Source organism: Momordica charantia, assembly GCF_013281855.1.
Source record: "Momordica charantia cultivar OHB3-1 chromosome 6 unlocalized genomic scaffold, Mcharantia_2.0 BLBB01000006.1, whole genome shotgun sequence".
Taxonomy (NCBI): Eukaryota; Viridiplantae; Streptophyta; class Magnoliopsida; order Cucurbitales; family Cucurbitaceae; genus Momordica; species Momordica charantia.
The window spans coordinates 23,735,813-23,807,901 of NW_028275164.1; the positions used below are offsets into that span (position 1 = coordinate 23,735,813).

General features: G+C 34.0%; 3 protein-coding genes across 4 annotated transcripts; all 3 read left to right on the forward strand.

Annotated features, from left to right (window-relative positions):
• The first annotated feature begins 23,932 nt into the window (after positions 1–23,932).
• On the forward strand, positions 23,933–28,237 carry LOC111023344 (3-ketoacyl-acyl carrier protein synthase III). Its single transcript, XM_022300763.2, has 9 exons — positions 23,933–24,385; positions 24,705–24,899; positions 25,655–25,803; positions 26,297–26,436; positions 26,902–27,007; positions 27,091–27,209; positions 27,309–27,373; positions 27,454–27,676; positions 27,778–28,237. Exons 2-9 carry the CDS (start codon positions 24,709–24,711, stop codon positions 27,997–27,999), a joined length of 1,215 nt encoding a protein of 404 aa, XP_022156455.1. The 5' UTR covers positions 23,933–24,385; positions 24,705–24,708; the 3' UTR covers positions 28,000–28,237.
• Positions 28,238–29,240: 1,003 nt separating this feature from the next.
• LOC111023345 (Aldolase superfamily protein) lies at positions 29,241–34,052 on the forward strand. Its single transcript, XM_022300766.2, has 13 exons — positions 29,241–29,401; positions 29,499–29,613; positions 29,700–29,778; positions 30,018–30,093; positions 30,230–30,313; positions 30,409–30,513; positions 30,912–30,992; positions 31,103–31,167; positions 32,035–32,104; positions 32,223–32,300; positions 32,621–32,718; positions 32,827–32,962; positions 33,625–34,052. The coding sequence occupies exons 1-13, from the start codon at positions 29,309–29,311 to the stop codon at positions 33,769–33,771; spliced, it is 1,227 nt and encodes a 408-aa protein (XP_022156458.1). The 5' UTR covers positions 29,241–29,308; the 3' UTR covers positions 33,772–34,052.
• Positions 34,053–42,984: 8,932 nt separating this feature from the next.
• ATBETAFRUCT4 (Glycosyl hydrolases family 32 protein) lies at positions 42,985–46,510 on the forward strand. Of its 2 annotated transcripts, XM_022300754.2 has the most exons (7): positions 42,985–43,588; positions 43,953–43,961; positions 44,204–45,060; positions 45,159–45,320; positions 45,404–45,639; positions 45,723–45,810; positions 45,904–46,510. In XM_022300754.2, the coding sequence occupies exons 1-7, from the start codon at positions 43,174–43,176 to the stop codon at positions 46,195–46,197; spliced, it is 2,061 nt and encodes a 686-aa protein (XP_022156446.2). In that variant the 5' UTR covers positions 42,985–43,173; the 3' UTR covers positions 46,198–46,510. The 2 variants fall into 2 exon arrangements, with proteins under 2 accessions (XP_022156446.2, XP_087982214.1); XM_088126088.1 differs by lacking the exon at positions 43,953–43,961.
• Positions 46,511–72,089: the final 25,579 nt, after the last annotated feature.

Consider the following 72,089-nt stretch of genomic DNA (forward strand, 5'->3'; position numbering starts at 1 on the left):
ATTCCTGCACCCTCACATCCTGACCGTCCATCTTTCCTCTCATAATCTCTGCCGCTTTCGCTTTATTGTAGCCAATTATTTCTCTTAATATTTTTACTAGCTATTTAATATGTTTTATGGTATGCACATAAATTGCCATAATTCTTTTCCTCTTAGGTACAACATTTACTTTATTTTTTTGCACAATTGATTGTATGTGAGCCATTGCATTTAAACGAGAGGCTACAAAATTCATGAGCATTTTTTTAAAACTCTTATCCCATCCTAAATATAATCTAACAAAGATTTAATATTGTCAAAATAGTTCAAATATATAAGCATAAATATGGCAAAAAATAATTGTTAAAATATATATATATATATATATATATATGGCCGAAAAGACACCACAAATCATGGTAATTACATTAATCATTTAATTATTTTATATAAAAAAATCATCTTATAATCATCTCAATGTGCCCTAGTGGTCAACAAGGACCAACATAAATAGCAAAGGCTTAGAGGTTCAATACGGGTCATAGTGGTCACATACCTAGGTTTAATATCCTACAAGTTATCTTGGCAATTAAATGTAATAAGGTCAGGACAATTGTGAGATTAGTCGAGGTGCGCGCAAACTGGTCCGGACATTTACGAATATAAAAAAAAAATTCATCTTATAAAAATTAGCGATTCTTATCAAAAGTTTGGAAGACATTAAGTATTACCATGAGAAGTTAATAATCATAATTACTAAATTGACATTAAGTACTGCGAAGTTAATTGTAATTACTAAATTTTCTTTCTTTATTTTAGTTCAGCTAAAATGTGTGTAAATTAAAAAATTAACAAGTTGAATCACATTTAGATTAGCTTTCATTTATTTTATGAAATTATTTACTATATGTTTTTTTTTTGTTGGTTTTTTTTAAACCATATGTTTTAGAAGCTAATCATGAAATTTTTTCTCTTTTAAACAATATTAGGCCTGTTACTTATATGCCTAGATCGAAGATCAATATTGTTTTGGGCCTGTGCAAGGCCCATTGCGCAACTTAACTAATCAGTAGGGATTTGGATCAGTTTTACGAAAAATGTAAGGGAAATAACAAATATAACTATTTAAAATAATTCATTTCAAAAAATGGTCAAACAACTTTTATTTTTTAAGGAGAACCAAGGTAAAAATAAGAAGATGTCAACTAATTTTTTAGGTACGAAATTATCCTATTATAATTTTAAAATAATTTTTTTCTCAATTTTTAAGAGAATTATACTAAAAAAATTATAAGGAAAAAATATTAATTAAATTAAAATCTAAAACAAAATTTAAATAAGAATATCAATTTTTTTAAAAATTATACTAAAATACAAAATTTAAACAATAAAATCATTATAAAAAATGATACTAAAAAATCTTAAAGAATATATAATAAACAAGGAAAAAATATACTTTTGGTTCCCGAGGTTTGGGTAGGTGTCAATTTGATCCCTTAAGTTTTAAAATGAGCACTTTTGGTCCTGAAATTTTGGATAGGTGTCTATTTGGTCCATGAAATTTCAAAGTAAACATTTTTAGTCCCTAAAATTTTAAAAGTAGTTCTAAATGGTCCTTGAGCATCATTTGAGCCGTTAGTTGACTTAACGAAAAAATGACGTTGTAATTAATAGATGATTGGACTTCTATTTTTAATTGAGTTGTAAAAAAAGTATTAATTTTTACCTAATTTATTATATGACGTGGCAATTCTCTTTCTTCCTCTATTTCTTTCTCCCATCTTCTTTTTTGGTTCTCCGCCCACCATCCTCGCTGCGGTCTGCCACCGTTGTCGCCGCTACCTGTTTCGCCAGAGAGAGGGAAAGCTCCTCACTCTCTCCTTCGTTCTAGATATGAGTTTGATTATGGAGAGAGGGAGAGAGGGAAGGCTCCGAGGACACCCATCTTCACCTCCGCCGCCACTGCAAAAACCCTTCGGGTCGGAAATTTCCTTTCCACAGTCGCGACTTTGTACCTTCTCTATGTGACCGGTAGCAGCATTGTTGCTTGCTTGAAACTTTTGAATTTTTCGTTCCTTATGTAGGGAGGGCCCGCTTTGTATAGCTTGTCTCTGGGTTTGATAATGTTGGCCGTGAGACTTCTCTGGAGCTCAAGGATTTGTTCAATTCTTTCTTATGCAGATATCCAATTTCAGCGATTTTTTGGCTTCCACTTGGATTTTCTTGCTAGGGATTGTGTTGATTTTGGGAGGTTTGGGGTTTTCTCGTTGATTTGATGGGTGAAGTTAGGAATTGCTGGTAATTTTCGTAATGCTTGATGATTATGGCTCCGTTGCTCTCTTTTGGTGGTCAGATATTGTTTGGATGTGTTGCTCAATACATAATTATGACCATCGGAAAGTTTCTCTCGAATTGATGTCGCCACGTCCTCACCAAATCTGGAACGAAGGAGAGAGGGAGGTGCTTTCCTTCTCTCCAACGGGGGACAACAAGTACTAGCGGCAACAATGGCAGACAGTAGCGACCATGGTGGGCGGAACTAAAAAAGAATATATGAGAAAGAGAGAGAGAGTACGAATAAAGGAAATTGCCACCTCATATAATAAAATTATGGAAAAATGAATATTTTTTACGACTCATTTAGAAATAGGAGTCCAGACACTATTAATTGCCACATCATTTTTCCATTTAAGTCAACTAATGCTCAAGGATTATTTAGAACAATTTTTCAAACTTTAGGGACTAAAAATGTCTACTTTGGATCTTTAAAGACCAAATAGACACCTACTCAAAATTTCAGAGACCAAAAGTGCTTATTTTAAAACTTTAAGTATCAAATTGACACTTACCTCAAAACTCAACCAAAAGTGTATTTTTTTAAACAAAATGTAATTAGAAATAGAAATAAGAAACACAATATGGAAACAAATAAATAGATGAGCAAATATGGTGAAAAAACAAATACATTGAACACAAGAACATATACGACAAACACAAAAAAAATAAATACGATGAACACAAACGAACAAATACAGTGAGCACAAAAGAACAAATAATGTGAACAATAAATAAGGTGTATTTTCGTGAACAGTTAATATACTCTACCTCAAACCAAAAAAATCTCTCTTCAACTCTCTGCCATTCTGTCACCTGCCGCCCCACTTGCAACCACTCGCTGCATTGCCCCACCGTTGTTCATCACTCAATTCTGTCAATTTGTGCATCACCTAACAAGATATGTTTCCCTCAATTGATTTTTGTCTCCTTTGCAATACTTTCAGTCTCCTCTCTTTCACCCTTGGCTTCGAATGTTTCCTTCTAATCGTATCTCCTCTACGTGTTGTCTTCTTATATTTGGTGAATTCTGTCTATATATATATCAAGTAAGTTGATAGCAACAATGGTTGAAAAAAAAAACTAGAATCAAGGAAAGATAGAATCTAGGAAGGAAAGTTGAGATATTTTGCTTTTAAAAATAATAATCAAATAAAGAGGGTAAAAGGGTCAAAATCAAACCTGCAAAACAGTTACAAAAATATAAATGAAAGTTTTCATTATTAAAGATCATTTGACCATTTTTTAAAATTGAATAACAAATATGGACACTTACTATCAATTCTCAAAAAGGTATAGGTTTAAAAACACAAATACTCAATGTCGCTTCATTTAATTAAAAATAAATAAAAAAATTTGAAAAAGATGGAAAATAAATGTTACTAATTCAATTTATAGTAGGGTAGGAAATTTTATGAGCTAATTTATCAAAGGGTCCTTAATCTTTTAAGTTAATTTTTAATTTCATCCTTACTAATAAATAAATATATATATATATATAAATATATATATATATATATATATATATATATATATATATCATTTTACTGAAAATGGCATATGTGAGAAACATGCTAATTGGACATCCCATTTAGAATAAATGAATTTTATTATTTGATGAGTTAAGATTCTACAAATGAACAAGTGAGTTTGACGTGTCATATAGTATTTAAGTGATGTACTCACATCTCTAAATAGGTTAATAAAACACTAATTTAATGATATATTAAATTTTTGTGAACAATTTTCTTTGTGTTTGTAGAACTATCTGATTGAGAAGTTTTCGTACATCTGTATCTATAGTATATATAAAAGGGTTAAAATAGGGAGAAACTTTTTCTCCCTATTTTGCTCTTTTAATTTCAATATTCTCATAGGTAATTTGAGGGCAATTTTGTCCTTCAAATATAAATTTTTCGCCCTCGCCCCTCCTTTCTCTCCCTCCCACGCCACTTTCCTTTTTTTTTCATTTCTTTTCAAATATTTAATCTCCATCATTACAAATTTACTTTTCTCTTTCTAATAAACTCTCTCTCTTAAAGGTTAGAATATAAAGAGTTAGAATAGGGAGGGTTTTATCTCTTTATTTAAAAAGTTATAACTTATTTTGAATTATAATTAATAAGGAATTTCAAAAGTTTCGTAACTTTTTATTTTCTACAACTATATAAAGAGTTTTTTCTTATTCTTTCACCCAACTTTTTCTTCATCAAAACTTGAGTTTCATTTCTTTTTGGTATGTTAATTTTCTCCTTTAGTCAACGTCTTGTGTTTTCTTATATTTAGTTAGATTGTTTGATCGAATATTCAACTTTTTTAGTTATTTTTTTCCAAATGACTCAATCAACTAGAAAAAGGAAAGGAAAAATGAGTGATAAGGTCGAATCACCTTAGACGGATCCACTTTGGGATGACACTTGATAACCGCAAGGACTCTTTCAATGACCTCCTCCTTCGTAAGGTGATCATCGTGTGATGGAAATAGCCGAAGCAATCTATCGGAACATGGCTGCGGTTGGCATTTCCGGCGAGCTAGGGCAAGGAATTGGACCGGAACTCGAACATGGCAAAGAACGGCTGTCCTGAACACATCTCTATCTCTCACTATTTTTTTTTTGTCATTTTATTTTTAGTGACTCAAATAAGAAATTGAAACAAAGTTTTATTTACTTTTATGTATTGTTATGTTTAGGGAAAAAAAAAGATAAAAAATCCATGAATATGTGTTTTTTTTTTTACATTTAGAGATAAAAAAACCAAATTTGATGATAAATTTTAACTATTTAATTAAATTTTATATTTTTAAACATTAAAATAAAAATTATGAAATTTCATGTGCACCACACGTGTTTCTACTAGTTATGATAAATTTGAGAATGTTAAAATATTAAGGATAAAATCGACAATTACCTCAAAGATTAGGGCTAATTATCTCTGTGTGTATTATAAAATCAAATTCAAATTCATTAATAAAAATATAGGTACAAAAGTTGATTTAAAAGTAAAAAAACTTAAATATTACAGAATATCGATAAAAACTCATGTGCCACAGGGTAGTCATCTTTTTAGGCGAGCTCCACGACGAGGGTGAGACCTAGCAATATGTGATGATGGATGATGATTTATATCAATATCTTGTTGTGTTACCTCAATAGGAGATATGACATGTGTGATAATGAGTTCGATGAATTAATTGAACTTGATACGATGTCTGAATGAACTACATGCATAAGAATCATAAGAAAATCTGACTGAACTGAGGTAATCGAAATCTGATCTTCAATTATCGGAGGTTCTAGATCTTTAATATCATCAGCTAGTGGTTGGTATAAACACAAATAAGGTTGCTCAAGTATGATGATTTCAAATATTTGTGGGTTTTACATCAACTAGCATGAAGTCTCCACTTGCAACCCATGCATGCATGTTTGCATTTCACATGCCAAATATCTTGTTTTGATTCTACCACAATAATTTCGTAATGTTATGTAACACAATATTTCTTTACTGCAAGTTGTACGTCTTTTATTGCCACAAATTTCCTACATTTATATATATATATATATATATATATATCGTTTGGATCAATTTCCCTAAACATTGATCCTTCTTCCCACTTTGACCCTTCACATATAGAATCAATCATCTCTGATACACAACAATCCAAGCGTATTGGACAACCCGAGCCACAAGTCACTTGAATCCAATCGTATAGATGGTTTCAATCCGAAAGACTAAGAGTTAGAGGGATTACCTTTGCAGTCGTTACCTTGAGCAGAGAGATAACTTACTATGCTCAAAGCCAGAAACATTCCACTAGTTTGGTGACCAACCAACCAAGCATGCTCTGAGGGTAAAAATATAGATTCGTAAGTTCAACCACATAAAGGAAAACGATATTTGGGGTTGGGGGAGTTTGCACATGGCAAGGGGTGAGAAAACTCTCAATTTTCTATTTAATATCAATCAAAGGTGTTGATTACAAGAGGAGGGGAAGCCTATTTATAAGCTAAGGCCTATGGCCTTTTAAGGAAAATACAAAATTAAAAAGAAAAATTAGAAATATAAATTACTAAAATGTAAGAAACTTGCCTAAAGGTGATTTAAAATTGATAAAAACTAAAAGAAATAATCCAAAATCAAATACCTCAAAATATCTCAAAACAGAAAAGGAAAACATATCTTAATTTGCTTTGGAGTGGGCGGCAACGGAAGCTAAGGGCAGTTAGGGCGCGCGCGTAGGGCTGATGGTGGAGGGGACACGCACATGGGCGGCAGGTATCGTGGCGCGCAGGGCGCTGGGTGGTGAGGGGTATGCATGTGAGCGCTCGCAGCAGGGTTGGCACGTGTGAGGGGCGCTGGGCGCTGACAGTGAGTGACGCGCCGCAAGGCTGGGCACGCGAGGGGTGTTGGACGGCTTGGGTGTGCAGTCGTGCGGAATGGGTAGGCAGCGCGTGCATGGAAGTGCGGGGCAGGCATGGGTGCGCAGGCGCAGGCAAGGCGCTCTCTGACGTTAGCGCTACATAGGTGGACACAGTAGGAGCGCGCTTGGAGGTTAGCGCGACAGTGTGGTGCACCCGTTGGCATGCGCCTGGCTAGACGTGCGTGCGAGTGGCCTCTCGATAGGCTTGTTCTTTATGAGTGGCCACTCGCTTGGCTTCTTCTCCATTCCTCACTTCCTCTTGACCCTAGTAAGTTCTTCATTGGCGTTCAAAATGGACAAAATTTGTTGTTAGGTCTAACAGAGTTTCCTTCGTTTGGTGGGTCTTTCTTCAAGCCTATCTCCGTGTGGGTGTAGGTGGAGTCTTGGAGCTTTGGGTCCATTATGATCACATCATATCCTCCTTCTTGATTTGGATTCATCCTCGATTCAAGTCATTTACCTACATCCAAACGAAGCAAGTTAGTCCAATGAAAAGCATCTATAGTAGGACTATTACCTTGATGAAGTTGAAAAACTTCATTTTCTTCCTTTTTCTCAAAGATCTGCACTTGGTTTTCATGTTGGCTCTCCTCATGTGGCTCAGCCTCTTGAGGTGTTTGGGATGCTTGAGTGGGCGACTCAAACGAACTTCTTTGTTGCTCTTCTTTTTCAATCCTCCTCTCCAAGGATGGTAGTCTCATTGGCATGGCCTCGGGCATTATCTCCTCAATATCCTGTAAAAGCTCAACACAAGTACTAGGCAAAGTATTTATTCTTTCTTGAGTTAGGAGATCATTACCTTCATGTAGATATAGAAGAACCAATTATGTAACACATAAAGCTCGCTCTATTTCATCCCTTCTAGCCATGAGAGTCACAACTTTCTCTTTATTTTTAGGGACCAGGGACCTTCTCCTTCTTTTTATTTTGAAGTTCAATAACTTCTTTTCTTTCGGCCTCCAACCTTCTTTCTTCCAATTTCAATTAATCAATACGTACTTCTTTTGGAGAAAGGGGTATAAGCGCGATTTTCTTACTTTGATGTTCAAATTAAGAAATCCATCAAAACTTACCTTCTTGTCAAATTGCCACGGTCTCCCTAGCAAGAAATCACTAGCATGCATAGGTATAACATCACAAGTTACTTCATCTTTGTACCTACCTTTGTTGAATGGAACTTGAACTTGCTTTTGGACCTTCACATCCCCACTATCATTCAACCATTGTAGACTATAAGGTCGTGGGTGGGGTATGGTGGCTAATTTCAACCTCTTCACTATATCCTTACTAGCAACATTAGTACAACTCCCACTATCAATGATAACACTACATGGGGTGGAGTTCATTATGCACCTAGTATGGAATAGGCTCTCTTTCTGTGCCTCTAAGGGTTTTTCCCTATATTGCACATTGAGGTTCCTCCTAGCCACTAAGGCTATGTCCTTGGAATCCTCTTCTACTTCCTCTTCTTGATTACTTTCTTCTTTTCTCTCCTCAACCTTTAATTTCTCATTTTCATCATCCGTGACTAGCTTCATTCCTTAAGGATCATGGCTCTTTGATTAGGGCAATTTCGACTTATTTGGCCTACTCCATGACACTTAAAACATTTAATCTCACTAGTTCTAGTCTTGGGAATTTCGGGTTGGTTCTTGGACTTGGATGACTCTCCCTTTTCATAATCAGCCTTTGACTTTAACTCTAGGGATTTGCTCTCCACTTTACTACTAGCGGTTTTAGGGGTAGATTTGATATACCTTTTAGCCCTCCTTTGGTTTTGCTCCTCTATTTTGACAGCGAGGTGTAGAAGTTCCTTCATATCTTCATAGTATTGCAAATCAATCTTGTCGGTTATGTTCGGGTTAAGACCATCTAAGAATCGAGCCATGGTGGTCTCCTCATCTTCTTCTAGTTGCAAACGCCTCATCAACATGTCCACCTCTTTGCAGTAGTCTTCAACTCTTTTGGTGCCTTGATAAAGCTGATTGAGTTTCCTTGAATTCGCTCTATGGTAGTTTTGTGGCACAAATCTCCTCTTCATGAATTCCTTGAATTTGATACAAGAATCTACGGGTCCTTCGTTGTTCCTCCTTTTATAAGACATCACTTTATCCCACTAAGTTAGTGCATAATCCTTAAAGTGAGTGATTGCGAGAATTACCTTCTTGCCATCATCGTAGTTATGACATGCGAACACTAACTCAATGTCCTTCTCCCATGATTCAAACTCCTCGAGTGTAGACTTTCCATGGAAGGTTGAGATTTTCAACTTGATGCTCCCAAGGCAGCTTTCCTTTCTTGGCCTCTCTCGGTTAGGTTGGAATCTTCCTCTTCCTTGGTCAATGTATGCTCTTCTTGGAGGACCTACATCAAAAGGGTCTTCGTTAGCAAAATATTCATTTAAAGTTCTTACCTTTCTTCTTATGAGTCGTCGGATGCCTCTCTTGGACTCATTGGTCTCCTTCGGTGTGTCACTCTTTATGGCATTTCCAACCCTTGAACACAAGTGTTCATCATTTGTAAGGATTCGGTAAGATCTTCAAGTCATTGTGTGAATCTTGCAAAGGCTTGGATTTGAGCTTCTCTAAGTCTTTCATCGCTCAAGTTGACCTTGTCTCTTTCTTCTTAAGAATCGTGAGACTTCCCTTGTGTTGCAATCACTACACAAGTAAAGGTTAGAAATAATAAAGAAAAATTCTTTTTCACTCCCTTACTTGACCTCTCGACTTCTCTCCTTTTGGTATGGTGGATGTTGGTGTGGATACCCTCTTGGAGATGCTCACTTGATTACTCGTGGCGAATCGGCATTTGGAACAAGTAAGCACAAGCCTACAAGCAACTTATGCAAAAATACTTTTTTTTTTACTAGGGATCAATGGTATAGATGATACCAAAGACAAGAACAAATGGTAGTAAACAAATACCAAATGATATAACGAGAAGAATTGAAACAAGATATAAATAAGGAAAGATATGATGCTACCTCGAGCCTAATGCTCTTGGTACTAAGGGCTCGACAACAATATACAAATCGAAGTCAAAGCTCAATAAAGAAAGAACTATGCAATAAAAATCAATGAAAACAAAAATAACTCTAAAAGATGTACAAAATCCTACTTGTAGTGCAAACACACACAAAAAGATTTCTTACCAACAAAGCAGTAACCTTTGCGGCAAGTGAGGTGATTTTAGGTTAGGGGTGCGTGCTATATACGGCTTGGATTGGGCTCAAACCAGTGGCAAAATAAAGTACAAGGAGTGTACTTAACGTGTGTGGGCTGCCAAGAGGTTTTGAAATTGTTGGAGGAGCCTCCTCTCTCAAAAATAATTTTTGTGGCTGCACTAAGGCCTCTCTCGGGTTGCCCAGTGAACTAGGCAGTTGTCCTCCATCTTTTCGACTGTACAAAATTGACAAAATAATCTAAAAATATTGATAGAACAAAGAATAAACAATATTATGATTACTTGCCAAAAAGAAATCGATCTGGACAAGATTTGATGGCCCAAAATTTTCTCCAAAATTGTCCAACTTCAAAATAGAAAGTTTTCTGCCTTGACACCTTCTCTTGTATCACCGATAACTTTCGCTGTAGACCTCGGATGGTTGCAATCTTTATGTCCCTGGAAATCTCTTTCAAAGATCTTCAATTTGACATCTCATTTAATTTTAAACAACAAAAAGGTCAGAGAGATATAAATCGTCGAAGTTGGGACTGTGTTCTCTCGGCGGCTGCAGGTTTTTCCAGAAAATAGTGCTCACGAAAACTCAATAACTATCAAACTACATATTGAAAATTATCAATTTTGGGCTTTCTGGAAAGCTAACTCAGAGATATTTCCAATGACACTAGTTTCACTCAATTTGGATTTCGGAATAAAAATTTATGGATTTTTCAATTCGGCTCTTGGTTTTGTGCTCTCTGCAGGTTTCTCTCAAATTCTGGGGTTTCGAAGAAAAGTTGATAACTTTGGCTATGGGGCTCGGATTAAAGTGAAACTTGGTATGTTGGAAAGCTTTTGAGGTGCTGAACACAAACAAATAAAGTTTATACACTTTAAAAAAACTTTGATATAAAAATTCTTATGCAAGAATTATATATCAAAAGGCACGCGGAAGACAAGAAAAATGGATGATTTTTTTTTGTAAGATTTTCGAATAAGGGAAAGTAAAGAAAAAGACAAGAAATTTAAAGACAGAAAAATAACATATATCCTGGTCTAGAGCCTAACCTCTGATACCAAATGGTACGCGACAACTCAAGCGTATTGAACTACTCAAGCCACAAGTCACTTGAATCCAATCGTATAGATGTTTTCAACCCGGAAGACTAAGAGTTAGAGGGATTACCTTTACGGTCGCTACCTTGAGCAGACCTATAACTCACTATGCTCAAAGTCGGAAACACTCCACGAGTTTGGTGACCAACCAACCAAGCATGCTCCGACGGTAAAAATATGGGTTCATAAGTTCAACCACACAAAGGAAAATGATGTTTGGAGGGGGGGGGGGGGGTTTGCACACGGCAAGGAGTGAGAAAACTTTCAATTTTCTATTCAATATCAATCAAAGGTGTCAATTACAAGAGGGAGGGAAGCCTATTTGTAGGATAAGGCCTATGACCTTTTAAGGAAAATAACAAAATTAAAAATGATAAATTCCTAAAATGTAAGAAACTTGCCTAAAGGTGATTTAAAATTGATAAAAACTAAAAGAAATAATTCAAAATCAAATCCCTCAAAATATTTCAAAACAAAAATGGAAAACATTTCCTAATTTGCTTTGGAGTGGGCGGCAAGGCAAACTAGAGGCAGCAGGGGCGCATGCGCAGGATTGGCAGTAGGGGGAGTGCATGCATGGGCGACAAGCAACGTGGCGCGCAGGGCGCTGGGTGGCAAGGGTATGCGCGTGGGCGCTGGCGGGTGAGGGACGTGCGGCAGGGTTGGCGCATGCGAGGGGCATTGGGTGCTGATGGTAAGGGGCACACAGCAAAGCTGGGCGCACGAGGGGCACTGGACGATGTGGGCGTGCTGTCGTGGGACGTGCGGCATGGGTAGGCAGCATACGCATGGGCGTACCAAGCAGGCATTGGCACGCAGGCTCAGGCAAGGCGTGTTGTGAGGTTAGCCCGGCATGGGTGGGCGCGGCAGGAGCGTGCTGAAGGTTAGCGCGGCAGGGGCGCGCGCGCGTTGGTGTGCGACTGGCTGAGCGTGCGTGCGGGTGGCCTCTCGATGGGCTTGTCTTTGATGGGTGGCCACTTGCTTGGCTTCCCCTCCATTCCTCGCTTCCTCTTGACTTTTTTAGGTTCTTTATTAGCCTTCAAAATGGTCAAAATTTGTTGTTGGGTCCAATAGAGTTTGCTTCTTTTGGTGGATCTTTTTTCTTGCCTATCTTCTTTGTGGGTGTAGGTGGAGTCTTGGAGCTTTAGGTCCATTATGAAGGTACCTCTTCGTTTCGACATGGATGGTTCTTTATTGGGGCATTCACGCTCAATTCCATTCCAAATATTTCATCAACTTCTACCTTTAACTGGTTAGAAATGACAAATATTAAAACTTGTTTGTCCCACACCAGAAGCATAACATTTTGGAATTTGGTTTATAAGCATTAACTATGTATTGGACTTGTAAACTTGATGTGAGGTAAGCCAAGACCAAGGCCCACACACGCTACCGCCGTCCGACCCGCTCAGGCTTGGGCCTGACTTACCTTTTGGGACAAATTTCTTCTACAAATTGTTTTTTTTTTAATATAGTTTTTTAATTTAGTCAAAATCACGTGACGAACTCAGAGGAATTGGTGGACACGTGGATGGATGAACGTTGGCTAAGGAAGTCAGGAGACAAGTGGCAGCTGTAGAGAAGGAAGTGGCCAGTCAAAGGACACGTGGGTGGCCATAATATTTTTGGATTTTTTTAAAAAAAAATCAAATCCTATTTTGGGCCACTCCGTTGGTATAAATAAGCGCCACCCCCTGCGAAATTGATTGATCCAATCATCCAACAATTCTCTCCTATTCTCAACCTCCACTCCTTTCCATTATTCTCCATTTTTCCACTTCTTTCCACTACCTTAAACTGAGCACGAGATTGATTTCACGTCCATTCCGACGAGTGCACGTATGAGTTGGAGGTTGTGTTAATCTTGGGGAGCATATTGCAGTAAAACGATTTAGCATCGATGTTGTGCCGATTTTACTTTCAAGGCAGTGGTTTCGCCCATAGCACAACGAATTTAGCTCCCAATTCCAAATTTGTCCTTTATTTTCCAATAATTTGAAAGCAAAATCATCTACCCATGGCTGCTATCCAATTTGGGAAGGTCCTACTGGACTTGTCAAAATTGGAATTGCTCGACAGGTCCAACTACTACTGATGGTTACAGAAGTTATTGACTTTCTTTGAGCAGTTGGAGATCGACTACATCCTCACTACTGCTATGCTTGCCGTCGCTGCTACCGCTACCCACAATATCGCTTTTATCACTGCAGCTATCATTGATCTCCTGTTGTTGCTGCTACCACTGTTTCAATTGTCGTTGCTGATCCCGGGACATCTACTGCCACTATCGTCAAAACTGACAAATTCGAGAAAGACAACAAAACAGTCTGTGGCCATCTTCTCAACTATATAAACGACTCTCTCTTTGATCTCTTTCTAGTCCAAAAATCTACAAATGTCATTCGGGACACGTTATTGTCTAGATATGGTGGGGATGATGCAGGCAGAAGGAAGTACGTCGTCTGTAAATGGCTACAATTTCAAATGTCGCACGACAAACCGATGATTGATCAAGTTCATGAGTTCGAGAACCTTGTGGCAAGTGTGATGTCTGAAGGCATGAAGATGTGCGAGATTCTTCAGGTCAATATGTTGTTCGAGAAATTTCCTCATTCCTGGAGTGATTATTGCAACCACTTGAAACATAAGAAAAAGGACCTGACTCTGCAAGAACTTATCAATCACGTACGCACGGAGGAAGCCAACAGGCTAAAGGATAAACTTTCTTCTCAATCCCTAAATTCAGTTAAAGCTAACTTAGTTGAATCTTCTAGTGCTTCCAAAGACAGGTTCAAAGACAAAGGGAAGCAAATTTCAAAGGATAGAGCTCAAAAGAACAAAGGTCTTCAACCAAAAAATAATGGTGGAAAAATCGAGAAATTCAAACCGGTATGTTATGTCTGTGGAAAACCCAGACACAGATCCTATCAGCCATCCAGAGGAAAGATAGGAAAGATCAAAGGGTTACTCACAAGCCAACGTTGCAGAGACGGACAACATCATTGTCACTGTGGTTGTGGAAGCAAATCTAGTAGAGAACAAATCTGGCTAGATTCTTGACACAGAAGCTCCAGACATTTCTACTCTAATCGTGACGTCTTCCACAACTTTTAGGACTCCGCTGATGGTGAATGTGTTTTTGTGAGGAACTCTGTCACAGTTGGAGTACTTGGGAAAGAGAATGTTATCTTAAAACTCACATCCAGCAAAACTTTATCATTAAGTAATGTGTTGTATGTTTCTTCCCCGTGTAAGAATTTGGTGTCAAGAGGTCTGCTGAACCAAACCAGACTTAGGATTGTGTTTGAGGCCGACAAAGTTATCATCACAAAAAATGGTGATTTTGTTGGTAAGGACTATTTAGCAGATGGTTTGTTTGTTTACAATACTACTTCTTCAAATGAAATTAATTCTAGTTCTGCTTACATCATTGAATCTCTTGATGACATGATATATTAGAGCATGTGAATATTGCACCGACTAAAAGGCTTAGAACTTTAAATTTAATTAATGCTTCTGATTTGCCTAAAATTGCAAAATGTTCTATCTCTGTAGAAGCAAAGTTTGCTAAAAAAACCTTTTGAACCTATCACTGCAAGGTGTACTGAACTCCTAGAGTTAATTCATTATGATTTAGCTAATTTCAAAAACATCATTAGTAGAGGTGGAAAAAACTACTATATTTCTTTTGTTGATGATTGTAAACATCGTATTTGGTCCGACTTATTATATTTTATATTTATTTTGTTATTATTATTTAATTAAGTTTGATTTTAATGGTTTTTGTTAAAAATAAACATCATTTTACTTTATTATTAGTTTTAAGATAAAGTTTAAATTAACTTAAACTAAAAAATGTTAGATTTATTTTGAAAATTGGTTTGGATAAGATTTTGTTTTAAAAGAATTTGTTTTATAATCAAAATAATAAATAAATAAAGATTTACCTTTAAATAAAGAATGTGTTTTAAATAAAAACTTTTTTAATTTTAAAAAAAGGAAATAAGTTTTCAAGTTTGTTATCTTTTCTCTCGTCAAAATGTAACGTGGCTTTCTTCTCCCTCTATTTTCTCTAAGCTTTTTTTACTACAATATTACCCTTGAATTCTTTTTCGTGGTATTTAAGGAGGAGAAGCAGTACAGAAAACAAAGACACACCAGTAGAAAACAACCAACAAAAATTAGAGTTTATTACTTTTTCTCTCTCTTCAAAGACTCATTTTCCTTTTCCTTTTTATTTTTTCTTTGCTCTCTTTGCCCTCTTTCTCTCTCTAGAACTCATCTTCTTCCTCCTTCCCACGCTCAAACCCCTCCCCAAATTCACATCCCGACGAGTATATCCCCGGCACCGGCGACCCATCAACTTCCCACGGCGGCAACGTGGGTTGCAGGTTGTGTAACTGCGGCTCCTCTCAAAACCCCGACGGCCGGTGACGCCTTGACGCGAGCTACTCCTCCGGCGACACCAGATCTACACCACCCACGAAAGGCGACACATTCCTGGTAGGTGACGAGCGGCGATGCAATCCCCCGGCGACAACCCCTGTCGGCCCATTTCGGCGACACCGTAGCTTCCGACGACCGAGACTCCGGTAGCACGACGGCAAAGCCTCCAACACCGGTAGCCCTATCGGCGGCATAGCAAACCAGAGAACCCTGACACCGACACGATAGGACTTCGGCATAGCCGTTCATCTTTTGGGCTGCCCATTTTCTGGCTATAGTGGGTTTTGAAAGAGAAGAAAGGAAAAGATTTTATTTTAAATAAGGTATATAAAAGATGATTTTATTTTAAGTTTTAAACTTGTTTATTAAAATGCAAATAAAGCACAAAAATAAAAGGTCTTTTAAAAATAAACGGAAAGTTTTTTAAATAAATTTCTTAAAAAAGATAGAAGAGTAAATTTTTTTTTTAAAAATTTTGTTTTAAATGATAAGGTGGTAACAAGGTGAATTTTAAAATAAAAGTTTATTCTGAAGTTTTATTTTTGTTTTGTTTTGTTTTTTTCTAAATTTCTTCTTGAATGACGGTGAAAAAACTTGTTTTGGTTTTTTTCTTTAAATAAATGTCTTTAAATTAGTAAATGAGTAAAAATAATTTTTTTTTTCAAGAAAAGTCTTAAAATTAAAATATTTAGAAAAGGTAAAGTTTTTTAAAAAAATAGGACTCTGTTTTAAAACAAAAATAGATTTTTTTAAATTAAATTTTGTTTTAAGATAAAATGAATTTTAAATTTCAAATGGTTTGAAAACCGTTTATCTTTAAAAGGATTTCATTTAAAAAAATCTTTAAAATAAAATTTTTTTTAAAAAAATAGAAGATTTGTATTTTAAAAAAGAAAACTCAATTTATATCTTTAGGTGTTGGCATAATGGCAATAGACTTGTTTGTTAACATTTACAATCCAAGTTCAAGCCCTTTTATGCCCCTTAATTACTCCAATGATGAGAATTGCAACCTTGAATCAAGTGGAATTATACAAAAAACTTATGGTTGGATCTAAAACTTATACTCAATCAATATGCTTGATGATTAGAACTGGTGGTGAATCTAGTGGTATTTTAAAAACTACATGCATGTCGTTACATTCCGATTCTGAACCTAGGAGAAGGCAAAAGGTTAACAAAACTCCACAAACCCAAGAATGGACACCACCACAAAGCTTACTTGCTATCCTCTGAGATTAAGAACCCAGATTATGGGATCCTCCTACTTGGAAAAAAAAAACACAGGGAATTTTGGAGTTTGTGTGATTATGAGAGAGATTTTTTTTTTCTAAAACAAAAATCGTGCAAGAATCAAGAGAACCAAATCACAGAAACCTTCTGTGATTTTAAATGGAAGAGGGAAGGGAGAGGAACTCCCACTCTCTACCTCACTGCTTCTAAGCGAAATTACTGGGGAGTGGTTAATTAGTTAACAGTAAAATACACTTTTGGTCCCTGGGTTTGAGGTTAGGTTTCTATTTGGTCCCTAAGTTTAAAAAAAATGACAGTTTGATCCCTGACTTTAGACAATAGTTCTAAAAGGTCCTTAGGGGCGGAATGCTGATGTGGCAATGAGTTGGTAATTTTAATAATATAAATAATATCTATTAATTTTATATTACGTTTCTTTTTTACTTTTTTCCCTCTCTCTTCCTTCTCCTTCCCCAATGCTCCGTTCTTCCCCTTCAATTCCAATGCCCAACTCCTCCAACCCATCATCTTTGTCTCCGAACGAACTGACGCCTCTGGAATTCACCCATTAAGGAATTGGGAAAAAATAATAACACGGCCAATTTCTATTTGGTCACTTACGTTCCTCTTTCTCTATTTTCTTGTACGAGCAACCCCATTCTAGCGGAGACCACCGCCGCCCGCTGAGGCTATAAGTGGTGGGATACTAATATGATTAATTGTTGAATAAAGACGATGCTGGGGGTCGGGCTTAGATTCGAGTGTCATACATAGCAAAAAGGAGAAATTGTTTTTGCTTGGTAATTTGGTTTGATCTTATTTGGAAAGTGAAATTTTCAACAAGAAAAAAATAATCTTGGAGACCATGATTCATGGAGTTGGATATTAAGCAAAAACATTCCCCTCTTTATCCACAATGACCAATACGAACTCCACCATTGGCAAACAAACTTTGGGTTGACTTGGTACCGATCGGTGCTGAGCTCGTACTTCACCAGCATCGTTGACCGGAAACTATGCGAGCAATTCATGAGTAGGCAATCGAGTCTGGAGAAAAGCCAAGCAGAGGACGTAATTCAGAAATAGAGCAGTATCAAGCATTACACATCTATTATACATCAAAATCAATGGAATCCCTTTTGCCCAATAAGAGCATTAAGTTAGGGAGGGAAGCTACTTATTCAATACAAATGGGTGGTAATTGCAGTCTTGTTAAGTACAAGAGTAGTTAACCTGCATAATTGCTGTCCCACATCAACCTTGAAACTGAAACTGGCAATTAAAACAGAATCGAAAATTAGGATATGGAAGCCGAAAATCAGGGCCTTGTAAAGGAATTGGGCATTGGAATTAAATCCAAGGGGTGCCAGTTCGTTTGGAGACGAAGACGAGGGGTTGGAGAGTTGGGCGTCGGAGTTGAAGGGGAAAACAGAGTATTGGGGAAGGAGGAAGGAAGAGAGAGATGGAGAAAAGTAAAAGTAAAAAAAATATATATATAAAATTAATAAAATATTATTTATATTATTAAAATTACCAACTCAACGCCATGTCAGCATTTTGTTAGTGATACTAATGGAATTTAAACCTTAAGGATCTTTTAGAACTATTTTCTAAAGGTTGGGATCAAATTGTAACTTTTTGAAACTTATGGACCAAATAGAAACCAATCTTCAAACTCAGGGACTAAAAGTATATTTTACCCGTTAGTTAATTAAATTAATTAATTTAATTTAATAAATAAATAAATAATTAATTTAAAACTATTTTAATTTAATTAATAATTAATTAAATCTTATTTAATTAATTAAATAAATAAACATAATTTGATTAAATCAACTTATATTTGAATCATATTCAAATATAGGTTTCTCTCGTAACATATAGTATTTAATATAAATTTAATTCACATTAAATTTTAACCTATAGTTTTAATATGAATCCAATTCACATTATTCTTTCATACGATATAATTTTATAATGCATCATCATAGATTATATTAATTGTGTCATACACAATTAACTCAATTTCCCTTTAATTAAATTTGAACCATTCAAATTCTTTCCAAGACTTAATGTTCTTAATTACCCTTTATGAGCTAGCAATGAGGCCTAATGGACCTATAGACCAGTTCCGAGATTAATTGGTTAAACTTAATAACAACCTTAATCAATATACGTTAACTACGTGTTACTCTACTAAAAACCCACAGCTACACTCTTCTCACTATAAATTATTTATGTGCCCACGAATATCGATCACTAACGGCAAGTCAATCCTTCACGAGTGTTCGTAACCACAATTAGGTCAAATTACCATTATACCCCTATGTTACATCTTGTATCTTAAGTACCGCTGATCCTCTAATGAACAACTCAGTTATGGTCCAACCAATAATCGAAAGTCCCTCTCAGGCCAGTGAGAGGGTGAGACCCCTTATTTAAGTCTAGAAGTCAGCACTAAAGGGAACACTCAACACTCATCTACTCCCCTAAAGTAGGGGAGGAGTGAATTCCATCTTGTGAAGTTATGTTTCCAGCTCCCCACTCAGTCTCGTCCCCAAAATGGTAGGAATATTGAGTCGGTGACTCGGGCCACTCTCACCCATAAAATCAAAGGACGAACCCTAACAGGCAGGAGTCTAAAACTCACTTAGGATTGAGATCGAGTTACCTAGTCATCCTATTGAAATATTAATCTATTAGTTAACGATGTTACAGCTAATTAAGATTAATTATTTCGCACTCCTATCTTATACAAACTCATTGTATAGGATACCCCCACTCACATGTCTCCACACGCACGACCTGGATCAAGTCATTTGTAACTATTACAAAGTGAGTCGTATCCATAGTATTACCAGGATAAGGTACCTACTATAGACCCTTTAAGTTATTACTGGGACATTATCCACTTGTATATCGAGAGTATATCAATTATATACCCGATATATATACTGTCCCGACTACATGAAATAACCTTGATGTTAGTTTATTGGATTTGAATTAACGCTCGTCTAAAATAAACATCAATAACAATTTTATTGAAATAAATAATTTGTAATTATATTTACAAACCATGAGTTTAGGGCATAAACCCCAACAGATAGATGGTCAATTCGCTTGCATGTATTTATAGATGAAGATCATAAAACCTACCAAGAAGCTTAAATGCTTTAGATTCTAGCCTATGAAAAGAAGCTATTAAAAATGAGCTAGATTCCATAGTTATGAATCAAACTTGGGAATTGATAGATTTACCTATAGGAAATAAACCTATTAGTTGTAAATGGATCTTTAAAAGAAAAATGAGACCAGATGACACAATAGAAAAATACAAAGCTAGACTAGTGGTTGTAGGTCACACACAAAATTATGGCATTGATTAATTTGGTACGTACTCTCCTGTAACCAAGATTGCTACAATTAGAATTTTTATGGCTTTGGCTGCTATTTGAGGCTTAGTAATTGATAACTCTCCAAATGAGTGTTATTTGTGCAAGAATTTCATATAAATTAGCTAAGGATAGCATAACACTAACACCCAATCTATATTGATTTTGTGTAAAGAATGTTACAAATTCACCATCCTCCTTATTTTTTATGATAATGCTGAGAGTTATGAAGAATGATCTAATTTTGAATGTTTTGCTGCAACATTGTTGATACTGCAACATCGGAGTCAAAAAGGCATAAAAAGACAAAGTTGACAGTGATAGCTTTTACCCGAGAAGTTACTGCAGTGAAACGAAAAAATACCTGATATTCTAAGTTGGGGCCCACTTTACCATTTGTGTTGACTTAAAATCAAGAGGGGTATAAAAGCTTGCATTTGAGAGGTGCCTCCAAGATTCCCCATCCCATCACTTTACTCTCACTTCAAGAAAACTCCCAAGAAACCGTTGAAGAAGACAACAAAGAGAGAATGACTACTGCTCTTCTTCATTTTCTTCTTCTTTTGCACTCTTTAGTGTACGAGTTTTTTATTTTCTTCTTCCCTTTTCTTGTATGACATTGAGTAGCTAAGTTTATTTGTAAAGGGGAGGATGTTGTGAACTTGTTCTTGGGTTATAAACTTTGCTTTGGCTTTAATGCTGATATATACACTGAGTTGAAGTTGTCTTTAACGTTTTATTTTCATTGTGCTTGGCCAACATATCTTCTTATTAACTCTTGGAAAATTGTAATAGGAAGTGTTTGGCTTCAACTCGTGCTAGATCTACTTGAGTTTAGAGTGTGGGTACTTAAGAAAAAAGCTCACCTAGCAAGGTTATAAACTGAGTATATATGCTACCAAGTTTGTCTAAAAACATGAATAGCAGAAAGAAATCTAGGAAGATTCCGTGTCGGTTTGGTCAGTTTATCAACATCGTTAATGCTGCAGCATCTTTAGAGTAGCCCAGAAAAAGTGACATAAACTCTTTCCCCTTACCCTTTTACATATTAGTAGTTAACCTCTTGTTTGCATATTTTTCTTTAATCGATTTAGTTTTGCTTATTTCTGCCTTGTTCTGGAGTCCTCACGACATATAGGACTCAAGCCATGATGCTCACTCACTGGAATGAATCCATAGCTCTTCTTTTGGGTGGTCAATGTATGGACTTGATGGATTTAGTGAAGCATATGTGAATCCAAAGCTATTCTTTGGCTGGTCCATTAAAGGACTTAATGAATACGGTGAAACACTGTGTGAATCCATTAAGTGCGCATTGTTAAAACAGAATATATCTTGAGATTAAAATAATATTTGGACTTATTTTATATAAAAGTACAAAAAATTGAGACTTAAATACAATATATTTTCTTAGTTAAAAAAAATATGGGTATGTGAATATTTGAATTCATAATCTTTTAGTTGGGTATATATATCTTAAATGCAAAATATATATACACACGTTACACAGACGTAGCCATAAAGTAGTTTTGGCATAAATTTTGATTTTGGTATTAATGATATCAAAGTTTCATTTAATTGCATTTACATTCAACTCGATGTCAAAATTAAATTGGTATTATTCAAAGCCGAGAAGTTTATTTATTTATTTAAACAAGATTAAACGTTGAGTCAATATTTAATACGTGCATTAGTTTATCTTAAATTAGAAGTTTGTTACATGTGACATAAGATCATTTATTTAATTCGGTTAAAAAAAATCATTCATTTAATTTAAATTTTATATTAATGCTATATATCACTTCCTTTAATTACATTTACACCTTAAACGGTTCTCATTTGATGAAATCTACATAACAATAAAATTCTCTCTTAGACTTCAAATCGAGCGTTTTGCTTGCAGATCATATTTGTATAGTTTGAAGTGAAGAAAACGAGCATATATTTGATCTCAGGTAGGTTTGTTTATCTCAAACTAACAGCTCTATTAACTCCTACAAATTATTATAAATCCATATTATATAAACTTACAAACTTATGAAATCTATCTTTTATATGGTAGTTTTTATAAATCATAAACTCACGAAACAAAGTCATAATTAGAACAATTGAACCATTTAATAAAAATATATTTTACTGAATCAATGGATTAACATGTTATTTTTACGTAGCAATGAGTTCGATAGTTTTCTATTTGACAAATTATATTAGTTGACTATATCACAATTTAAGTTAGAGTAAACTAAAACAAAATGGATGGATTTGTGATGAAATTAAAACTTTCAAATTTATAGAACTAAATTAAGACTATTCCTAAGTCATAAAAATCAAATTTATAATTTCACCAATACTAAAATATAAAAATGGGCGCCCCATGTTATCTTGGGCCACGCATAATAAAAGTTCAATTTATTAATGGTTTGCCCATTTTAACATTTTAGTAAGAAATCTTACATCTTAAACATTGACTTTCTTTTTTGTTTTTTGTTTTGTTATTTTAAGCGTTTGTAATTATTATTGTACAGAAGTAGATGTGCCTTAAAAGTTTGTTACAAAAAGATTTTAAAAAACTTTCCAAGAAGTTTAGATAGAATATTGTAATCTAATAGTTATTCATGGTTCCATTTCAAAAGGAGATGACAACAGGGTGGGACGGGATCAGGGAAGGTATCCCATCCTCATCTCGTTGGGGATTCTTATCCCATTCCCGTCCCCGAAAATTTTGGGATGGGGATGGGGCAGCGAATCCCTGGTAGGGGATGTGGTCCCCGCGGGAAACGCATCCCCGACATAACTTTATTTTTTTTAATTTTTTAATTATTATTTTTTAAAAGATTTATTAATATTTTAATGGGCTTGAGGCATTGGGTATCTTTTTAAACAACCAATTATAAAAGTGGTATAAAAATTAATATATATTATTATTATTAATTTATTATATATAAAACTATAAATACTAATAAAATATTAAACGGGTTGGGATCGGGGACGGGTCAGAGGATCTCCCCTCGTCCCCGTCGGGGAACCCGATTTGATCCCGTCCCCGGTCAAATCGGGGAATCCCCGACCCGATTGGGTCGGATATTTTTGTCATCGCTAAGTCCACTTATATTGTAAATCCTTATTAGGTCCCTTATGTTTTCAGTATAGAATGCTTAACAAACGATAATTTAAACATAGTTCAACTAATTAAAACATATATTCTCGATCAAAAAATTTGAAGTTAAAGTTTCCATTAAATAAATTGTTGAACTAAAAAAGGAAAAAAAAAACTATCACAACCTAACATGGATTCAAAAACAAAAACAACCCAAAAGAAAAATAAGTTTTTACAATCAAGCTTAGTTGATATAGATATAGATGGGTTTGTGTTATAACTTAAACATGAAAATTTTACGGAAGTTGGTATTATAATAGGTTCGATGGATTGTGTAGAAAAGATGAGTTTTGTTTTTTCGTTTTTCTCTCCTCTTCGAGTACAACAAGTAGGGGCGAAGATCTCTTGGTCGAAGACATGTACCAACTAATGTCACATGTGGGGATGGGGATCGAACTCGCAACCTTTTAGTTTGAGATATATGTTAATTACCGCTGACCTATGCTCACTTTGGTAAAGATGAGCTTTTTGATCTAACATTTCACTCTCTTATATTATTACCCGCAATCGAGACCAATTACAAACACACTATAGTATACCATTAATAACAAAATTTTAAGATGTTACAATAGAAAACTTCAAATTACGTGTTACTTACACAAAATACACCACAAGGAACTACCCTTTACAAATTATACCTAGTTAATAAAAAGTAGCCACTAAAAATTTGTTCTTTTTGTCTATCCTATTGAATTTTGATTTACTTTATTTCGTTTACGTTTTCTCCTTTTACATTCATACATGTTTTTCACTTCGATTCAGCTTCTAAGACATCAATTACACTTCAAACAAATTTGAATAGAAAAAATGGAGTAACAGAGAACAACTATTTGTTAGAACAAGTAGCTAAACAACCTTCAACCTTACACTGTCGAATTAATGGATTTTCTCCTTCGAGTTGGACCCATTGTAGCCTCTGAATCCCAGAAGGAGATGGAGTTACCTCATGAACATTAGGGTCTTAAAAGTCATTTAGAATGGAGCTCGGGAAATTATGCGTTAAAGGCAAGGGCAAGATTTTAGCGTGCGTTTTCCTTTTTCCATTTCTCCCCCAACTACTAGAGACTATATAAATGAAATATCAAATCTTTGGTAGCGGAAGGCAATGCATGTCTGATTCTTCTGCTGGACCTGCCATTGAGCGTGAGTTCTTTTTGTGTTTTTAGTCATCAATTGCCTAACATTGGAGTCTCCGCTATTTGGGTTTTGGAGTAATCGCCCTCTCTCTCTCTCCCCCTTTTTCTCTTCCTCTCTCTCTCTCTCTCCCCCTCGGACCTTCCAAAGATTCTGCAGAATAAGCTTTGAAAATCGTCATTTCGATCTTTTCCCTCTCATGGGTTCTGAATGTTTTCTTTGTCGCCTTTTTCTCCATTCATATGTAGATTGAAGTTTTTTTCAATTTCTCTGAGCTGTATTTGACCCCAAGTCTCTCTCTCTCTGTTTCTATCCTCGGAGTGTTTAGTAAAATGGCCAATACATCTGGGTTTTTTGCAACATCAGTCCCGAGCCTGAGGACGAGGAATTGGCCATTAACGAGCAGTTATCGATCTGGGTTTAGATCATCCGATGGAATATCTAAGGTAATATTCTGCTCCAGTACCCTTGGCGCAGACAAGCTTTCTTCTGGAGCTTCTCCTTCTGAATCTCGGGTGTCCAGGTAAATTTCTACGCCTCCATATTCTTCTTCAATCTTTCAGTGGTTTAATTGTTTTCTTGTTTCGGATTCAAACGGGTTTTGGCATCGACACGATTAACTGTTCCTGTAGAGGGGGTTGGGATTGCTTGCATTGTCTAGGAATTGTTAGTGAAGCTTAATTTGGGTCTCTTAACAGCCATTTTGGTGAATCATTATTTACCTTACAATTAGCAGAAACTCGAGCTGATGAGTTGTTTGCACTTCACGGCTATAGAACTGTGACCTAGTTGCTGTGGTATATTGGATTCTATGTTGCGATTGATAGAGAGTGTAATTGCTCTAAGGACATTTTACAATTCCTAGGTTGCAGAAACCCCAGGATACTTTGGAGACAAAACTTATAATCGTTTTGAATTTTATAGGATAGTTTGCAGATATTATCTTGTATATCTAGATTTCTGAAAGGACTCCCAAGTTTGTGTTTTAGCTTTCTGAAAGAACAATTTGAAGTTTAACGAGTTTGGATGTCAATGGTGCTGGTGCCATAATTTTTTTTCTCTCTATTATCTTCTTTCCCAATTTAACTTGGGGGTAAAATTAGAAGGGTAAGATCTGGCCTTATGATAAAATGTAACATTCATAAAAGGTTGCAATGGCGTCATTTGATATTTTGTATGTTTAAGTGGAATGAGACTTTCAGTTAGAAGATATCACTCTAGATGATCTTATGCTGATTCAGACAGTCTCACTAAAAGGGGAAACATGTACTTTTACAGGCTCGTCAGCAGAGGCTGCAAGTTAGTCGGGTGTGGCTCAGCTGTACCAAGTCTTCAGATTTCTAATGATGATCTTGCAAAATTGGTTGATACAAGCGATGAATGGATATCTGTTCGCACTGGTATACGTAACCGACGGGTGATTGCAGGTGTGTGCTATCTAATGAAGCAAACCAACAGGAGTCTTCAACCAAATGAACTGCCAACATTTGCATGACTCTGTTCACTTGTTTAGCCTCTAGTTACCATTCTTGAATCTTGGGATTGATCCTTGACTTTGGCTTAATTATCCTCAAATTTGCTATATGGAGCTTACTAATAACTAGCCAATTATTTTCCCTTCACTATTTGGTTTCCTTGTACGATATGGTTCATCATTGAATGTTTAGGCATATAGATTGCTTTCATAGAATACAACAAACCCTCTCTAGTCTCGACTTTCAGGGAGTACGAGTACCGATGTGTAACGGGGATTCTTCTTTATGGTGGTCATAATTTACTAAGTAGCCTTTCGTGAGTTTCTTTGAGTAAACAGAATGTCAACTGCACAAGTTCATGGCTTTCTAGTGTCAAGGTTCGTAGCTTTTCATGTTCATGGGATGGTGGTCTTAAGATTTTAAGCTTTCCTCTTTCAATTCACAGGCAAAGATAGTGGCCTGACAGCTTTGGCAGCAGAGGCAGCAAGGGGAGCTCTTCAAATGGCTCAGGTTGATCCTGATGATGTAGACTTGGTATTAATGTGCACTTCAACACCAGAGGATCTTTTTGGTAATGCTCCACAGGTAGGATCATTTATCTCAAGATTGAACTAATAATAGATATGAAATGGAAGAGATGGAGTATATTCATAACAGAGCTACAAGGGATACTTGGTTTGCCAGATGCGTGAACGTTTATGTGGGAATATGGAGATATGAGATATCTGGGCCCGGGGGAATTGCCCGTGGTCATTCTAGTTTGAATAGCTATTGAGCAACTATTGAAGAAGATTTTAAATGTTGCATGGTCCTTGTGTAATGTTTTCGCCTTGAAAGTTATGGAGCGTTCTTCCCCTGCCAATATCCACAAAACTAACTTGGGTGGTGAAATTTGTTGTGGATTTTTCATGGATTCCTCTTGTGCTTTACTTATTCATTTTTATTATAAGTTGAAATGAGAATGGAATACCTGACTTAAACTTGAACTTCAGTACTGAATTTATGCAAACTTCAACATTATTTTTCTAATTATGTTTTACTGTATCCCAGATCCAAAAGGCACTTGGTTGCAAGAGAAATCCCCTGTCTTATGATATAACAGCTGCATGTAGTGGATTTCTACTGGGTTTAGTGTCAGCTGCTTGTCACATAAGGGGTAAAGAGCCCGATTTCGTCATGTTGCTTAGATCTGTTTGTTTTCCTTAGTTTCCAAAACAACAAGCTACCTGGCAACTGCAGGAGGTGGGTTTTCTAATGTTCTTGTCATCGGTGCTGATGCTCTTTCTCGATACGTCGACTGGACTGATAGAGGAACCTGTATTCTTTTCGGAGATGCTGCGGGTGCTGTACTAATGCAGGTAAAAGTTCTATTACAGACTACGGTGTACAACAGTGAGTTTTTGTGATTAAGTTTGTGGTACATGTTATATGTTGAATCTAATTTTATTTTGTTTCAGGCATGTGATAGCGAGGATGACGGTTTATTTGGTTTTGACTTGCATAGTGATGGGGATGGCCAAAGGTATGTTTTTCTGATATTCTTCCTCGTGCCGTTTTATCATTTCGTGAGCACTATGATCGAAAGCGTAAATATGAAAACAGGCATTTAAATGCTTCCATCAAGGAAAAAGAAGTGGATCAAGAATTGGGTTCCAATGGCTCTGTGGTTGGTTTTCCTCCGAGAAACGTCTCATATTCTAACATTCATATGAACGGTAAGGAGGTGTTTCGATTTGCCGTCCGCTGTGTGCCACAGTCGATCGAGACTGCCCTTCAAAAAGCCGGTCTCAATTCATCAAACATAGATTGGTTGTTGTTACATCAGGTCAAAATAAACTTCATATCGTCTTTGTTGATAGAAAATAAAAAAGCAAAACCTTTGAAACTCTCATGCCCATTGCGACTTAAAAAAGTGTAAATATGCAGGCAAACCAAAGGATCATCGACGCAGTTGCTACTCGATTAGAGGTTCCATCAGAGCGCGTCATATCAAATCTGGCAAACTATGGTAACACGAGTGCAGCATCAATCCCATTGGCACTGGATGAAGCCGTTCGAAGCGGGAGGGTGAAGGCGGGGCATACGATTGCAACTTCGGGTTTTGGGGCGGGTCTAACCTGGGGGTCTGCAATCATTAGATGGGGTTGAAACCCCTGCTGCCACAAAGGAAGAAGAGAAGAGAGAGAGTAAAATGGTTATCATCCCAGATTTTGGGATGCTGCAGTGACAATAGAATGACAATCCAATCCCCCTCTCCCCCTATCCCCCTTGGCCTTCTACTTGTTTGCTTTGCTTTCTTCTTATATAGAGATTTGGAACACTAGAAACTAAACTCTCATTCTTTCTTTTTGACTCTCAAAAATCAAAATAATTGACTGCTCCTTAATCCCCCCCCCCCCCCACCCAACATTCTCAAGTTTCTCTGTTTTCACCCCTAATCGCTCTGTTCTAGTGAAATCAAATCTTTATTAAGAATAATCTTTCTATCTTTATAAATAAAATAATTATATATTGCCATTTTGGAGTACAAAGTAGAATTTCAGGTGTATCAAATTCTTGTAATGTAATTTTTAATTTTTGTTGAATTATAAATTTAATATATGAACTTGTAGATTTGTGTAAACTGTTTAATAAGTTTCTAAATTTTAAAAAATTGTCTAATTTATTTTTGTGTTTTTAATTTTGTGTCAATTTCTTCTAATAGATTTCCGTAATTTCAGTTTTTTGTTCATTTTAGTCCCTGTATTTTAGAAATATTCATTTTGGTCCTTGTGCTTTTAATTTTGGTTCAGTTTAGTTCCTATATTTTGAAAATGTTCATTTCAGTACTTTACTTTTAAAAAGTGATCATTTTAGTTCCTCCTTGTGAGATTAAAAATAAAATCAAGGGACAAAAATAGTCATTTTTTTAAAGAGTACATAGACCAAAATTCATTTTAAAAGTAACGAGAACCAAAATGAACAAAAGTTGAGTTAAGAGTGCAAGAACTAAACTAGTATTTTATCCAACCTTCTTTAATGTTTATCCTACCTTTTTTTAACTTTCATAAAATTGAAAGTTGAAAGTTGATTTTATTAAACGCAATATTCAATTTAATGGTTAATAAATTTATTGATTTAAAAAATATTAAATAAATAAATAATATCACAGAAAATTAAAAGTTGATAGAGTTGTTTTTTTTGAATAAAACAAGTTGGGGAGGGGATTCAACTCACAACCACTTGGTTGGTTGGAAGTATATGCCAATTACCGCTGAACTATGCTCGCTTTGGCAGTTGATAGAGCTGTTAAGTGCATAAATTAGACACAGAAAACTGAAAGTAAAAAAAAATAAAAAAAAAAATCACACGTAAACTATGTCATAAAGATATATATATATATATGTATATGCACCGGAACCGCTTTTTGATCGAATCTGAAATAACGGTCTCTCACTCACTGAATCGCAAATCCGAAATGTCACTCACTTTGAAATCTCCGCCGTCTGCGACTCTTTTCTCGTCGCCATCGCCGTCGCCGTCGCCGTCGTCTTCTTCCTCTCTTCTTCAGGTACCACCTCCGACTTTGGCTACTCGTTATTTTCAACATCTACACCGTGAACTGTGTGGGGGAGTGTTATCTGGATGCTTCAATTTTTGTTCATCAGAAAAGGTTGGGATTCTCAACTGGATTCGCACCTTCCACTCGAATTTGCCACTCTCCTAGGGGATCTCTTCCTCTAATTTGTGCTTCCTCCGGCTTCTCGTCTTCCCTCGACACTGGTTCGATTCTCTCCTTTTTTTTTTGGGTAATTTGAGCTCGTCAACGAACTGGTTTCAGTTTTAGCTCTTTACGTGCTTGTTTTCAGGTTTGACTACTGAGCTGGACGCTGTTTCTAGCTTCAGTGAGATCGTTCCGGACACTGTTGTTTTTGACGATTTCGAGAAGTATATGGACTTTCTAATTTCGTTCTTATCCATTTCGAATTTTAGTCCACTCTAGCATTTGCTTTCCTTTCATCTCAATTTCCGGCTCTGCTGGGTTGCTTAGTAATTGCTTCAATCTTATCATTTAATTTGTTGCCAATTCAGTTCACCACCATTATTAATCTTCCCTCAAAAGGAAATTTGTCATTTTATGCTGCTTGGTTGGAGTATGTAGACTATATTTCTCTTTGGAACTGCAGGTTTCCTCCAACTGCTGCTACTGTCAGCTCTTCTCTCCTTCTGGGCATTTGTGGCCTACCTGACACCATATTTAGAGTAGGAATTTTGTTATTTTGTTTTTGGTCTTCGATAATGATTTCAAGATTAAAAGAAAATCCTGGCGCTTTGGTCTATTTATTATATTGTATAAATTTTGTTGCATTTCAATTTGGAATTCTGTGACATTCTACAGAATGCGGTTGATATGGCATTAGCGGATTCTGAATGCTTTGGGATGGAGAACTCTGAATTGAAATTTTCCTGCATTTTCAACAAGGTTGCTTGTTTCCTTTTACCTTGTGCCTTGTCTGTTGTAGATCATTTACTAATTTGTGGAGGTAAATAATTGGTAAGTTGGGTCTCAATTTTCAGGCTCTAGTAAATGTTGGTGGTGATTTGGTAAAACTAGTTCCTGGACGCGTTTCAACTGAAGTGGATGCACGTGTTGCATATGACACACATGGCATTATCCGAAAGGTTTAGCCTTGTTTAAGTCTTATCCTTATGAAGCATTAGATAACTTCAAATATATCAGTTGTGGCCTTCTTTTGCTAGTTCTTCTGGTCCTTTTGCAAGTGTAACTATCTTTTTTTTTTCTTTTGGGGATACCTTCATTATTTTTTTGAATCTTTTGTATTTTTTCTATATCAGTAAAAATTTCCTTTGGATAATCAAAATAATTCAACATCAATTTTACAATTCTGGCTAGACATTCTTCAACTCTTCAGAATGCATGTTACCCATTTTGGCAGAAATGGTGTATATGCTTCGCTGTCTAGTCTATAGGGGATGTATGGATTTAGATGATATGCGGATGTTGGATGTTTGTCCTCTTTTACGTAGAAATCTTATAATTTTTTGTTTGTGGATCAAAGGTGCATGACCTGTTGAAATTGTTCAATGAAATCAATGTTCCTCCTGAACGGTTGCTGTTCAAAATTCCATCTACTTGGCAGGTGAATTCTGTCTTTTAAGCAGAACAGCCTGTATTATTGATTATGAGAATTCTATTTTATAGACTTGAGGCAAAGTTACTGATCTGCAAACCAACGTTACAATATTATAGGGAATTGAGGCTTCAAGGTTGTTGGAATCGGAGGGAATACAGACACATTTGACTTTTGTATACAGGTATGCTAATCTTGTTAAAAAGGGACTTATTGTGCTTTATTTGGACATATTTAAAGCCTATGAGCATCTTGATGAGATATACCTGTGATCTGATCATCTGATCATCTGAAAGCTTGGATTGTCTTTGTTGAACCTGTTTTGGTTGACCAAAAATATGCTCAACTGATTTTTATTTCAGGAGTAATGATTGTGGGTATCAAGTGATGTTAGTTCCATCTGTAGTTTTTCTTTGTTCTTAATAGTTGCCAGTATAGCTTACCTCTGGTCTTATTTGTTTCCTTTCTAACTGCCTGTAGAATGTTTAGCGTTTGGTCATTGGATAGTTAATCAGGAAGACAGGAACATAGTGTTTCTCATTAATCATCTTGATTAGTCAATCTTCTTATGTATGATGCATATTATCTGCGTACCTATCTCTTTGTCTACCTGCTATGTATACTTCCTTGCCTGTGCTAACTACCCTTTCTTGTGCTAACTGTACTGTCAACCACCTGCCCCTTGCTTACTAACTAATCCCTTCCTCAAGCTCAACAATGGCAATTGTCTATTGTTGGTATTCTCATTCATTTTGGGCCAAAAGATTGTATTATGTAAAATAAAGCAAGTATTTCTGTGATACTCTTTGTATCTATCTAATAATTGATTATCCCTTATTGAGATTGCATCTTGGTTCCTTGAAATCATTTATTGCCAAACTAATGTTGTGCAATAAGATTTCTAGCGTATGATAGAATCAGTTAAAATGAGTTGTCCATTGCATTGGTTTGCCAATGCCCATCACTCCACGGCGAACAGATGTAAAACAAATTCCTTATTGCATATATTTTTAACACATATTTTATCGATGGTCTCTCCATGTTTGTATAGCTTTGCCCAAGCAGCAGCTGCAGCCCAAGCTGGTGCTTCTGTCATTCAGATTTTTGTTGGTCGCCTACGTGTAATTTCCATACCGCTTTCTGATACAAATCAGATGCATTTAATCTATCTTTCTGATTTCATGATATTACTCGGAAGAATTTTATTTGATCTTGCTAATACACACAACTACACTTCAGGATTGGGCTCGCAATCACTCTGGTGACCCTGAAATAGAAGCTGCTATTAAAAGAGGAGAGGATCCTGGGTTAGCTCTGGTTAGTTGACTTTGGATATTGATGTTCAGCTGAAAGTTTGTCCATTTTGTCCAATTATATTCTCTACTACTTCAAGCATCATTTCATTCTAGAATGTCAAACAGACAAATTACTGAGTACAATATATCTACTATTGGACTTATCATAGTTTGTTACACTAAAGTGATAATTTGATGTTCTCCATCCCAATGCTATGTTGATATTTCCAAATTAGTTCAACCTTTTTTTTTACTGTATTCAAGAATCAACTGATCTCAGGATCGTATAAACAAAGAGCTGCACAAAGAATGCTAGTATCTAATGGCAATTCATTGTTGCAGGTGACAAAGGCTTATAACTACATTCACAAATATGGATACAAATCAAAGTTGATGGCGGCAGCTGTTAGGAATAAGCAAGACCTGTTCAGTCTTCTGGGGTAAATTATATGGCATTGTCTATCTTCGACTGGAAAATTCATGAAGCATTATACTTCTCTAAATACTTTTTACGGATGATATAACCGTTTTTTTCCCTTCTCCTTCAGCGTTGATTACATCATTGCTCCATTGAAGGTATTGCAGTCCCTTAAAGAATCAGTTACCACTCCCGACGACAAGTACTCTTTTATTAGGAAGCTTTCCCCGCAGTCTGCAGCTAATTACGTTTTTACTGAGGAAGAGGTCCGCTCTCTTTCCTTCATAAACTTATTCTATATCTTTCTTTTTCTTTTTCTTTTTTTAATCACGAGAGTCGGAGTTTTGTTTCCCTATACTTAGGGGCACCCACGGCCGCCCCAAAGCCTAGATCCAGGTAACATCAAGGGTTTTTGATGTTAAGTTCACCGAAAGATTCGTACATGAGATGTCTAAGCCGATATGATCAAGAGTCTCAAGCCCTTGTCAACCGGGTTGCCCCTTGGAGGCCTTCATAAACTTATTCTATTATACTAACGAAATTGCTATGTTCAACTTGAGTTAATTTTGTTGGGAGTTTCGCCAGTTAGATTAACAGACAATTTAGAAAATGCCATGTTCTGTGGAAGAGATAGAATGTGTTTGAGAAATCTATATCATAATGATTGTAGGGACTGGAAAACCAGGGTTATATAAGTGAGGACTAATCTCTCCATTAATATGAGACATTTTGGATAAAACTAAAGTTCAAAGTGGATAATATTATACCATTGTAGAAATGTTGAGAAGTCGATTGTCCTAACAATGATATGATTTGAAGTTATCAGTAGGACGTATAGAACTTGCACTTGCTAATTTTCATGTTTGCAAATTCATTCTTAGGATTATTAATCCAAGTGGTATAATAATTGGGAAACCAATATTGTCAGGTGAAAAAGTGGGACCAATTAAGCCTAGCATCAGGAATGGGGCCTGCATCTTTGCAGCTGCTGGCTACTGGACTGGAAGGTTATGCTGATCAATCAAAGCGAGTTGAGGAGCTTTTTGGGAAGATTTGGCCTCCTCCAAACGTCTGAAGCCTGGCTTTGATATTTGGAGAATGTTGCTGTTCCATGAATAAGAGGTGAATGGCTTTGCTTGCTTGCTAGATTCCTCTTGTCATTCTGTTCTGCAACTCCTGCTTCTCCAGTATCGCTTAATGATGAATAAGCATCTGTTTCAGAATTCTGTTCTGAACTGAAGAATATTCAAAGTGACTGGAAATGCCTTTTAAAAAATGCAGTTCTATGACAGATTATGAGCCTATTTGGGAATAATTTTACAATAAGTGATCTTAGCAAAAGAGGTTTTATGATAATTGATTTTGTGAAACTACTGTTTATATAACTAGTTTTTTTAACTTTTAAAAGGTTAAATTGGGTGAAATTTTACTCAATTTAATATTTTTAAAAATTAAATATGATCAATTTTATATATTCTTATAATGTAGTTTTATTTTTCAAAAAAAAAAAAAAAAAAAAGAAAAGCAAAACATAATACTTTAGTTGGTTGAATACTTTAGGAGAAAGTATATGTTTTAGTTCTTTGTGTGTGTTTTTAATTTAGTTTGTGTTTTTTTTAATTTAGTTTTCACTGGTTAAAAATTTTCAATTTAATTTCTTAGGTTTTACATTTTTTTAATATAATTTCTTGTAAGTTAAATTTGGCTAATGATAAATTTACCCGAAAGATGAAAATTTGGAGGAGAAAAAAATTATAATTTAAGAGGTGAAAGTCTCTAATTCATCCTCCAAAATTTTAAGAAATTAGTATAAATTAAATTTTTTCTTCTCTTTAGATAATGTTTTTTCATATATAGCTTTTCATCAACTCACTAAGTATTATAATATTTTTATTAAGTATTGTGTCATATAAGTTTATATTTAGTCATGGATCGTGATAGACTAACTTGAAAATCTTTATAATAGAAGAGAACTAAATTGAAAATTTTAAAAAATATAAATAAGTTGAAAAAACACTCGAACGATAAGATTATAACATATATTATAGCATTTTTTTCACATGTTATAATCTCCATGAATGTCATTTTCTTTTTGAGTTAAATAACACGTGGGGATATGGTATAGTACGATAATTATAAGAGTGAGATTTGAGCTATCTACTCATGGAGAAGTTCATGTCTTAATTGTACCTTTTAAACTTTGATTCATATAAAATGACTTCCTACTAAAAAATAATAAATAAATAAATAATCCATATAAATGACCAATTAGTTTAATAAAATAGGTTGAACAATACATATTTGGATAAAATAGGTTGAACAATACATATTTGGATAGCTATGCATCTATCTCCTACTTCTGATTTCGAATCTCCACCTCATATGTTTTACTAATTGAAATAACTTTATTTTAAAATGTTTGGGTATAATAATTTTTATAATTTAAATTAATTATAATATATTATTTTACTTGACTTTTTTTAGGTTCATTAGTAGAAAAATAAAATAATTTTTTTATCTCATATATAATATGAATTTAGTATAATTGTATATATATTTTTTAATTTTGTATTTATATAATTACTACTTTTAAATGCAAATATGGAAACGACTATGAGAATCAAAAATATCAATGACGATTATGAAGCGAAAAGATGGATTATCAAATGAAAATTTTCCTTTTAAAATGTTGTCAATTGCAAATAAATAATGAAAATTTACCACACCACTTTGCATCACCTATGAAAATTCCGATTTTTTTTTTTAAATATGGAAATTGCATGATAATTTTATTATTATTATTCCTTTAATTCTATAAAAAGTAAGGGTATATTTTGCCAATTTCACAATTCAATAATTTTCTAGGTTCATTATTTATTATTATTATTATTTTTGTAAATACAATCACATTTCAATGTTTTTATTAAAATATAAAATTCAATGACAATTTTGTAACTTAAAATGTTTACAAAACCCTAATAACCCTACTTTTTCTCTCAAATTTCATATTTTGTGACTACATAACAAAATACATATCTATCCCTAAAATTTTAGTCTTCTTCAATTGTTGTCACACAACATTGTTGCTTGTTGTTGTCGCGACTTATGCTCATCGTCATTGTCTGATGTTCATCATCTCCTTTTGTTGGCACATCATCTTTGTTCTTGTTTTTCTCTATGTTTAATCTGTTTTACTAACTTCCTTAAACATAGAGTGCTCATTCATCAATTTCATTATTTTGTAATTAAAGCAATATTTACAAAATCCTAATGAGCCCTATTTTTCTCTCAAATCTAATATTTAATTTCATTTTTCTTTTTTCGGACTACATAACCAAATGTCATCTCTCCCCCTCAATTTTTAGTTTCTTCAATTGTTTTCATTGTTGCTATCATCTTATTGTCGTTGTTGACACCACATTGTTGTTTGTTATTGCCGCCGTTTATGCTTGTCGATGCCGCTGTCGCACTGATGTTCATCATCTTCTTTTGTTGCCATCATCTTTGTTGTCTTATTTAGAATTAGCCCTTCTCTTCTCTGAAATTTTCTGAAATTTTCTACTGCAACTTCTTTCACCCAAGATGTTTTGATTTCGAAAATTTGATTCTAATATGTTATATTTATATATTTCATGTGGAATTTTAATAGTTATCAGTTTCACTGTAATAATAATGACAATAATAAGTAAATTTATAACCATTTATTTATTTGAATAAACTCCATAATTTTGTCTACGTTATATTTTATATAATTACATAAATTTGTAACTGCTTGTTAATGATGAGCAATATAATGTTGAAACTTGAAATGTTGCACACTAAGGTAATTAGTATTTCAGTTGCAAATAGGTTACCTTTTTTCTTTTATTTGCTAAAATAATTCAGTAGAATACAACTTTTATAATTTTGTTTAAATTTTATAAATAGTTGAATAAAATTCAAACATCAAGAATTAAACGTAATTGAATGTTCAAGTTTTCAAACGTCAAAAATTAAATTAAATTAAAAATATTTTAATTCCAATTTCAAAATGTATTTAAATGGTAAGTAATGTAATAAATTTAAATAGTGTATGGGTAAATTTGATCTTAAATGTTTTTTTTTTCAAATCATGGCATTTTAATATAGTATAGATATAGATTATTTTAATGTTTGGTTACGAAATGATTTTTTTATATAATTAAAGATGATTTTTGAATTATTAATATTTAAAGTTTACAGAAACAATTTGGCAAAATTTTTTGAGGGAGAAAAGCTAGAGAAACAAAAATCTTAGTGAGAGAAATTTTAGAGGGTGAGAGACAAATTTTAGAAAGAGAAATAGAGCTAGAAAATAGATGGAAACTAAAAAATTGCAATTATAAAAATTATAGAGAAAAAAAATAGAGAGGGACAAAAATTTTGGAAAAGTGAAAAAATTTCTCAAAATTTAAGGTGGTGAATAAAAAGAAATTTTTGAAAATTAAAACAATAACGATTTTATAAATGTGTTTGGTTGGTCATCTAAATTCAGAAATTCGAAATAAAATATTTAATAAAAATTAGAGCTGAATAAATGGTTACCAGCTAAATATTTAGTTCAATTTAAAATATTATTAATTAATTTATTAACATATATGTTATAAATTTTGTATAAATTACTATTTTACAATATTACAATATTATAGAATTTATAATATATTATGCTTTATGTATTTTAATTTTAACAAAAATGAAATGAATTTATATCTTATATATTTATCAAGTATTTATTTCTTTTGGTGTAATAAGTGTTTATCTTAATGATGTTTTTTTAATTTCAAAATTTAAAATCTGGATATATACTTTTTGGTGTAATGATGTGTTTTTAATTTCAAATTTAAAATTTGGATATATTAATGTGTTTTTAATTTCAAATTTAAAATATGATATACTGAGATGTACCAATATTATTTTTAAAATTTTCACCATGTGGACTATAAGATCTATTTTCATATTTACATTCACCAAATATTTATTTAAATTCATTTGTTGAAAGCAATAAATAGAATTTTAATTACCTATCAAACAAGTTCTGGATAGTATCAGGGGTCATATTATTATATTGTTTAAAGTTTTTGTATAAATCATTATTTTATAATATTATAATATTATAGAATTTATAATATATTATGTTTTACGTAAATGAAATGAATTTATATCATATATATTTTTTATTTTTAAAAAATAGATTTCTTTGATAACCCATTCATGTCTGTTTTCTATTTTTTTTAAATGTTTTTCAAAATCTCCATTTTATCCTCATGCTCGCTCGACTTTTTTTATTTGACATATTTCTATATTGCAAATTTCTTTGTCACTCAAACTGTTTCGTACCTAAATTTCTCAATTTAAAAAAGTTTTATTTCTCTCTTTAAAATTTTCATAATATTTACTATTATTTCTCTCTTAAATTCTCATTTTTCTTTTTAAAAATTTAATATTGGCTGAAACTTTTTCTTTTAAATTTTATGTTTTGTAACTTTTATTTTTTCTATCTAATGTATTTTTCTATAAATATATCTCTAACTTTTATCAAAAGTCTCTTTCAATGTTCTTCACTATAACTTTTCATTATTTTTCTTATTTATTTATGTTCTCTAACAAATATATTTCGATTTTTCTTCGGTCTAAATTTTCTTTTATCACTATAATTTTTTTCATTTTCTTTGTTTCTCTAACATATTTTTATTTTTCTCTCAACTTTATCCTCTTTCTTTAAAATTTTTTTCTTTTATCTTTTAACTTTTCTCTCACTAATTTTGTCTCTCTAAATTTAATCTCTTAAATTTCTCTTCAAAAAAATTTATTTTTATCTCTCTAAACTTTTATTTTCATGCTTAGGATGAAAAAATCCGCCGGCTCCAAGAACAACATTTTTCACTATGGCACGACATCGTCCTCAATTCCATTTTCTAAATAATAAATATATATTTTATTAACTATTTTACTAAAATAAAAATAAAACTTGTTTCAAAAAATTTTAAGTAATTATTTATAGTAGTAAATAATATTTTTATATATTTATTAATCTTTTTCTTTATTTTTTAATTCTAAAAATAATTAAAATTATTACTCTTATTTTTTACATTACATCCTATAGATTTTTCTTTCTCTGACATATCTCTTCAACTCTCTGACATTTTAGAAAACAGGAAAAAAAAGTTATCAAATATGTTTAGTTTTTGAAAAATAAAAAATAGTTATCAACGATATGTTTTTGTTTCTTACCAACAGAAAACTAAAAATAGGAAAATTAAAAATTAAAAATTAAAAAATAGAAATTGTTTTTAAATAAGCCTTTATTTTTCTCTTTTGAAACTTGGCCTCAAAATCTTGGGATTTTTTTTAATAATGTTTTATTTTAAACTTATTCCAAATATATATCACTCACCTATTCCACTTCACGCTTTCCTAATTGTATATGTGTTTTTTTCTTTTAATTCTGACTTGTCGTCTTTTGAAGACACGACATGTTTATTCAAGAGACAACCTGCCTAAATTTTTTTCAAAGAAAATACATGGTGCCAACTGGGAAAGCGTGGAGTACATAGATCGTCTATCAATTTCCTAAACATTATTCTTGGAAATAGTTTAGTGGATGATATATATTTGGAATAAGTTTAAAATAAAATATTATTAGAAAAGAAAAAAATTTCCCGAAATCGTGCCGTAGTAAATTCCCAAAAATCTTTTAAATCTAATTCACTAAAAATTTGACGAGGGTGACTTTTATTTTTACTTTTTTAAAATTTTAAAAGTAGAAAAGAAATAACTGAGTTATATATTCTTGTTTTTTATAGAGAATAATATGTTCTATATTTTTATGTTTTAGTACGGTTTTGTCAACATGAGCAACAGTGATTGGCATATTTCTAACCGAAAGTTTATGAGTTTGAATCTTTCCACTCCGAGGCCCCACTTGTTATTAAAAAAAGGAAGTACGATTTTGGTTTTTATTATTTTTATTTGGTTCATAACTAATGAAATTTTAATCGTGGTATTTACCATTTGTTACCAATTATAGTAATGAACAAATTGTCACTGACATGAGTTTAGTTCAACAGTTATTTGACATATATCTCTAACCAAAATATCACGAGTTCAAATTCTTGAGACTTCTCCAATTACAATTTTTTTACAATTTAATTATTTCGATTTTACTTCCCTACATACTCACAATTATACATATTGAAATTTTCTAAATTGTAATGCAAATATATTTTTTAATTCATAGATATATAATTTTTAATTATTATATATTATATGAATTATAATTCAATTCTATTATAGATTATATGAATTATAATTCAATTCTATGTATAATAGAATTGACATAAACAAATTTTAAATGAAAATTTATTAGAATCTATTTCTAATTATAATTTTAACAAAAAGAAAAAAAAAAAGAGAAGACTACTTTGCAACTTGAACATAGACGATTAAACAACGCAGGACTAATTAACTCCTCAAATTAACTCCCCAAATTTAACATCTTCATGTTTAACAACTCCACTCTACGGCTTGAATGACCCCTTGATTATCATTCTGCTATATAAATTAATGTCACATTCACTTTTGATATTCAATTTCAACACTAATAAAAATTGCATCGAATAATTTTGATATATATTAGGAGATAAAATTGAAAGGTTTAAAATGTCAAACATGAAATTAAAAGGAAAAAAATGTGGAACTAAACATAGTTTAACTAATTAAGATACATATTCAGAACGTCTACCACATATTGTATTAAAAATGCTTTAAAAATTAATATATTCTATTAGACAAAATGATATATTTTGCCCAAAACATTTCCTATATCTGACATTTTTAAGTTTGGGATTTAAATTTATTGATAAATATTTAATGTTTTCCAACGTGAATATAGTTTCAAATAGCCATATATGTCAACAAATGTGGGGTGGAATCTACCCTTCAATCGTGAGGAAGATAACAATTCTTATTAGGTTAGGATAGCCATCAAACATGAGTATTTATTTATAATGTTTTATTTATATAAGGGGCAACTTGGGATATGGCAAAAAAAGGTTAGGAAAATAAGCAAAATAGCAACAAGGTTTTGGTTTTTCAAATATAGCATTTTTTTTGCAAAAAAACGGAGGCCCACGTTCTAAATTACAAATATACCCTGCAGGCCGAACCAACAATAAATTATTTCTGATATACTAATGATTGACAGATATACTCCTGATATATATGTGATATATGTTTGATATACATATGGTATGAAATTGATTTACTTCTGATATAACTATGATATCTACTACTACATGTGACATAGAATTGATTGACTTCTGATATACTATTGATTTACTTATGATTGACAGATATACTCCTGATATATATGTGATATATGTTTTATATATATTTGATATGAAATTGATTTACTTCTAATATAATATGATATATACTACTATAGGTGATATAGAACTGATTAATTTTTGATATACTATTGATTTACTTATGATATAACTATAATTTGACAGATATACTCCTGATATATATGTGATATATGTTTGATATACATATGATATGAAATTGATTTACTTCTAATATAACTACGATATCTACCAATTATTTCGAACATATTACCTCTAATATATGTTTTCTGATATACTACTAATATATGAAATAGTTTTTTTCCAGATAAAAGCAATGGTACAAACACGAAAAATGAAATAAAAAACATCGTCGAAAATGTTGATGTCGTTCGTCCCAAAAGACAACATAAACCAACGCCAAAAGTGTTGTCTATAGAAAAACGGAAAGCTTCAAAGATATTATCTCCGAAGACACGACAATCACCAAGGACGAAGATTGATATCCCAAGCTTTTACCTAAAGATTATACAATAATGAAACTTACGCTTTTCTAGACTGTTGGAACTTATGCTTATGGAACTTATGTTTCTTCTTTTATAGAATTTTAAGAATGACATTGTTAGTCTACTTTTGGTTTATGCTATTGGTTCGTTTTGATGTTTAAACCTTTAAATTTTTGGTTGAAGGACTTTACTGCTGATTTAATGTTGATGTTGACACCCAAGAATGATATTTAAACCTTTTAAGAATGACATTGTTGCTGATTTCATTTTGATCATTAAAACTTTAAATAAAACTTAATTGTACTATTGATATATATACGATGTATACTTGATATATCACTGATATATTATTTATATACAGAAAAACCCTATGTTTCTATTTACCTCTAATTTCTAATTGATTTCTCATTCACAGTAATTTCGAAAATCACCATTGACGTTCACATTGACATTCCTTTCAAGTTTTCTTTCTCATTTTCAGTAAGTATCAATTTTTTTTTCTCATTTTCCATGCATGCCAATACCTACTAATTTCTAATTGATCAAAAAAAATACAAGACAAAGGGTTAAAGCAGGTAAAATAGTGATTTATATTATACAACTGATATAGAACTGATTGACTTCTAATATACTATTGATTTACTTCTGATATATTAATGTTGTCAGATATACTACTGATATATATGTGATATATATTTAATATATAATAACGAATCGATAACTAAAAAGGGTAATTTAGGAATACTGAAAATTTTAAAATCAGGATTTTCAAAAAAATGCTATATCTGAAAATATAAAAAAGGCATGCTATTTTGTTAAATATAGAAAACTTACATGCTACCCATTACAAATCCCCTTTATATAATTCTTAGATTTCAACATCTTCCCCTACTTTGGTGGTAGCATAATATTTAAATAAAACAACAAAAATATGATGAAACATATTTATGCAACGCTTAAATGTTGATGTCGATGTCGATGTCGAAATATCGAAGTCTCAATTTTATGAAAATATTGACAAAAAATAGAAGTTTGATTAATATTTATGAAAACGTTATTTTAAAATAATTAATAAAAATATTTAAATTAATAAATAAACATTTTACATTTTTCAAATCAGTTAAAAATTTTATTATTAATTTACTGATGTCGAATTCAATGCTTATAGACACGTAATGATGAATAGAAATATCGACCTGTCCACACTACAGATGGTTGGATTTCCATTGGTCCGTTAACACATGGGTCGACTTACTTGATGTTTGCTTTGAAAGCACGAGAGAAAAAAGAGACTAAAAACATGGGGTTGATTTAATTACACAGCACTAACAAATTAAACTAAAAAAACCAATGAACATGAACATCACATGGAAAAGAGAGTGAAATCCTCCTTCCATTTTAGTCTAAGCCCCACGTTTGGTTTGGTTTCGTTCCCTTTGCCTAATTTCTCTCTCCCCTACACATTACAACAATAAAAGAACACCCCTCCACTTGAATGAATCGCTCCCATCTTTAGCTTTTTCTTCCCCTGTTTCTCTCTTCTCTTTTTGCGAGTTTTGTATGTATTAATTTTTAAAAGGTGATTAAGATTAATCACGAAAGCTTAATCATATGGTGAATTTGAATCCCTTTTCTGCTTTCTTTGGTTCCGGTGACCCACCGGGAAGTCTCCCCGTTTACAGTCCCCTCCCTGATGAACCTGCCCAAACCGTCGATTCGCCGGTGATTCGCCGGCGACCCATTAAGGAGGCCGTCTTGATCGCATCTGGGTTGCTCTTGGTTGGGTTATTAATCGCCGTTATTGGTCAGAATGGTGTCGTTTTTTATGCGAAATTGGAAGGATCGTCGAGCTCGGAGCCGCCGGAGATGGTGTGTCCGGCGTCACGTGGGGTGTCGGCCGGCGTGTCGGAAAAGGCCAACCGGCAATTTGTGGGCCAGAATATTTCTCCGTTTCCTTGGAACCATAGCATGTTGATGTGGCAGAGAACGGCATTCCATTTCCAGCCAGAGGAGAATTGGATGAATGGTAATTTTCTTTTCCCACTTCCTTCGAGGATCTAAATTGCTTGTTTGTTCATTTTTTCTAAATTTTTACTTTTATATGGTCTGATTTGGTTGTTGAACCATTCTGAATCTTCCAAAGAAAAAAACAAAGACAAAAAGTGGGATGCAACTGATTCCGTTTTGACTTTTCAAATTCCACCTCTGAAAACCAGATTTACTTGAACATAACCATAATGCAAAAAACTGTTCATTAAATAGACAAGTTATTCTTCAATGAGCAGGGATAGGGAATGTTATATTGATTGATGAAATCTAATTTTTGTTTTTTTTTTTTGGGTTGTACTTCTGATTGTGCTGATTGGGGAATCCACTTCTCTCTGGCTTAGATCCTAACGGTAAGACATCTTTCTTTTCCTTATCATTCAAAATTGTCCTTTTTTTCCCCTCATTTTGGATTAAATTATTCGAGAGGATTAGACTTATGTGACTGATGATTCTACACCGAGTAGAATTTTTAGAACTGTATTGAAAACTTGTAAGGAGAGACATATTTTAAACCTACATCCTATTAGAGGACAAGCCACATTGTAGATTTTTCCTCCTTTTGAACTTTTGTGAGGCTTTGAAAATGTAACAGGTCCATTATATCACAAGGGGTGGTACCATTTCTTCTACCAGTACAATCCATATGATGCAGTGTGGGGAGACATTTCTTGGGGCCATGCAGTGTCGAGAGATATGATTCATTGGCTTCATCTTCCTTTGGCCATTGTTGCAGATCAATGGTTTGACATTAGTGGTGTTTGGACTGGTTCTGCCACCATTCTACCTGATGGCCGAATCATGATGCTCTACACTGGCTCCACACAAGAGTCTGTCCAAGTTCAAAACCTGGCATATCCAGCCAACTTATCTGATCCTTTGCTCGTCGATTGGATCAAATACCCAGGCAATCCAGTTATTCTGCCCCCTCCTGGCATTGATTTCAGGGACTTCCGTGACCCTACGACCGCGTGGCTCACCTCCGAAGGGAAATGGCGGTTTGCTATTGGGTCAAAGATCAATCAAACCGGGATCTCTTTGATGTATGAAACAGAGGACTTTGAAAATTTTCAGTTGTTGGACAATCTGCTTTGTGCTGTTCCTGGCACTGGAATGTGGGAATGTGTGGACTTCTTTCCTGTTTCGAAAACAGAGGAGATTGGCTTGGATACTTCGGTTAATGGACCTGCCGTGAAGCATGTCGTCAAGACGAGCCTCGACGATGATCGACACGATTACTATTCGCTTGGAACCTATGATGAGAAGACTGGTACTTGGGTTCCTGATGATCCCACAATTGATGTTGGGATTGGCTTGAGATACGACTACGGTATATTGTACGCGTCAAAGAGTTTCTACGACCAACATAAAAGAAGGAGACTTTTGTGGGGTTGGATCGGAGAGTCTGATAGCGAAGTTTCTGATGTGCAAAAGGGATGGGCATCAGTACAGGTAACCCGCCTGCTGTTTCTTGATTCTCTGCCTAGTTCCGAGGTTATCTGATATCTTCATTGTTCAAAGCATTGTAATGTGATGTTTTACACTTGCAGAGTATTCCAAGAACTATTTTGTTTGATAAGAAAACGGGCACCAATTTACTTCAATGGCCAGTGGAGGAGGTTGAAAATTTGAGACAGAGAAACGATACCTTCAATAATTTGTTGGTGCAGGCAGGATCAGTGGTGCCCCTTGATGTTGGTAAAGCAACTCAGGTTTGTTTTCCATCACATCTTCAATATTTGCCAAAGTGAGAAATGCAATTTCTTGCTTACAACTAGTTTGAAACTCCCAACAGCTAGACATATTGGCCGAGTTCGAGTTGGATGAGGAGGCAGTGGCAAAGGTAGTCGAAAGCGATATCGAATTCAGCTGCCAAACAAGAGGTGGAGCAGCCAAGCGTGGCGCATTGGGGCCGTTTGGTCTTTTGGTACTTGCAGATGAGAGCCTCACCGAGCATACTCCCATCTACTTCTATGTTGGAAAAGGCCAAAATGGTACTCTCAAGACTTGCTTCTGCGCTGATGAATCAAGGTAGCAACTAGTCCTCCAATTCCATGTACTAAAAAAGAAATAAATGAATAAACACGCTAAATGTTGCCATTGTCACGCTTCAGATCATCGGTGGCAAACGACGTTTTCAAGCCGATCTATGGAAGTTCTGTTCCAGTACTAGAGGATGAAAAGTTGTCTTTAAGAATCCTGGTAATTTCTAAGACAAGAGTGTCTTCTTTCATTCATTCACATATAAACATATCAGTTGCTTCAAAAGACTAGACATTGACACTTACTGTGTAGGTTGATCATTCAGTTGTGGAAAGTTTTGCTCAAGGAGGGAGAAGTTGCATCACATCAAGAGTTTATCCGACGAAAGCGATCTACAATGACGCTCGACTATTCGTATTCAACAATGCTAAGGATACCAACGTCACTGCCTCCATCACAGTATGGCAGATGAACTCTGCATTTATACGTCCATACAGCCCCGGCGAAGACTCAAAAAAGTCTCAATCTTCTGTTGTTTTGGTGCCTTTCTACTTGTTTCTGTTAGTTTCACTGTTGCATCTGATTACATGGGATGTGCAAGGGTGAGAGGTAGGAGTGGATGGCGTAGTCGAGCCGAGCCAAGTCGAGCCGATAAAAGTCTATAGGGAAACAGTATAGAGGTACATGTTTGACAAATAGTAGATGTTAAATATATCATATTCCTTGATATATTCAAGGCATGATTGTTTTAGGAATAAAATAAGGACCGGGGTCTTAGATGTCCGGCATCTCAAATACCGAAATTTTAGATGTATTTCCAAGCATCTTTAGATAGCCATATTTGTTTTGTAAGAAAATATATAAAAATATTTGAACAGTTATGTTTATTTTAAATAACGACCACCTACCTTAGAAATGAGTAATTTCTATATGTTTTCCGACACCAAATGTTGGAGGATCAGGCAGTTGCCCCGTAATATTAGTCGAGGTGCACATAAGCTGCCCGAACACTCATGGGTATCAAAAAAAAAATATTTATGTTTATTTTTGAGGATTTGTACTTGTGAATGTTAAAAAATTATATAGTTTTATGTCTTAGGGAATCGGTCTGATTCTATCTATGCTCTTCATTTGAAGAAACAAAGGATCTCAAAGAATCGATCTTTCTTTTAGTTGTTGAATCTCTCTTTGATTGATCAATGTGTGATATTCTGAATCTTGTTACTAATGGAATCAAAATGATCTAATCTATTAGATTTTCTATCAATTTAGTTTAGGTTAAATACGTAAGTATTATGGTGCAGAGGACATTAATTTAATTAATCTGAGATTTTTATATAAAATATTTAATATTAAGCATTAATACCAAATTTAACTTCAACTTGTTCTCAAAAGAAAATTATATTATTGATGTCATTTTTATTGGATTATATTTTTATATTATAAGATCAAAGAAATAATTGGGAGAAATAATATTGGTCTACATGAATATGAATTTTTTTTACATGTATAATTACTATCAATTTTAAGATAATCTATCAACCAAATAAATAGAGGTATTATACAATTTAATTGAAGTTATTTTATATGTAAATGTGATACTTAATTGCATAGAGTTATTTATTAGTGAATGAGTACATTAATTTATGTTAATTATAAAATAAAAAATAAAAAATTTTGATAAAGAAAATATATATGTAAAAAAGATACTCTTTTTCGTTTTTGGGGTTTGAAGTAGGTGTCCATTTTGCCCCTAAATTTTCAAAATGAACCATTGGTAGGTGTATTTGATTCCTAAAGTTTTCAAAGTAGACGTTTTTTGTGCCTATAATTTGAAAAATTGTTCTAAATGGTTCACGAGTATTATTTGACTGGAGTTGACTTGATAGAAAATGACGCGGCAATTAATAGGTGACTAGATTTTTTTCTAATTTGGTATTTTTAGATTAGTTGTAAAAAAAATTCTTTTTACATATTCTTCTTCCTCTCACTTTCTTTCTCCACTCTCCTTCCTCTTTGGTTCTCATCTTCCTCCCACCATCACCTCCATCCCAGTCGCGACCATTATTGTCACCGTCCCAACCGCGACCATTATTGTCACCGCCTGTTCGTCGTTGCCCACCACTGATCATCGCTCTCATCGGAGAGAGGGAGAACCTAGTTTCAGAACAATGAAAAAAGAAAAAAAAACAACTTTTTGAGATCGTCATATGAGGCATCTCACAAGTCTATTCTCATTGCAATCAACACATAGTTGAAACTCATTCTTCTTCATAATATACTTCACAACTTCCACAACATGTCTCACCTGGCACAAATTTGACATCTCCACACCCTTCATAGTGTTGGGAACAGACAATGGAACTATATGCAAAAGCTAAGTAGATAGACAAACTAATATGAAGAAACTACCAAATGCTTAGTTTGATTCATTGACAAAGGATGATATTGTGTCTTTATATAGGCTTACAACGATACCAAAGTTAGCATGTTCATGCCCACTAATTAGACCACTACTCAACTAAGATAATGCTGCTTTAAATTTGGAGGCCATTATTCCATTATCCCACTTCCTTAGTGCTACCATAATTGGTGCCACTAAGTTACATTTGAACTACTCCATTATCTCACTTCCTTAGTGTCACCATAATTGGTGCCACTGAGTTTGAATCATTCCTTCAATACTCCCTCTTGATTCAAATTCGCAAACTCCAAGCAACACTCTAAAGTATTAGAATTTCTCATTTGACAAAGACTTCGTAAGTATGTCGGCCTATTGTTCGTGCGTGCTACAATACTTCAGAGCAATCTCACCCTTAGTAATCAAATCATGGATGAAATGGAAACGAATATCAATGTGCTTCGTTCTACTATGAAATGTTGGATTCTTCGTCATTGAAATCGTTGCTTTGTTGTCGTAGAATATCTTCGTTACTCCCTCTTGCTTCTGTTGAGCTCGACTAATATTCTTCTTAGCCAAATTGCTTGACATGTGGCCGAAGTTGCTGCGACGTACTTTGCCGAAGACGACAATGCTGCCGTGGTTTGTTTCTTCGAACTCCAGGTGAATACTCTCGATCCTAGAGTACACACATTTGCTGATACGCTCCGCATATCATCCAAAGAACTCGCCCAGTCGCTGTTTGTGAATCCGCATGCTTGACATTGGATACCTTAGAGTACCAAATTCCATTCTCCATTGCTCCAGCAATGTATCGAAGAACCCGCTTCGCTGCTCCAAAGTAATTCTTTGATGGGTGCTACATAAACCTGGAAATAATACCAACAAAAAATGCAATATCGGGTCGAGTGTGGGTAAGATAAATTAAGCCTCCAATGAGACTCCTGAATTTTGTAGCATCCGTCATATCAGCTCCATCTTCCTACTGCAATTTTTCATTCATATTCATCGGTGTAATTGCAGGCTTGCAATTAAGCATACCGAACTTGTTGATAAGATCCTTGGCATACTTTCTTTGCGAGATGAAAATTCCTCCTTCAACTTGATGTACTTCAAGACCAAGAAAGAAATGCAATAAGCACATATCTGACATCTCGAACTCATTCTTCATATGTGACTTAAATTCAGCGATAAGGGATCCAGAGGAACTAGTATAAATGATATCATCAACGTAAAGACAAATAATGATGAGTCATTTTTACCTCCCTTTTTCACATACAAGGTCGGCTCGTTTGCACTTCTTATGAACCCATTTTGTTGAAAATAACCATCAATCCTGCTATACCACACCCGAGGAGCTTGCTTCAACCCGTACAATGCCTTCTTCAACTTGTACACCTTCTCTTCTTTGCGTTTTTCTATGAAACCTTCTAGTTGCACCACATAGACCTCTTCTTGTAAATCTCCATTTAGGAATATGGACTTTACATTAAACTGATAACCGGCCACTGCAGTTGTGCCGCCAATGCTAGAACTATTCTCACAGTTTCAAACCGAGCTACCGGAGAAAAAGATTCTTCAAAGTCAATATCGTGTTTCTGCACATATCCTTTCTCCACAAGCCGTGCTTTGTGCTTCTGGATGCTTCCATCTGTGGTGAACTTTGTCTTGAACACCCACTTCAAGCCAATTGCACTTTTGTCTTTCAGTAAGTTCACCATCTCCCAAGTTGCATTCTTCTCGATCGATGCCAATTCTTCCACCATCGCTTTTTGTCATTCTTTCTTTTCTGTTGCTTCTTCATAGCACATAGATCTGAAATCATCAAAGCAAACTAACAAGATTCATAAATGTCAGACAATGATCTAAACTTTCTTGACGGTGATTCGTTCGATGATCTTGTAGAGTTTAAACTTTGAGGCGACAATGGGGGACTTGTTGAAGGTGTTGAATTTGGTGAACTGGTAGAGCATCCATCAGAGCTTGATGAAATCGATTGTGGATCTTCATTTGCCAATTCTTCATTTACCAAAGGAACTTGTTGCTGCAAATTTTCTTCATTTTTCTTCCAATCCCAACTCGTATTTTCATCAAATACTACATCCCTTATTATTAGAATTTTGTCATTGAGAGGGTTATATAATCTATATGCTTCGGACTGAGTACAATAACCAATGAAAATACACTTTTCAGACTTTTTTCATCAAGTTTTTGACGAACTTGAGAATGTACCAAAGCATAAGAAATACAACCAAAAACTCTTAAATGACTTACAGCTAATTTCCTTCCATGCCAAGCTTCATATGGGGTTTGATTCATGACCGCCTTTGTTGGAGATATGTTCAATAAATAAATAGATGTCGCTATTGCCTCTGCCCAAAATTGATTCGGAAACCCCTTTGTGTGTAACATGCTTCTCGCCATCTCCACAACAGTCTGATTCTTCCTCTCGATGACACCGTTTTGTTCCAGAATGTAAGGAGTTGTTATGAATGTCATTTTCTTCACAAAAAAGCTTGAACTCATTAGACAAGAATTCTCCACCTCTGTCGCTACGAAGGGATTTTATAAATCTTCCACTTTGCTTTTCTACCTTAGCCTTGTAGTGCCTGAATTCTCAAAAGTCTCTGACTTGTTTTCCAAAAAATATACCCAACTCATGTGACTATAATCATCAGTAAAAAGCAAGAAATAACGACTCCCACCAATAGACTTAGTTTGCATAGGCCCACATAAATCAGCATGAACCAATTTAAGACACTTAGAGGCTCTCCATGCCTTCCCACTAGGAAGAGACTTCCGGGTTTGTTTTCCATAAATGCACCATTCGCATAAATCAATAGAGACAATTTTCAATAGCCCAAGAACCATACCTCTATGATTTAGCAATGACAAACCCTTGATGTTGAGATGCCTATATCGCAAGTGCCACAACTTCGAGTCATCTTTTCTTTGAGCAGCAAGAACAGAACTTCACATATTTGAGACTTCCAATGGGAACACTTTGCTTTAGGTCATCTTAACCCAGACCATCTCTTGATTTGTCTGCTTATCTTTGATCATACAAGCCTTATCATTAAATATTATAGAATATCCACTAGTCATTAGTTGTCCAACACTCAATAAATTGTATCCTAAATCCGGTACAAATTGAACATTATGAAGGAGCTTGAGTTTACCATGGCTAGTTTCAATACCAACCGTACCTTTGCCTTCAATTTGTAGATCCTTATTGTTTCCAAGTTGTACCTTCATCTTTTCTGCCTCATCAAGTTCTTTGAAGATGGATTTTGTGCCTGTCATGTGACTTGAGCAACTACCATCTACAAACTAGATATCACTTAGCTTTTGGTTAGTTTCTACATGAGCCATAAAAAGCTTACTATCTCCAACATTCGTCGATACTTCATTCTCAGCAAAATTGACTCTCTGATTATTGTACCAATAGTCTGCCTTTATGTGCCCATATCTTTTGCAGTTGTAACATCGAACTACATTCTTGTTGCTTGTTTGCTCGTAGGACTGCCTTTGTCCTTTGAATCTTCCTCTGCCTCTTCCAAAACCACAACCTCGACCACGAAATCCTCCTCTTCCACGACCTCGATTCACCGAATGATCACCTTCACCAGATTTGGGACTGCCTCTTTCACCTGAAATGCTTTTTCTTTGGTCTTTTCGAATGATCTATTAATCTTCGACTCATGAGCTTGAAGAGACCCCATTAGCTCATTAAATGTAAAAACCGACAAATCCTCTGACTCTTCTATGACAGCTGCTACATGATCAAATTTTGGAGTCAAACTTCTAAGTACCTTTTCAACAATGGTCTGGTTGGTAATCGTCTCGCCGTAGGACCGCATTTGACTGACTATTGTCGTTGCTGTTGGCAAAAAATCAACGACTAATTTTCCATTCTTCATCATCAAGGTTTCAAATTCACGCCTGAGTGATTGCAATCTCACCACAAGGACATTCGAATTTCCTTGAAACTCCTTCTGCAAAATAGACCATGTCTGCTTCGACGTTGTTGCTGCTGCTGCGATTCGCGAGAAGACGCTATCATGGACAGCCTGTTGAATGATCACTAATGCCTTGGAATCCTTCTTCATGTTCTCCCGTAACCTGCCTTGATCGTCGTCGGGATCTGCATAGCCTTGTTCCACCAACTCCTATAAGTCTTGAGATTTGAGTAGAGTCCTCATACGAATACTCTAGAATTTGTAGTCTTCTCCTTTGAAGATGGGGATGAGTGGTTGTGCCGCACTCATCGCATTGCCGTTGCTACCCATCAATCTCTCTTTGTGTTTACACTCTAACTCACGTGTTTACACTTGACTCACTCTCTCAAACCTGGCTCTGATACCAAATTTGTTGAGAATAGACAATGGAATTATGCAAAAGCTAAATAGAGAGGCAAACTAATATGAAGAAACTACCAAAATCTTAGTTTGATTCATTGACAAAGGATGATATTGTGCCTTTATATAGGCTTACAATGATACCAAAATTAGCATGTTCATGCCCACTAATTACACCACTACTCAACTAAGATAATGCTCCTTTAAATTTAGAGGTCATTATCCCATTATCCTACTTCCTTAGTGACACCATAATGTTACATTTGAACACTCCATTATCTCACTTCCTTAGTGCCACCATAATTGGTGCCACTAAGTTTGAATCATTCCTTCAATACATAGACTCCTTCATAGCCATTTTCGACATTCTCGCAATATTATTCAAGCAGCTTCTCAAGATTCCCATCTTCCTACAGTCGGCGGATCTCTTCAGCCCTGCCAATTTGGTTCCTCCCAATGAACACCCTTTCGGAAGCTCAATCTACTGATCTCTTCGTCATTTTTGTTCATCAAATCCTTCAGCTCCTCCTTGAACCCGTAATGCATCAACATGTCTTGCTTGTCGAAGAAGAAAAATGACAACACTTGTGTTTTGGATTTGTGAGAGTTTTTGGCAAGAGTGAATACACTATCTATTATTTTCTTGATTGTAAAGATACACATTTGCTTCTTTAAATAGAAGTCTATTTACCGATATAGAAGTTGCTTATTGGTAAAGTATGCGAGTAGGTAAAAGAAAGGAATGAAATGATTAGGCCTAATGCTTAACCACTGTATGGTAATTAGAATAAATCTTGAACAAAATATTTCTGATGAAAAAGTTAGCTTCATGAGGTCCAAGTTTCTAATGAGAGCACATGGGTCATTATTGAATTATTGTACTATTCTGACCACCCACCACACCCCTTAATGGCACGTAGGCGTTGACCAAAAGTCGAGTTTGTCACGAAGAATTGTGAAACGATTATGAAAGAGAGCTTTGGTAAGGTAGCCTAAAATTTGATCTGCGGAAGCAATGTGCCATATCTATAGTTTTTGTTGCAGGACTTGATCACGTATGAAATGAGCATCGATCTCGATGTGTTTAGTGCGTGCATGAAATACCGGGTTAGAAGCAAGAGCGATGGCACTTAGATTGTCACACCATGTGATGGGAATAGAATGAAGTGGAATACGGAGTTCATGAAGTGAGGAATGAAACCAGGACAATTCACAGGCAATGTGAGAAAGTGCTCGATTCTCGGATTCTGTGCTTGACTGAGCCGCAACAGCTTGCTTTTTTTATGACCATGATACTAGGGTTGATCCGTAGAAAACACAATAGCCACCTACAGATCAACGATCATCTGGGTAGGCAGCCTAATATACGTCATAGTACCCGATGAGAGCAAAGTTTGATGAGGTTGTATAACGAATCCAATATTTGCAATGCTAGTGAGATATCTCAAAATATGCTTTAGAGGTTGCCAGTGCGAGGTGAACGGAGCTTGACTGAACTGACTAAGCTTGTTGATTGCAAAGGCAATGTCAGGACGAGTGTGAAGCAAATATTGAAGTGACCCGAGTGTACTCCGATAAAGATTAACATCAGTAAGTGGAGATCCATCATGTAAAGAAAATATGCATCTAGTGACCATGGGTGAAGGTGTTGGTTTTAAGTTTGAAACTGAAGCTTAGCAACCAAATCATGACTATATTGGGTTGGTGAAATTGTAATACCATATGAGTTTCGAGAGATTTGGATGCCAAGGAAATAGTGAAGGTTGTCAAGGTTCTTGACAGCAAATGTTGCCTGTAGTTTGATAACGAAGCGTTGTAAGATATTCGGGTTGGACCCTATGAGGATGATGTCATCGACATAAACGAGAAGAGTTATCTTAGCTCGTGTTTTTGTAATTTATGAACAAATTATTTATTCAATAAAGAGTTATCTTATTATTTATTTGCATTACTCGTATTCCAATAAACTAAGATTCAAGGTTACTTAATGTAACTGAACAATATATATTTGACATATATATTAAATATAAAATGTATATATTTGATATATAGTATATATTTAATATACATAGTATATATTTGATATACAGTATATCTTGAACGAATTTGTGTCCCTTATGTACAAGTATACACCATCATCTTAGCAAGTAATAAAAAGTTCGAATCCACAAGGACTACTCACTAAACACTTCAATAATGGCTCAAGAAAGCTAATAGTTAAACGCAATATGTAGGACAACAGAAACAAAAGGGAAATAAAAGAAATAAATGTCATGGTGTTCACTGAATGCAATTAATCTGAACTTAACTCAACTTCACTTAATTTTAAGAGTAAAATACACAATCAAAAGGTTACACAATCAAAAGGTTAACCACTGACTTTTAAAAGGGTAAGGGGGAAGTTTAACGTAACCTTTTCTAGGCTACACAAACGATGTTATAGCATTGAAAATGTTGAAATATTGGTCAAACAGACATGGAGTCTTCCCAAACGTCCCAGATTTTCTGCTATTAGGATTTTTAGACAAACTCAACAGCATATAGTAACAGTTTTTAACCATGCTAGGTGAGCCCTATTCCTAAGTACTCACTATCTAACTCAAGCAGATTTTAGTATGAATTGAAGTTTAACACTCCCTATTACAATTTTTCAAGAATTAACAAGGAGATATTCCAACAATGGTGATCAAGCATGCTGAAAATAAACTTTGAAAATAACTTCAACTCAATAATCATCATCGTTAACACTAATAGCACAGTTTACAGCCCTAGAAAAGAGTTCACAACCTTTACCCCTTACAAATGGGTTTAGCTACGAATAGCCATAAAAGAAAGCAAGAAAATAACAAGAAGAAATGTAATACAAAATAGAATCAAGGATGAAGAGATGAAGTTGAAGGTTTCCAGCTCCAAGTGGGTCGGTTTGCTTCGGAAGGCACTCTTCTCTTCTTCTTCACTTCTTCAAACTATTTTTGGGAGGTCTTCTTGAAGTGAGGGTGAGGTGATGTGTCAAAGTGAGGTATGGAGGCTTCCTTAAATGTGAGCTTTTATACCTCCTTTTATTTTTAGGGCAACAAACAAATCTCGTGGGCCCCAGCTCTCACTTCCAGGTAATTCCTTGAGTTACTGTGGTAACTCCAGTGTAAAGTTCTGTCACTGTCAGCTTGTCGTTTTCTTCTTCTTTCTGATTCCAATGTTGTAGCATAGTTGATGCTGCAACAAAACGCCCAAAATTAGATCTTCCAACAATGTTAGCAAAGTTGAGGAGGGAGATAACATTATAACATTTCATGCGCAGAATCAGTGTAAATTGGGTGCAAATGAGGCTATTCTTAGCTAAGCTATGTGAAATTCTAGCCCAAATAACTCTCTTTTGGAGAGTTATCAATATATATGTAATATACAAGGTATATATTTGATATATAGTATATATTTAATATACAGTGTATATTTTGATATACAGTATATATTTAATATACAAGTGGATAATGTTCTAATAATAACCAAAATGGTCTATAGAACATGGATAAGATTGAGTACCTTATCCTAGTAACACTATGGATACAGCCCATTTTGTAATAGTTACAAACGACTTTATCCAAGTCATTCATGTAGAGACATGTAAGTGGGGGTATCATGTACAATGAGTTTGTATAAGACCGGACCGCGAAATAATTAATCATTAGCTCTAACACTGTTAGTCAATAGATTGTTATCTCACAGGATGACCAGGTAACTTGATCTTAATCTTGAGCAAGTTATGGACTCCTACCTATAAGGGATCGTCCTTTGATTTGCATGAGTGAGAGTGGCCCGGGTTGCCGACTCAATAATGCTACCATTTTGGGGACGAGATCGAGTGGGGAACTGGGAACATAACTACGCAAGATGAAATTCACTATTTCCCGACTTTAGGGAGGTAGATGAGTGTTCCCTTACATGCTAACTCCAGGACTTGAACAAGGGGCCCCACCCTCTCACTAGCCTGAGAGGGACTTCTGATTATTGGTCGGACTATAATCGGATTGTTCATTAGAGGAGCAGTGATATTTAAGGAACAAGATGTAACTCATGGGTAAAACGGTAATTTGATTCAACTAGAGTTACAAGCACTCGTGAATGATTGACTTGCCGTTAATGGTCGTACATATGTGGACACGAAAATATCCTGCAGTAAGAAGAGTGCAGCTATGGGTCTTTAGTGGGGTGACCGCAGTTAACAAATGTTGATTAACTCGGTTAATGAGTTTGACTGATTAATCTCGTATCGTTGGAGCTTTTGATCTGTAGGTCAATTGGTTCCCTTTGCTAACTCACAACGGATGAAACAAGGACCAAGATTTTGAGAGAAATTGAAATGTTCAAATTATATATCAAGGAAAATGTATATAATTTATATTATGATACATTATATATATAGTTTATTTTTTAATAAAAATTCAAATTAAATTATATGTTATCAGAGAAATATTTGAATAGGATTCAAATAATTAATATGAAATTGATTCATAATAAAACTATAGGTTATACAAGAGAGATGCATTTGAATATGATTCAAATATATAGTTTTAATTATATATGTCATGTTTAATTAAAAGTTAAATAATTAATTGTTAACTATTTATTAATTTATTTAATATTTGGATTAAATTAATTAATTATTAATTAAATTAATAATTAATTAAATTAATTAATTGTTAATTAATTTAATTAATTTGTTTATTATTAATTAAATAAAAAAGAATAAGATATCTTGATGGTCTTAGGATTTCCCCTAGATTCAGGATAAGATATTTTATATCCAAAAGGATAAGATATCCTAATGATCTTAGGATTTTCCTTCTCTATAAATATAAGAGTAAGTTGAATCCTAAAGTAATGCTAAATGCAAAAGGTTAAAAATCTCTCAATTCTCTTACTTTCTCAATCCTTTGCAATTGGATCACACGATCTGGATTCTCGACCGAGAGACATAGCAAGGAAGATCAAGTGGTGTTGTCTCATTGGGAATACACGAAGAAGAGTCTTCAAAGATAAAATCTGACATTCTTCCCTACTTTATATTTTTTTATGTTTTAAATTTCATAAGAAATTCAAGAATGCGTTCTACTGTTTCCACTCCGGGATTCACATTTCCTTCATCCCGGACGTCCAACAATATCTGGCTATCTTGAGATACCCAAGTATTAGGGGTGTTCAAAAAACTCGACAACCCGACAAATCCAGGGTTGGGTCCAATTGAACCTCGGTTTGGATTGGGTTGAAAAATTTCCAACTCGATCGGATTGGGTCTTGGATTGACCCGACCCGACTCGACCCTAATGAGATTAACAATAAAATATGTAAAAGAAAGAGAAAGATTATGGAAGGAATTCTGAGTTGTAGTGAATGGAAAGCAAACAATCCATTAAATTGTCATACAACAAAACAGAAATTACGATAAGTAAGAATTTTACTGCTAACAGACTTCTAACCAGCTAAGTCTTATTCTAAGGCAAGAAGTCCCTAATAAATTGGTATTTTATTTGACTAATTCTAAACAATTTCTTCCTTAAACTAAATTCTGTTTAACACAAAGAACTTAGTTTACATTATTCTCTACACATACTACAAGCATTGCTTGCAGCTTCAAGAAAACATCAAGCTTGAGAGGTTTTGTCATTACATTAGCAATCTGTTCTGTAGTGTTACAATGAATCAGTTTTATCACTCCTACCTGTGCGAACTCTCGAAGAAAGTGAAAACGAACATCTATATGCTTGCTACGCCCATGCATGATTGGATTTCTTGATAATTTGATTGCAAAACTACTGTCACATTGGATAGTTATCGACTATTGCTCTGTTTAATCAAGTGTCATGAGCAATCTTTTTAACCAAATAGCTTGGCAGGAACATGATGCTGCAGCGATGAATTCTACCTCTGTGGTTGACAAATTTACAATTGGTTGTTTCTTAAAACACCATAATACAGCTGAAGAACCAAAAAGGAATACATTTCTAGTTGTACTTTTTCTATCATCCAGGTCACCAGCATATTCATTATCAGTATATGCTACAAGTTTATTGTTTCCTCCCTTCTTGTAGAAAATTTCAAACTCAGTTGTTCCATGAAAATACTTGAGCACCCGTTTTTCTAATTGTAAATGAAGCTGAGTAGGATTCTCCATATACCTACTTAAAATACTGACAGTAAACATCATATCTAGACAAGTTAAAGTGAGATACATGAGACGACAACCCACTATTTGCATGAAATTTGTTTTATCCACCTTTGTACCTTCTTCATCCTTGCAAATCTTGAACCCAGGAACACATGTAGTTTGAATTGAGTTGCTTTAATTCATCCCAAAATGCTACAACACCTCCTCAAGACACCTTCTTTGACAAAGAAAGATTCCACCTGATTTCTGCAAGACTACAAGACCCAAAACATGCTTCATTTTACCGAGATCGGTCATGTCGAACTCAAACATCAACGAGTTCTTAAACTCAGCAAACATTAACTCGTCATTTCCTGTAAATATAAGGTCATCAACATATAAACTTACAATGAGCATGTTGCCTTCTTTATTTCGTTTAACAAAAAAGGTGTTCTTATAATCACATTTTTTAAAACCTTCCTTGATGAAATATGCTTCAATACGACTGTACAAAGTACGTGGAGCCTGTTTAAGCCCATAAAGAGCTTTTTTTTTTTAAGTTGTACACATTTTCCTATTCTCCTTTTCAAATGTCATCACGAGGTTGCTCAACAAAGACATCCTCAACCAGTTCTCCATGTAAAAATGCAGACTTCACATCTAATTGATATATAGCCCATCATTTTTGTGCTGCAAAGGCAATTACCAATTGCACAATCTTCATACGAGTTACCGAAGCAAATACTTCTATGTAATCAACACCATATTGCTGAGCATATCCTTTCACTACCAGCCTTACTTTAAACTTGTCAATTTCTCCATTTTCATTAAGTTTAGTCTTGTAGACCCACTTTACTCCAACTATTTTAGCTACTTTTGGTCGATCAATTAATTCCCATGTGTCATTTTTCTCAATCGCCTCAATCTCAACATCCATGGTCTTTCTCCATCTTGCACTCTTCACAGCTTCTTCACAATTAAGATTAGCACCAGTAGTATACAGGCAAAGAATGTTGAGTAAAACACAACTCCTTCATCATACAAACCTTCACTAGATATGTAATTACTCCTCATTTCCACGTGACTTGGAGCAGTCTCTTGATTAGTGGCAAGAGATCCCTCTGGTTATGTATCAGCATGAGATTCTTCAAGTTGTGTATCAGCAACATCTTCTGTATGAGTTTCATCCATCACAACTTTTTCATTATCTTCCCATTCCAGCTCACACGTAATCGTTGACTCATGTTGCTTGCCCCATTCCCATTCTTCACTTTCTTCGACACCACATCTCTGCTTATTACGATCATTTGTGAGATAGGATTGTAAAGCCTATATACCTTTGATTCTTCGTTGATTCCGAGTAGAACACACTTCAAGCTTTTTTCATCTAGTTTAGATCTCGAGTTATCAGGTACATTTGCGTAGGAAATACAACAAAAAATTCTGAAGTGTTGGACTGATGGCTTGTATCCGCTCCAAGCGTCTTCCGGTGTTTTGTTCTTCACAGCTAGTGTTGGTCTACGGTTCAAAACATACACAACTCAATTACTGCTTCTAGCCAGGAAGTTTGGGTACTTTATTTTTAGATAACATGCTACGAACCAAATTCATGATGGTTCGATTCTTCCGTTCTACTACACCATTTTGTTGCAGTGAATATGCAATTGTTAATTGTCTTTGCACTCCATGCTCTTTGCAAACATTGTTGAATTCTCAAGATGTAAACTCTCCACCACGATCCGTACGTAGCCCTTTTAAAGACTTACCTGTTGCTTTTTCAACGTGTGTCTTGAAGCTTTTGAAAATAGTGAAAGCTTATGATTTTTTGCCAAAAAATAAACTCATGTTTTTCAGCTGAAATAATCAATTAAAGTAATTAAATACCTTTTTCTTGCTATTCGAGGCGAGCTTAATTGGTTCGCAAATGTCAACATGAACAAGCTGTAAAATATCTTATGCTCTCCAAGAACTTCTGGTTGAAAATTAGTCTCGATGTTGTTTCCCTACAAGACAATCTTCGCATAGCTTTGAGGGTGGCTTAAGTAGTGGTAGACCTTCCACCATCTCTTTTTGTTGCAAGATTTGTAAGCCTTTAAAGCTTAATTGCCCAAATTTGCAATGCCACAGGTGCACTACATCTTCTGCAACTATGTTAAAACAAGTGGGTGTTGCAGACAAAGAGATGGCATACAAAATAAACATCATATTTGCAGACGTATTAGATTTCATAATAAAACCTTTGTCAATGTAATATATTTTGCATTGCCCTTGCTGAAACAAAATGTTCAACCCCTTCTCTTGCAACTGTCCCAGTCTCAACAAATTGTTCTTCAATTCTGGAACATAAAAAACTTCTGAGATGATGCTAATAACACCATTAATATCCAGCCTGATGTTACCTTTCCCTTTAACCATCATGTTTGAATTATTTCTCAGCTTCGTAGAATCAAAGAAGTCTACATCAAGCTCGAAAAAATATTCTCTTTTTCCACACATGTGGTTACTGCAGCCAAAGTACAGAAACCATATATCTGTTTTCTACTACTCCTTTTCGCCAACATAAGCCATCAACAACACATGCTAATCACTCTCTGCTTGACTCTCTGCAAAATTTGTCATTCCCTTCTTACACTTCCATTGAAAATGTCCAAGTTTGTGACAAGCATAACATTCTACAGTTGCTTTATCAATACTTTGCCTGCTTCTTCCACATTCTCTACCTCCAAAATTTCCACGCCCTCTTCATCTGCCAGAAGATTGGCTTCCATGAGTCACCTTCAGAGCATGTTCTTCATGGACAGTATTATTCATGTGTTGTTCATGCACGAGCAAACTACTCTACAACTCATTAATTGACAACACTCTCGTATCCTTTGATTCTTCAATGGAACACACAAAATAATTAAACTTTGGTGTCATTGACCATAAGATCTTTTCCACAACAGAAATATCCTTCATATCTTCACTATTGGCCTTTATCTTGTTGGTGATGACAAGAACACAGGCAAGGTACTCCTTCACAGATTCTCCTTCCTTCATATGATCAATTTCAAACTCCTTCTGCAAAGCCTGTAGATGAGCACGCTTTTTTGGATCGGTATGATAACCCTAGGGGGGAGTGAATATGGTTTAATGAAATTTTATAAACTTTTTACTACGGTGGGCCCAATTTAAATAAATAAGTAAACTTTTTACGAACAAATGATTTTTACACAAAATTAATCAATAAATTAGAAATAACATTTCAAGCACCCATATTAATTTCAATATAAACATTGCACATAAAACATAAATAACAAATTATAGCAATTAATTTCATGCAATTTATGATAAAGAAAATTAATTGCAAAAATTAAATAGAATAAGGTTAGAGAAAATGACACCGGAAATTTTATAGTGGTTCGGCAACACCGGCCTACTCCACTTCCCAAGCTCCTCTTAGGTGTTCAATTGAAGAACTTAACTCTTTTCACGGCTTAGAGTCCAATCGGTATAATGTCCTTTTTTCCGAGAGCAAGAACAAACCCGATTCTTTCCATGGTTCAAGATCAAACCTTTACAAATGCTCTTTTTCGGGCTCAAAAGCAACCCTTACAAAGAATATGGAAATTTGAGAATAAACTTACAAACTCTCTCATAGAGTAGGTATACAAATTTAACTCATAAATTTTGTAAGAAAAATTCTTACAAAATAAAGCCCTCAAATGACTAGGAGAAACAAAATTGGGAGCACAAAGTTCTCTCAAAATAAGATCTCTCTCAAAAGAAATTATAAGAACGTTGAAATTATGGAGAGAAGAAACATGAGGAATTGGAGAGAAAATTGGGGAGAAAATTGTTGTAAAATTTTGAGGAAGAAGATTGTTTAAATAGAAAAAGAAAAAAAATTGAAATTGATTTGAAATCCAATTCAATTTGGGTCATTGGATTGAGGATGAATTTGAATGAAAGGCTGAGGTTTAATTGAATTGAATAAAAATAAAAATAAAAATACAATATTAATAAATTCTTTTTCTCTCTAACGGATTCCTCAACGACTCTTTGATTTTTTTCAAGTCAGCACTGCCGCTGTCACCTCTTTCTTTTTATTTTTTTCTTTTATTTTTTTTCAAGTTACTTCAACAGTAACTTTTCACATTTTTTTTACTTTATTTTTCTTTCTCTTTTCATTTCTTTTATTTCTTTCTTCTTTCTTTTTTTTTTCTATTAATACCAATTGCGCCGCAGGTAGCTTTTTCATTGGCCCGCTGCAATGACATAACCGCCACGTCATCTACTTCGTGTATTTTTCATTTCAACTTGTTTTGTCTATAATTTCTTTCGTTTGAGCTCCGATTTAGGTAATTCAAAATCGATTGGAATTGTCATATCGAATTCTACGCTAATATCAAAATCATCAAATAACAAAATTAAGTTGGTTAACATTAATTAATTATAATTAATTAATTAATTAAAACTAATTAATTTGATATTAAGGTCCACAAAGCCAACGCGCTTTACTCGTGTTGTTTAGTTTTGAGATTCTTTAACTTCTACTCCTGCTTCTACTAAGTTAAATATGTAAAAGAAAGAAAAAGATTATGGAAGGAATTCTTAGTTGTATTGAATGGAAAGCACACAAGTCATTAAATAGCCATACAAAAAACACAAATATGATAAGCAAGAGTTTACTGCTAACAGACTTCTAACTAACTAAGTCCTATAAGGTAAGACTCCCAAATAAATTGGGATTTTATTTGACTTGGGATATTATTTGACTACTTCCTAATAGATCCGATAATGCTTTATTTAAAAATAAATAAATATATATATATATATATATATATATATATATATATATATATATTATACTACCTTTAAACTTTTCATCTTTAACCTCAACCGTCCGTCGATTTTAATCTCAACCCTTCATTTAAGGGTTTTCTTCTTTCTTATCTCCCTATCATCCGCCCGCTGCACATTCGCCCCCTCCCCCGGCAGTCTGCCTGTCTGCCTGCTACACAGTCGCTGCCCCGCTGTCTGCCCGCTACACAGTTGCCCCACCGCAATCTGCCTGCTGCATAGTCGCTACCCCTCCGCAGGTGAAGTAGGTATGGGCAGTAGCACCTTCTTCTTCTTCTCCTCTTTTTTTTTTTTCTTTTGCTTTATATATCAACCCGACAACCCAACCTGAATTTTTTGAGTTGGGTTGGGTTGGGTTCCACATATGGCCAACCCGAATAAAACAAACGCATAAATCTAGATGTCCATTCTATGGAAATCTATGATTCTCACGAAACAAATACCCTCTCATAATTTTTTTTTTGTAGGTTGAAAGATCGAGCTTTTAACCTTGAGAAAGGTAAAAGATTCCTTTATCCACTAATACTCTAAGTGGCATTACCTTCATATTTCATTTGCCTTTTATTTATTTATTTATTTGTAATTATCTGAAAAACAAGATAGAATATGTAAATGTCAATTTTAGGTATGTCAATTTGTTATAATTTCTGTTGAAGAATGGGCCGTCATAACGGGCCTCAGGGTCATACTTTTTTGGGCTTCCCAGATGATCCAACTCCGGAATTTTTGGCCCATTATGCTCTTCCGTTAGAATTCGGGGAGAGTGAACCTGGACTTAGGGACCGACAAACAATTTGCATTCAAATTTCAGTCTTTTTTTTTTTTCTCTTTATTTAATCATTCGAGTTTTTTTAGCTCTATAATTCAATGAGTTTTTTTTTTTTTTTTTTTAATACAACCAAAAGACAAAGAAAAAAAATAATTAGTAAAGTTGATCCTTATGGAGAGTAAGATCGTAAACTAAAGTTTGAAAAGCCCAAGAAAGGGTGTCCTCAAGCCAAATTTTGGAGAAATTATCTCTTTGCATGTACTGCTAAGGTGTTCACGACTTTACTATAGCTTCGTACGTGAGATTCAATCCTTCGACTACCTTCCGCTTTCATTTTTACTTTTCATCGATGACCAATTATATTTCATTTTCTAAAATTCCCTTAAACCAGATTTCAAACCACTTTAGAGTTAATTTCTACCTCTAGACGTCGAATACCTGCTTCTAAAGTAATGGTGATGCCCTCGTTCAGAGCAATGACTTTTGCTAGCTCTGTCTCGATCCTGTCAGCTGCATGAATTTTTCAACATATGTCATTATCACACCTTCGAAATCATGAATTATTACTTCAATCCCGACATTTTCATTAAGAACTGCAACATCGGTTTTTAACTTGTATGTAAGTGCCTCCAAAGATTTCCATTTCTCTCTGTTTTTTTGCTGAAATATTGTGCTGGGTTGAAATCTATTCAACAATATGAGGAAAATAAATAAGAAAACTAATTAGCTGTCACATGTATTACAACCTCCTTGTTAGTTCTTGAGATTTGGGTTTAATTATTAATCTTATGATGGGTCTTGTTTCAATTTTCGTACCTATTCTTTGAAAGATTCCATTTCTTTAATGTCGGTCAAATTCAAATCTCTCCGATGTTATTTTTTATACAAATCCTTACTATATATTTAATATGTGACATATTTTTATATAAATGTGGCACTAAACTAATTTTTTATATTGTGTATCTTATGTTAGCAAATCATGTTGGGGTTTAGGATTGAGTAAAAATAGGGAAAATTAGTGGGATTTTTTTGTGGGTAAAAAATGATATAAGGAAAATTGATGAAGCTTTCCCAAACCAAACCATCAGATTGAAAATTTTAAAACTATAATATACAAGTTAAAACTAAAACTAACTCATAGCAATTAAATTAAAACATTTAAAATCAAAATCCCAAAATTGAAATTAAATCCAAATTCTGAATTAAATTGGTAATCTGCATTTAAAAAGAAATTTGTAAGGCACAATGATTTGCACATTTTTTCTCTTTTAAGTTAAAATAAGATAGCTAAGTAGTCAAAGAAAATTAGTAACATTTTTTAAAATTTGGATGTTTGAATCTTAATTTGTCCTAGAGATTGAACTACTTAGTTGAAATATTATTATCCCAACCGTACATGAAAAAATGTAAGAATAGTATAGTTAAGAAGGTGAAGGCATCTATTTTTTATTATGGAACATTAAACGTTAGATCCTTCCATCCCAATTATGATGTACTGAAAAAAGAGAGCATGAGAAAGGAAAAATGAATAATTTGAACTGAAAGATTTTACAATAAAGTGTAAAAAGATATTTGGGAACATTCATGCCGAAAAATTATAATTATGCTGCCCATTTTCGTGCATGCAATTGACAGCTTTTGCCCTTTTGGATGGGCCAATACTTTCAAGATGTGGCTTTTCCTATTTACACACATAAAAAAGTTGGCAAGACGTTGAAAAAGTGTTGCATATTATTATTTATAATATATTCTCAATTGAATGGTAGGTATCAGCCAGAGGCTAATGTTTTATAATTATCTTCTGACCCATAGGATCCAACCTCCAATCTCATATTAATTATTGTTGAATTAGGTTTGCATTATGACTTTATACTTGCTGTCATTTTAATTTTATATTTTAACTTGAATTTTATTTTTACATCTTTACCTTCATTTGTGCTTATCCTATGTTTTAAATATTATTTTGGTTTTTTACTCTCAGGATGTTTATTTTCATCCATATAATTAAAATTTTTGTTAGTTTTAATCAATATAATTTCGAAATGTTTGTTTTTATCCTCGTACTTTTAAAAAGTAACCATTTTGATCATTCTATTTTTATTTTTATCTCATTTATTTCGGTTAAAATTTTAGCATGACAATTTCACTCAATAGATTTCTTGAAAATAAATTTATATTAAAAGGTTTTCATTGTATTAAATTTTGCAAATAGAGACTAAATTGGTCGATTTTTAAAAGTACAAAGACCAAAAACAGATGTTTTGAGAGTACAATTATTGAAATAAACAAAGAAGTACAATGATTGAAATAAACAAAGTTAGAGACCAAAACGAAATTTTTTTAAAATATATGTTTTAAAATGAACCAAGTGAAGTTAAAAGTCGGTAGACCAAGAAATATGATTTAACCACAATCCAATAATCTTTTCTCTCTGTGTCTCCTGTGACATGAGATCTCCCCTCTATCTTGAGGTAGCTCCATCTCAAGTCTCCACGACAAGTTTGAGTCTTTTCTTGTCATTTCTCTTCTCAATCATCTGTCTTCCTTTATCCTTCCTCCAATGGTTGTGAACGATTTGTTCGAAGAGTGGGAAAATTTCAAGTTAACCACTACAGAAGATAAACTTACTATTGTCATTGATGCTTCAACTATTGTTGGAACTGGAAAACGTCTTGATCTTTGCCTAGTAGGTAAGCTTATCCTTCTCTCTCAATGTTCACTTTGAATACCAGAAATACCTTCTCCTTTCTTCCTTCTCTCCAAGAAGAGGAAAATATTGACACTTCATCCGAGATAGAATCTATTGGGACGGTAGTTTGAGGCTCTTTGTTTCAATTGATATCTACAAATCTCTAATGCAGTGAACTAAAGTTAACCTCGATGGTCTAATGGGGCTGCTGGACCAATTCGCTATGAATGATTGTCAGATTTCTGCTACCATTTGAGCAAGTGGGTCATTCTATAAAATATTGTGAAGATGTTTTCAATCTTCCTAAGTCTTGGTTTCGTTATAAGAAGGACATCAGTGGTGGCCATAATCGGATGAATAGGACAACAAAAATTAGAATGGAAGAAGAGATGTACCGATGGTAGGAAAACTCGTTGGAGTAGTTTCGTCTTTGGATACGGCAGTTATAGTTTTTTCTTAGGGCATAGGCGATGGATTTTTAGAGGTATTAATGGCCAGCTTCAGTCTCTAATTTCAAAGGAGGAAATTCTGCTTCTTCTTTACCTATCATGGTAAGAATAAGGCAAGTGTGGAGGAAATTATTTTCTTTCGAATCTTGGATAGTGGTGCCATAAAAGACAAGATTTCTCCATTAATTTGAGAGTCTCTCCTGACAACATTGAATGACGTTGTGGATGTTGTGACTTTGAAAAAGGTGTTTCGTGAGTTGAATTTTGTTTATATTCCTCGTTCTTTGAACATGTAAGCTATTTTATTGATGAAACATGTACATGTTATTTCTGATCGTTTATCCATCTTTAAGATAATTGATTTCTTTCGTAGATTATTAATATGGTTTGAACTGACCCCTTTGTTACGTAGCCTTAATTATTCTATTTCTTATTAATACACTTTTATTTTATTAAGAAAAAGGAAGGTCCGTAAACCAAAATAATACTTAAATATTAAAATAAGAGAGATTTGGTGGGGTCATGCGTGGCATAATGATGAGTTGGCATTTTGAAACTTGGAGGTTTACATGTGAATGGGTGATGAATAATCATCCACAAAAACAACTTTACAGCCACCTCCACGCTCTACAGCCAAAATGCCAACCCACGCGCCGCCCCCTCCCTCTTTCTCTCCCCACTCTCCAACGTATTTATTCCATTAATTAAAATTCTTCCTAAGTCAAATAAAATAACACTCTTTTCAAAACGGAAAACATTTATTTATCACTATTTTATTTTATTTTCTTGGGATTCACATCTTTCTTTCACCATTAAAATAACACAACTACTTATTTTTAACGTATTAATTACAAAAGCGTATACAATTTCAAATATTAATACTTTTGTCAATACATAGACCCGTTTAAGAGGAAGCTCTGTAAACTATAAAATTATCTATAATAATATATTTTCATAAACAAATAAAATATTTTCTAAAAAGAAAATATGCTAAATTTGGGCGCTGAGTTTTTTTATTTATTAAATATTTATATTTTAATAAATTATTCAACAAATATATAAACTTTTGAAATCTGTAATAATTACCAAAATCTACAAAATTATTCACCACATTTTGTTTCCATTTTTTACTAACATCTGACGATTCACCGCCTTCACTATCATTTTATTTTTCACTTCTTACGGTTGCAACCTTCACTCAAAAGTCGACGGTTTATGTTCTTAATCATTTTGGCGACTTTATTACACTATTTCGACAACTATTTATTGTTTTTCAACAACCCATCCCTTTTTTGGCGGCTTATTTTTATTTTCCGACAACACATCAATTTTTTCGGTGTCTTAATTCCCTTTTCTTACGACCTTTTTTTTCAACGGCTTATTTCACTTCTCTGATGTTGAAAATTCCAACGACCATTATATAATATATAATTTTTAATCCAACTTAGAGTATGATAAACATATTCCCTTTTATAATGGGATATATAGTATATATAAATTTTTTATTGGTATACACTAAAACATTAGGTTATATTAACTTTATTTCTAAATATATGCAACATATATTCAAAATATACATCATATCATTCCTAAAATTATAAGTTGTCCATAAAACAATACTATTGAAATATATTTTAACATTATAAAGTTTATATATCATATATCCAAAATATATTCCATATAAGTAATTTCATATAAAACAGGCAACTGAAGTATTATTTCTAGGGGCATATATTGCATATATCCAACATATATTAGACAAAAAATATAGTATATGCAACATATACCAATTTATTATCAATAAATTTATACGGTAAAGGTCTAGTTTCGTCTAAAAACTATAATTTATTTATGATGTCTTCGCAGTATATTTGGAGGCCAAGCTGAGTTTGGGTAGACAAGACAACAATTGTAGTTATAGTTGGTGGGTATTAACACTCCTGGTTCCAAAAATTGTGTTTTGCTGCTCCTATTGAGTTTTGTGCCGCTGAAAAAGGGATGGGTCGTCGGAAAACTATAAATAAATCACCAGAATGATTGAAAATATAAACCATTGACCTTTGCGTGGAGGTTGTAGCCGCAAGAAATGAAGAATCAAATAGAAATTAACGTGGTGAAATTATGTCAAACCGAGCATAGCTCAAATGGTTAAGGCACTGGTCATGAGTTCAAACCCCACCCCCACAATGTTGTACTAAAAAAAACATGGTGAAATTATGAGCTTTTAGTGAAATTGAAAACAAAATGCGGTGAATAGTTTTGAGAATTTTGGTAAATAAAATCTGAATTAATGAGAATAATGGAATTTAAAAATATTTTATATTTGTTGAATAATTTATTAAAATATAAGCATAAACATTTAATAATAAATAAAAATAATAGCATGACATTTAATTCATTTAGGAAATAATATAGTTTAAAAATATATATAAATGTAATAAAATGGTATTTATTGGGAGTAATTTGAGGACAAAAAATCTAACCTTTAAATATATGTTTGTAAATATTAAAAAGAATATACATTTGTGAAATATCATGTATAATATAATTCACTGGAGACCATTTATGTTAAAATAAAGAATAGGCAGCTAATTATATCAGTCTGTCTCTTTTTGTCTCTCTATGTGTGTATTTCTCAGGCCTATTTTATCAAGAATTTAATAATGATTAACCTAAGATTAAGGTTGACTCATTATTATAGCTAAAAATTGTTTCATTCTAATACAATTAAGTAGATAAAGAAGAAGTGAACTTCTTCTTAAAAGAGCTTGTTAATGTGTAATTGAAATTATCTGTAAATCTATTATTTATGTCTTGTCTGTCTATTAAACTTGGTTGAGTGGAAGTTATTTATTCCCATGTATTTGAAATCTGAGTATGAGTTACGATTGTTCTTTGATCGTCACAATTAATGAGAATAACATCATTGATCAAACTTTATTCTCTTTCTTGATCAGTAAATAATAAGTAATAGAGTCAGATTTCTCGTTATAAACTTGAAATTTCTAATTTCAGTAAAAGTTTTATTTGCGTTATATATATATATATATATATATATTAATTAGTTGATAAAATTGAAGCTAATTTTAGCTAATATAATTATAACATTTTAAAAAAGGTTAATAGTAATTTTATAGGTTGGTACAAAAGAGAAAAAAAGTGAGTGTACCAATCGTCGAAAATGGGCCTATCAAATTTGTACAACAGATATTGATGTTTCACTCTGAATGACAGCCCGATTACGCTGCCCCCTGCCTCACCGTTAATCCCCTCCCTGCTTGTGCTTCGTTATAATCTATCTCCAATTATTTTTACTTTATCCATTCAATTATTTCTATTCTCACAAAAAAATAATAATAATAATAATAATTAACTATTATTAAACCACCACGTCATAATCCCCTAACTGTCCCAATGCTCTTTTCTTGTTGCTTACGGAAAATTTGTCTATTTTGTCACTTCAAAAACTATTTCCACGGTTTCGCTTTCGTACATCTTAAGTTCAATTTCTTTATTTTTAACCCCACTGTCACGTTTAATTATAATTGCGGACAAAGTTAAGGCCCTCTTAAGAAAAGTTAAAAAATGTAATGTGATTATCCGTATTTAGGTTGAAGAAGCATAAATTTATATATATATTTCTACCGTTACATGATATTGTTGATTAGAAACATGAGTTAAATCATGTGTTTCTAAATTTTTTTAGTACAACGAGTAAAGTGGAAATTCGTTTTGATTTGAGTTAAGTTTCAATTATTACGAATTGACATTTATATTTGTAATTTAAACTTGGGAAATAAGGGATTTTAATGGTGAGTGAGTAAAAAGAGAGTGCATTAATTGAATGGGTGTGTGTGTAGAAGTAGAAGAAGGTTTATTTATAATATTATAAATATGCCAATGTTTCTTCCAGCAGATCAGCCAAAAAGAGGGCGGGCCCACACAACTAACGCCCTCGACATTTATTGGTGGGGCCCACTTTTGGACGCAAAATGCTCAACGGCTGGCAATCACGTGCCGCTCTCAGACACATTTAAACGTTATTCCATTTTTATATATATACGTTGTCCCGTTTTCCTCTTTCTTTATTTATTTATTTTTTCTTTCTTTCAAGTTTCAATTTCAATCCATTTGGTTTTGGCTTATCGATTTTTTTTTTCAGTTAGGTTTTGGCTTATCGATTGGTGACGGAACTCAGACAATTGAGGCGCATCGGTCAAATTGCAAAATAATAACAATAATGATCGTAAATAAATAATCTTATTATTTTCCCTATACTTTCCTACCTTTTCCAATTTGATTAATGAACTTCTAGCTAAACTACTTTCATCTTTTTGTATGAAAATTATTTTAATTATTTAATGGAAACCTAAACGTATTCAATAATTGCTTTCAAAGATAAACGAACAAAATATATATCTATCTTAGGCTTTATGTTAGATAAAAGAAAATTAAAGATAATGATTAAAATTGTTTTCCTATAACGTTTAGAATTAAAAAATTTTTTTAGAAATTTTAGAAGTTAAATTAGTATAAACATAAAAGTTTTGACATTAAAATGTGATAAAAAAAAAGTTTTTTGGATCAATGTTTATTCCTAAACTTAATAGGATTCATTAATTTTCATCGGTAACTGATTTAACAACTGTACTTTAGAATGCTAGATTTTTCTTTTTTTTCTTTTCCAATTTTTTCAACTTCAACTAAATCCTTAGTCAAAATAAGGATGTAGTGTAACAATCTCCCACAGAAATATTTATTTCAACAAAAATCAAGTCCCGCATCATAATAAGTTTCATCATACACGTTGTACTAAAAACAAAAATTCATCAATACACAAAATTGAGA

Excerpts from the sequence above, each read along its gene's own strand:
- LOC111023344 (XM_022300763.2), top strand. The coding sequence starts at position 24,709 with ATGGCCAATACATCTGGGTTTTTTGCAACATCAGTCCCGAGCCTGAGG. Across the intron at positions 27,210-27,308 it reads CGGGTGCTGTACTAATGCAG|GCATGTGATAGCGAGGATGA; the intron begins GTAAAAGTTCTA and ends ATTTTGTTTCAG. Across the intron at positions 27,374-27,453 it reads AGTGATGGGGATGGCCAAAG|GCATTTAAATGCTTCCATCA; the intron begins GTATGTTTTTCT and ends ATATGAAAACAG.
- LOC111023345 (XM_022300766.2), top strand. The coding sequence starts at position 29,309 with ATGTCACTCACTTTGAAATCTCCGCCGTCTGCGACTCTTTTCTCGTCG. Across the intron at positions 29,402-29,498 it reads CTTCTTCCTCTCTTCTTCAG|AAAAGGTTGGGATTCTCAAC; the intron begins GTACCACCTCCG and ends TTTGTTCATCAG. Across the intron at positions 32,105-32,222 it reads TTTTTGTTGGTCGCCTACGT|GATTGGGCTCGCAATCACTC; the intron begins GTAATTTCCATA and ends ACTACACTTCAG.
- ATBETAFRUCT4 (XM_022300754.2), top strand. The coding sequence starts at position 43,174 with ATGGTGAATTTGAATCCCTTTTCTGCTTTCTTTGGTTCCGGTGACCCA. Across the intron at positions 45,061-45,158 it reads AGGGATGGGCATCAGTACAG|AGTATTCCAAGAACTATTTT; the intron begins GTAACCCGCCTG and ends TTACACTTGCAG. Across the intron at positions 45,321-45,403 it reads ATGTTGGTAAAGCAACTCAG|CTAGACATATTGGCCGAGTT; the intron begins GTTTGTTTTCCA and ends AACTCCCAACAG.